This window comes from Tricharina praecox (genome assembly GCF_024521635.1).
Source record: "Tricharina praecox strain CBS 144465 chromosome Unknown BZA05scaffold_9, whole genome shotgun sequence".
Classification (NCBI taxonomy): Eukaryota; Fungi; Ascomycota; class Pezizomycetes; order Pezizales; family Pyronemataceae; genus Tricharina; species Tricharina praecox.
The window spans coordinates 278807-335307 of NW_026250411.1; the positions used below are offsets into that span (position 1 = coordinate 278807).

The 56501-nt window shown below is 53.8% G+C and overlaps 16 protein-coding genes across 16 annotated transcripts; 10 read left to right on the forward strand and 6 right to left on the reverse strand.

The window, feature by feature from the left end:
* Positions 1-713: 713 nt before the first annotated feature.
* On the forward strand, positions 714-1495 carry BZA05DRAFT_269129 (uncharacterized protein). The gene has a single exon (XM_051480215.1). It carries the CDS (start codon positions 761-763, stop codon positions 1223-1225), a length of 465 nt encoding a protein of 154 aa, XP_051340302.1. The 5' UTR covers positions 714-760; the 3' UTR covers positions 1226-1495.
* Positions 1496-3936: 2441 nt separating this feature from the next.
* Positions 3937-7896, forward strand: BZA05DRAFT_394611 (Urb2/Npa2 family-domain-containing protein). The gene is made up of 4 exons (XM_051483345.1): positions 3937-4400; positions 4467-5937; positions 5990-6994; positions 7046-7896. Exons 1-4 carry the CDS (start codon positions 4122-4124, stop codon positions 7837-7839), a joined length of 3549 nt encoding a protein of 1182 aa, XP_051340303.1. The 5' UTR covers positions 3937-4121; the 3' UTR covers positions 7840-7896.
* Positions 7897-8025: 129 nt separating this feature from the next.
* Positions 8026-9345, forward strand: BZA05DRAFT_394613 (uncharacterized protein). Its single transcript, XM_051483346.1, has 2 exons — positions 8026-8317; positions 8374-9345. The coding sequence occupies exons 1-2, from the start codon at positions 8041-8043 to the stop codon at positions 9279-9281; spliced, it is 1185 nt and encodes a 394-aa protein (XP_051340304.1). The 5' UTR covers positions 8026-8040; the 3' UTR covers positions 9282-9345.
* A 331-nt stretch (positions 9346-9676) lies between these two features.
* Positions 9677-10885, reverse strand: BZA05DRAFT_269145 (glycoside hydrolase). The gene is made up of 4 exons (XM_051480216.1): positions 10634-10885; positions 10355-10570; positions 9930-10304; positions 9677-9875 (listed from the first exon to the last, which is right to left on the reverse strand). Exons 1-4 carry the CDS (start codon positions 10731-10733, stop codon positions 9853-9855), a joined length of 714 nt encoding a protein of 237 aa, XP_051340305.1. The 5' UTR covers positions 10734-10885; the 3' UTR covers positions 9677-9852.
* A 2466-nt stretch (positions 10886-13351) lies between these two features.
* Positions 13352-15845, reverse strand: BZA05DRAFT_269166 (uncharacterized protein). The gene is made up of 3 exons (XM_051480217.1): positions 15731-15845; positions 15433-15662; positions 13352-15328 (listed from the first exon to the last, which is right to left on the reverse strand). The coding sequence occupies exons 1-3, from the start codon at positions 15760-15762 to the stop codon at positions 13644-13646; spliced, it is 1947 nt and encodes a 648-aa protein (XP_051340306.1). The 5' UTR covers positions 15763-15845; the 3' UTR covers positions 13352-13643.
* Positions 15846-19543: 3698 nt separating this feature from the next.
* BZA05DRAFT_269251 (uncharacterized protein) lies at positions 19544-22210 on the reverse strand. The gene is made up of 7 exons (XM_051480219.1): positions 21941-22210; positions 21618-21857; positions 21432-21549; positions 21362-21371; positions 21021-21285; positions 20670-20951; positions 19544-20608 (listed from the first exon to the last, which is right to left on the reverse strand). Exons 1-7 carry the CDS (start codon positions 22059-22061, stop codon positions 19878-19880), a joined length of 1767 nt encoding a protein of 588 aa, XP_051340307.1. The 5' UTR covers positions 22062-22210; the 3' UTR covers positions 19544-19877.
* Positions 22211-30910: 8700 nt separating this feature from the next.
* Positions 30911-31289, forward strand: BZA05DRAFT_444049 (uncharacterized protein; the record flags this gene model as incomplete). The annotated part of the gene is made up of 2 exons (XM_051486885.1): positions 30911-31010; positions 31063-31289. 2 exons carry the CDS (start codon positions 30911-30913, stop codon positions 31287-31289), a joined length of 327 nt encoding a protein of 108 aa, XP_051340308.1.
* A 110-nt stretch (positions 31290-31399) lies between these two features.
* On the forward strand, positions 31400-33052 carry BZA05DRAFT_269359 (uncharacterized protein). The gene is made up of 3 exons (XM_051480220.1): positions 31400-31421; positions 31732-32613; positions 32676-33052. Exons 2-3 carry the CDS (start codon positions 31815-31817, stop codon positions 33035-33037), a joined length of 1161 nt encoding a protein of 386 aa, XP_051340309.1. The 5' UTR covers positions 31400-31421; positions 31732-31814; the 3' UTR covers positions 33038-33052.
* Positions 33053-34211: 1159 nt separating this feature from the next.
* Positions 34212-35191, reverse strand: BZA05DRAFT_417868 (uncharacterized protein; the record flags this gene model as incomplete). Its single annotated transcript, XM_051485481.1, has 2 exons — positions 34212-34938; positions 35136-35191. 2 exons carry the CDS (start codon positions 35189-35191, stop codon positions 34212-34214), a joined length of 783 nt encoding a protein of 260 aa, XP_051340310.1.
* A 3627-nt stretch (positions 35192-38818) lies between these two features.
* On the forward strand, positions 38819-39840 carry BZA05DRAFT_269377 (uncharacterized protein). Its single transcript, XM_051480221.1, has 3 exons — positions 38819-38838; positions 38891-39064; positions 39118-39840. Exons 2-3 carry the CDS (start codon positions 38974-38976, stop codon positions 39642-39644), a joined length of 618 nt encoding a protein of 205 aa, XP_051340311.1. The 5' UTR covers positions 38819-38838; positions 38891-38973; the 3' UTR covers positions 39645-39840.
* A 376-nt stretch (positions 39841-40216) lies between these two features.
* BZA05DRAFT_394637 (uncharacterized protein) lies at positions 40217-41617 on the forward strand. The gene is made up of 5 exons (XM_051483347.1): positions 40217-40608; positions 40675-40863; positions 40920-40991; positions 41050-41232; positions 41294-41617. The coding sequence occupies exons 1-5, from the start codon at positions 40536-40538 to the stop codon at positions 41323-41325; spliced, it is 549 nt and encodes a 182-aa protein (XP_051340312.1). The 5' UTR covers positions 40217-40535; the 3' UTR covers positions 41326-41617.
* A 194-nt stretch (positions 41618-41811) lies between these two features.
* BZA05DRAFT_429730 (uncharacterized protein) lies at positions 41812-43239 on the reverse strand (the record flags this gene model as incomplete). The annotated part of the gene is made up of 2 exons (XM_051486140.1): positions 41812-42809; positions 43205-43239. 2 exons carry the CDS (start codon positions 43237-43239, stop codon positions 41939-41941), a joined length of 906 nt encoding a protein of 301 aa, XP_051340313.1. The 3' UTR covers positions 41812-41938.
* Positions 43173-44273, forward strand: BZA05DRAFT_394640 (putative methyltransferase-domain-containing protein). The gene is made up of 3 exons (XM_051483348.1): positions 43173-43583; positions 43653-44072; positions 44133-44273. Exons 1-3 carry the CDS (start codon positions 43272-43274, stop codon positions 44196-44198), a joined length of 798 nt encoding a protein of 265 aa, XP_051340314.1. The 5' UTR covers positions 43173-43271; the 3' UTR covers positions 44199-44273.
* Positions 44274-45632: 1359 nt separating this feature from the next.
* BZA05DRAFT_394643 (ankyrin repeat-containing domain protein) lies at positions 45633-46350 on the forward strand. The gene has a single exon (XM_051483349.1). The coding sequence runs from the start codon at positions 45734-45736 to the stop codon at positions 46214-46216; it is 483 nt and encodes a 160-aa protein (XP_051340315.1). The 5' UTR covers positions 45633-45733; the 3' UTR covers positions 46217-46350.
* A 368-nt stretch (positions 46351-46718) lies between these two features.
* Positions 46719-47952, forward strand: BZA05DRAFT_394645 (nucleophile aminohydrolase). Its single transcript, XM_051483350.1, has 4 exons — positions 46719-46843; positions 46899-47046; positions 47129-47411; positions 47481-47952. Exons 1-4 carry the CDS (start codon positions 46814-46816, stop codon positions 47830-47832), a joined length of 813 nt encoding a protein of 270 aa, XP_051340316.1. The 5' UTR covers positions 46719-46813; the 3' UTR covers positions 47833-47952.
* Positions 47953-49568: 1616 nt separating this feature from the next.
* BZA05DRAFT_335943 (uncharacterized protein) lies at positions 49569-51178 on the reverse strand (the record flags this gene model as incomplete). The annotated part of the gene is made up of 5 exons (XM_051480790.1): positions 49569-49948; positions 50016-50201; positions 50254-50535; positions 50592-50633; positions 50686-51178. The coding sequence occupies 5 exons, from the start codon at positions 51176-51178 to the stop codon at positions 49569-49571; spliced, it is 1383 nt and encodes a 460-aa protein (XP_051340317.1).
* Between the last annotated feature and the right edge of the window lie 5323 nt (positions 51179-56501).

Genomic DNA, 56501 nt, shown 5'->3' on the forward strand with positions numbered 1-56501 from the left:
TTGTATGTACCTAATGTGTGTACCGGTATGTAACCAAATGCATCGTCGTCATCGATCCTTCCGTATGGCGCACGCAACCACGCCGGGGTTGAGGCGGAGGCGTCATCCTATAGCTATATCACGGGCTTTATGGTTCGTTCGGTGTCTGGGCTGGTATGCTATGCAACTAAGATCTAGGTAACTAACTGGTAGGTATGCATGTATGTATGATGTATGTACCGGTAGGAGTTTAAATGTAGTAGGTACTGCCTACCGACCGACACTGCCTAACTACCACTGCCTACCACTGATACTGCTACTGATGCTGCTACTGCTACTGATGCTGCTGCTCATGCTGCCATTCAGGCTATATATCCTGTACGTATGTAAGGGTTGGGGTTGGGGTTAAGGTAGGGTAGGTTGAGACCTATGACGGGTGGTGGTGTGGACTGTAGAGTATGTAGAGATGACCGGCGCCCGCTCTGGCTGGTAGGTAGGCGTGCCCGGGGGTGGTGGGGGGAGGAGAGCCACGCAGTCTTCCCCTCCCCCTCCGCTCTCGCCTGAAGGCTTCGGTACTTGGCCGTAGAATAGCATTCGATGCGGTATGCAAGTGCGTACGAAAGAAAAAGAAAAGAAAAGAAAAGAAACAAGTACGATGTGTTAAGACGTAGGCCTGGTACAGATGTAGGCTATGCGAGCACTAACTACCACTACTCTACCGTCTACTCCAACTACTCTACTCTATGATACTCGACGTGGGTGCGCCGCAGAGTGAAGTCATATGTACATAGACTGTTTACTTACATGGCCCATCCAATGGAGTCTTGCTTCCTCCTGCTGCTGCTGCGCATGCCTGCCCTACCCATCTCTGCCTACCTACCCACCTACCCACCTACCCACCTACCCACCTACCTACCTACCCACCTACCTACACTCGTATGTATGCACACTCCTATGCACCCATATGCACACTCGCACTCTACATACCCACATACTCTACATACATACAAAATTCGTGGTAAGTACCGCTCTCTATGCAGAAGACGTGCGCCGAAGTGCAAAACAGTGCAGCATATCTACCGTACCAGACCGAGTCAATCGCCGGTTTCGCGCCACGCGCCGCCCCGGCGTGGCCGCCGCCGATTCTCAGCCCGTGTGCTGGGTTGTGCAGATCGGAGGGCGGAAATTTGGAATTGATGGCTTACATATGGGATTGGCACATGGCACATGGATGGTGGGTGGGTGATGGGTGATGGGACGATATGTATGCACCTTGGTACGGTGTGTGTGTATTTATGGATGGATGGATGGGTGGATGGATATGGGTATGGATGTGGGTATGGTATGTATGGTATGGATGGATGTGGGTAAGTATGGTATGGATGGATGTATGCACCATGGTATGTGTGTATGTGTGTATGTGTGTATGTGTGTATGTGTGTATGTGTGTATGTGTGTATATGTGTGTATGTGTGTATGTGTGTATGTGTGTATATGTGTGTATGTGTGTATGTGTGTGTGTATGAATGGATATATGTGTGTGCTGTGTTGCGAGCTTGTTACTACATTATTACTACATCTGTAGTTTCTACATAAATATCGTAGTTACTGTGATGGTGCGTGGTGCGTGGTGCGTGGTGAGCATCGGTTGTCGCAGGCGTTTCATGGGATGGAGGAGACGCGGCGGCCTTGGGGGGAGGGTGTCACGGTTGTGTCGACGCATTGACGGGCGATGTCTGGGGATGAAATATCATATCCAATCGGCCCGTACTGCCCGCGGGAATCTGAATAATGGGAAACCCCCCACCCTCCCGAATCCAGCTCCCACGGAAACACGTGAGTATCATAAGTACCGTATCTACTCAAACAGAAGTGCACTATGCATGTATGTATGCACCTAATGTATGTCTGAAGCATTCACCCAAGTACCGTATGTATGTGTGTGTACGCATCGTACCTACATACCTGATATATACCGTCGGCTCCCAGAGGCGGCATGTATGTATGTAACTACGGTACATAACCACATACCTCATACCGGTACGGTGATGTGTGCACCTGCCGATTCTCTCCCTCCCGTGGCGGAGGGGAAGTGGGCCGGTTGACAAATACCTCCTCCCCCCAAGTTGGGTGTTTGAGATATCCAGCATCTGCATACTCGCTTGTGCACTGCTGTGTGTGTTGGTCGCGCGCGGACGAGGAAGGAAGCAAGCAAGCGACGGAGCTCCGGCAAGGGTTAGGTTTACATAGGTTTCGGCTTGTGGCGTGCGTGCGTGGCTACCCCGAAACCATCCACAGTTACGGTATGTACATAATGTAATGTATGTACTTCGAGTATACATACCGCACACGTCACGCGGTGAAACATCAGTAGACGTCCGCGGTACTGTACTGTACTGTACTGTACTGTACGGTACTCGTCTGCGGGTGCGGGTGCGGCGGTGGCGGCGGCGTCGGCGTCGGTGGTTGCGGTGGTTGCGGCGGTGGTGGTGGAGGAGGGAGCGACGGAGCGAAGGCTGGGTTTCATATACATACAATATGTCAAGGTCCCGGTGCAACCAACCGATCGGCTCGAGCACACTCCACTCCACTCCACTCCACTCCACGCCACTCCACTCCACGCCACACGACGACACGCGGCGATTGGGAGGGACACCTGGGACACCTGGGCCGGTAGTTTGTCCTCTATGTATCCAATACACGCTTGCGTCCTAACTTACCTGCTACCGGTAGGTACTGGTACTCTAGGTACTGCGCGTGGGTTCGCTCCGATTTATGTATGTTTGGTACTACGTGGATGGTATGGTATGGGATGGGATATGCTGGGAGCTTGGGAGGGCATGGGGCTGCCTCATTAAAGCTCACTCGGCGTGCCGAGTGGGTCTGCCGGTTCGATGGCCGAGATCTGTAGGGATATGTACCCAAGTTACATAGATCGAACACTTGCCTGCCTGCCTGGCTAGGTATGTAGTTAGGTTCCAGGGCCAGGGAGGACCCGTCGCCTCGCGGAGGGGGAGGGGGAGGGGGATCGTGGACTCAGCCCTTAGTCTGGATACCTATCCTTCCTACTTCGCACAGGTACCCCATACCGAAGACTTACATACAATAGGCATATACATCTTCCTAGGACCTACATAGCATAGGTGCTTAGGTGGATTGGATGCGCGCATGCAGACTCCACGTTACGCGGTGAGAACCTGGAAGGCTCGCGGGTGCTGGGTGTAGTTACTCTTTTCGGCCCACGGCAGTCAGCTGTCGGAGTTCGGCTGATGCTGGTGATGGGGGGGGGGTGGTCTGGAGTTCTGGAAGGATTTATTCTGACTCGGATTGGTATGTCGGCACTTGTAGTGTGGATCGTCGTCGTGCCAGACGGTTGGCAAGCAAGCAAGCAAGCTTTAAGCTTGAAGCTTGCTTGTGGAGACATGCATGAGGATTTGGTCTGGCTTGTTTTTTGGTTTTTAGAGCGTGAGAGGTGTGACTTGGAAGTTGGGAGTGCACGGAGATTAGATGATTGGATAAGCAATTACCCATGTGGTTAATCGTAGATCTTCGGCTAGCGCTGATATTCGGAACGTACCGATAGACAGAAACGCGGCTCAACACCCAGGGTGGATTTTTTTTTTAGGCTGGTGTATGTACGCGCACTCGACGAAAGTTCGAGATTCACAACCCTCACTCGGTAAGTAGGCAAGTCACAGCAGCAGCAGCATTGCGCAATCGAGAATGCCTCACCTCGCACAGGCGGTACGTGTAGCACCCCACACTCATTCCCCCGCCCCCGCTTTTGGGCCGCGCTGACGGTGAAGGCGGCCTGGCAGGACACTGCTTCCCTCCCCAAGACCTCGTCGATAACCAAGTCCCTCCGGTCCCGCGACGCGCCGCTCCTGTCGCTCCTCCCGACCGCACGCGACCTCTACCACTCCTCCGCCGCCGCGTCGAATGTCTTCTTCCCGCGGCGCAACGAGTGGCTGCTCGAATGGCTCGCCCAGCGGCTGAAGGAGGACGAGGGTGCCGCCGGAAGAGCCGCGCGCACGTCGACCGAGTGCTGGGACTTCCTGCTGGAACTGTTGCGCGCCGCCGATCCACCGACCGTCGCCGGAACGCTGAAGAGACATGGGATCGTGCCGCTCGTGGCGAAGGTCATGGAGGAGTTGCGGACGCGCGAGGAATACGCTGCGCCCGGAGAGCTGCTGGATAGAGTCGCGGAGGTGTTGACCGTGCTGAGAGGGATTGCGAGCAGCGAGAGCTCGATTGCGGCCGGGTTGAAGGCGTCGCCTGAGGTCGCCGCGGGTATTCTCGGCGCCTTTTTGAGGGTGTGTAAGCAGATGGTTGGTGCTGGCGAACAGGTGCAACGGATGTGGGTTGATGTGGTGGTCGATTTGTGGAGGGGCAGTATCTGGGGTAGTGCAAACGCGAAGAAGGTTTGCGCTCTTTCCCAGTGGGTGGGTAGTGGTGGTGTGGTGGGGTGGGCTGACAGTGTATGGTAGACGTCGGCGGTGTGGTCGGAGAAATGCTTGGAGATTTCGGCGACGCTGTTGGTGGCGCCCGAGATTGACGATTCGCTGAAGACGGTCCTGGAGAATATGCTCGCCGAATACATTTTTTCACCCGAGGTCTTATTTCCTGTGGGCAATGCCGGACAGAAGCAGGGCGCTGCTAGGGTGCCGTCCACGAAGGATCTGATTTCTCTACTTGGGCCTCTCAAGCAGCAGGATGCGGCCATGTCGGGAACACCGGAAGCCATCAGCATTCCCTATCTACCGGTGTTGTTCCGCATCGCGATCGACGCGCATTCGAGGAAGCGCACAAAGGCGGATGCAGCAATCGTCGAAGCGCTCTTCGTGGCGTTGTTGAGTGTAGTCGCCGGTGTTGATCTCCAATCAGAAGTTCTCGACGAATCGGCATCGAGCGGAGACAGCATTGCCTCACTGCTGCAAATCCTGATCGAAACCGGGACTGCACTGTCGCCTTCTACCCTCTCACGCATCGTTACCAAATTCGCCAACCTCACCTCCTCAAACCCGGAATTTATGAGATGGTCACTTGTCGAGACTGCTCTCGCGATTGACTTTGACACCTTTCTCCACCCCGATGTTGCTACTCTTACCACCCAGCTGTTCTCTGCGCTCTCGAAGGCAAGGTCGTCGCCGCAAACCGGTCGGGTACTTCGCCTGGTCGTGGACGGGTTCGTGAAGGCGCGCGATGTGATGGGTTTCGTGGCGCGCTGGTCCAAGCAACTAAAGTCCGGTGCGGAAGGCGATATCTGGCGGAGCGACGAGCTGGCCGGAATCTTTGCGCCCATAGTCGAAGACTCCCTTACCTCGCAGCAAGTGGTAAAAGCGGTTGGAAACCTCCGACAGGAAAAATCATGGATCGTCCTGGACGCAATTCTTCGTGGACTGCGGAGAGAGGAAACGGAAACACAGTTGCTCACGTCGGGCACTTTGGAGGAGGTCGTGGAGACCGCCCGGAAAGATGGCAAGGACTGGAGGGCCTGGAGGCTGCTGGTCCGGATCGGTGGTATCAAACCGGAACTTTTGGTTCCGGCAATCAAAGATGCTACGGAGCTCGTCAGTGCCGGCAAGAGATGGAAGGAAGCTGTTTTCGCATCCGAGGTCTTGATGCGGGTGGCGGAAGATACTCCGGAGGGCGCCGCCATGGAGGGCGCGCAGGTCGTTCTGCATGCTGTCGCGAAGAGCTTGGGCCGATTCAAGTCGTGGGATAGAAGTATTGCTAGCGTGGACAAGACGAACTTTGGTCATGTTGTGGCTACAGCTGTTATCGGCGGTCATCTTGCGATCCTGGAGAAGGTCGATACTACTCACAGAAGGGAGTTTGTGGATAGTCTCCTGGGTGCGGCGTTAGATGGGGGAGCTGCCAGTGGCCCTCTTGATGCTGCACAACTCTGCCAGGCACTCCTCGGAAGGCCGGAATTCTACGAGCATCCTGCCGTCAAGGGTATATGTCTTGCCGAATCTCACGATTGGAGTCAAGAAACTGACGAATACAGAGGCTATGCTGTCCGCTCTCGTGACGAGACTTCCATTTGAGGAAGACATGGCGAAATCTGCTGCGGATCTCCCGACATTGTCCCCTAAGAATAGAGATCAATACAGCTTTTTCGTCTCCTTACTCGAACTGTTTCCACTAGAGGCCATCAAGCGCACAACGAGGGAAAGGATTCTGGACACATGTCTGCTTCTAGATATCGTTGGATTCTCGCGCGTCCGGCCGCTCATGCAGCGGCTTTGGAAGGTTGGCAATGCGGGATCGTTCATGGCCACCGACTGCCAGGTAATCAAGATGTTGTTCACAAACCCCGGGGCGGCGGATATCTTCCGCCGAGTCCTCAGTCACGCATTCATCAACCGCGACCAGGAGAAGACTAAGGAATACCTCACGTCTCTCATCCGGATGAACTACTCGCTCGTTAAGGGTGCTAGAAAGGGTGATGGCCTCAGTGCGGGAGAGCTGGAGATGAGCTGGGTTGTTATCACGGAGCTCTGGAAATTCAGGAGCGAGGCGGCAATCAACTCTGGAGATCTGGAAAAAACGAGAAAGTGGTTCCTGGAACTTTTGGCAAAAACTGTCGGCTCCAAGAAACGTGTTGATGCCACCGCATTGAAATACTGGAGACAGGTTTGGGAGTTGGAGAGGGACGACAGAGACGCCGCCCTTGAGATCGCTGCTCGGGTTGCTGGAAGGGTCACCAAAGTGTGGGGCTATGAGGTGCCAGATGCTGATATTGTCGTTGAGACCATTGGTGTCGTTTCTACAGTGGCCGAGAGCGTGGAGGACATGATGAATGTTACCGCCTTCTCGGTGGTGTCTTCTCAAGTGCTGAAAAGAGAGAGAGACGCGGATCTCTTAAGGCATTACAAGTGTGCGGTAGATCGGCTGGATATTACTACTCACCGGGACGTTTCTCGGAGAGTTGTGGATGCTTGCTTCTCTGATGAAATTGGCGGCGACTTTATCTGGGAGCTATTCAAGATTCTGATTAATGCTATCAAGAGTGAATTGCCCTCTACTCTAGAATCCTTGGAATACCGCTAATAAACAATAGAACCCGAAACCCCAGAGGAGCTCTCAGCCTCCATTGACGTTTTCTCAGCTGCACACTCAAGACTCCTCATTTCACTTCCCTCCTCGCTCTCGCCATCCGCATTCATCCTCAACGCCCACTGCATCAACACCCTCCTCCGATTGCATCCTTGGGCAATCATTCAACACAACGTCGACGCCACAATCTCATCCCTCACCATTGCCGCATCCGCGCATGGGCCATCTCTCACCGCGACAGACACAGATACCCTTTACGCCTCATTAACCTCCATTCTCTCAACGATCCTCTCTCTACACCGCCACCGCATTCGCGGCCGCTATCACCTAGTTGTAGCGCTCCTCCAGACACTCCTGACAGTCCTCTTCACGCCCAAGCTCTCGCGCAGAAAAACAGAGCGCGCGCTACACCCTCCATGGCTACTCTCTACCACCGCTACCCCACTAACCTTACACTCTGCACGCGTCTTCGCACGTGTCCTGCAGGCGTTCTGCGACCCACCAGTGTCCACCGTGCGCTCGCACAACAGCGAGCTGACGGACAGCGAGCGGAGTAAGGAGAGGAAGATGGTCGGGAACGTGGTTGGGCCCGTACTGGAAACGTTTATCAAGCGGGTGCTTGAGGAACGGGTTGATGCTGCCGTCAGACGGGAAATCAATGTGGGCGTCGATAAAATGTTGGAGGTTCTGGGGCGTGAGGGGATGAGAAGAGTCACGGGACGGATGAATGCCGAGGGCAGAGCTGTCGTTAGAGCGCTGTGGGTCGAGTTTGGTAGGGGACGCGGTGAAAGGGTGTAATCTTGCTGCAAAAGTTTGGGCTTTATTTAGAAGGCGTAATTGGAAGTTTTTGGTTTGCATTTTCGTTTTGTGATGGGGGTGATAAACGTGATATCTTGTGATCGTCGCCCTATGTAAGCGCCGGCAGTTTTCCTGACGTATGTACCTATCCCTGAACGATATATAGCAAGTGGTTACAGCTGTATCCTACTATCGTCACCCATGGCGCTGCAAAACCTCCCCACCGAGCTCCTCGATTCAATCTTCTCCTACCATGACCCTTTTCCGGATGAGCCGGTATTAACCAGCAACCACTTCCGCGAACTACGGCTCCTCTGTAGAGCTTTCAAGCGGTCGGCCACGCCGCTAGCCTTCAAACGCGTCCGGCTATGCGAATTCAACCGTGAAGCGTTCGAGCGCATCGTGAACCTCTCGCGATGCTCCGAGATCGCGAACTGTGTCACCATCTTCGAGTACAAAGTGGTCGAGCACATCTCCCCTCGTACGGCTGCCAGCATTGATCGGAAGAGATCATCGGACTGACATATACCTAACCAGCGGATATCCACCAAATCGACTCGATATGCCTCCTTGGCGAGGACACCCTCCTTGCCGACAGCAAAGCGATGGCCCGCGATCTCTTGGCACGCCATCAGATGTACCTTGCGCAAACCGACGTCCTGGGTACTTACTTCGACATCCTCTCGCTCGCCCGCGCGCTCCCGGCCTTCTCCAACCTGCGCACAGTCACCATCTCCGCGTTCGCCAGCGAGCCCTACCGGCAATACGATGCGAGCCCCACGCGCGCCTTCTGGGGGCTGATCAAAGCGCTCAACCACTGCGAGTACGAAATCACGACGCTTACGATCGCCGCGTGGCACCCACCGAGCCTGTTCCCGTCCGCGTACTACCAGCGTCCCGCCGCGGAGACCCCCTACGCCGACTCCAAGCCGCAGCAGATCGCCAACGTCGTCGCCAGCATCACGCACCTGGCCCTCACCAACATCCCGCAGGTATACCGCGGCCCATGGTGGCAGTGCGCGCTCCGTACCGAGATCGTGTGCCACTGCGTTGCCGTCGAATCGCTCACGATCATTATCGACTCTGAGCGCGTGCCCTACGCGGACCCCGACTCCTCCTTCCCGTCGTTCCGCAACATCCTCTTCGAGACGCCGCTGCACTTCGCGCTCTCACCGTGGGCTATTGATTACAGGCTCCCGAAGCTGGCGCATCTGGAGCTCGCCGCCACGACGCGCGAGGGCGCTCACCTCGAGGATCCTACCGTCTTCCTCACAATGCACAAAGACACCCTTAGGTCGTTGGTCTGTAGGAATTATTGGATGATGAGCCATCTGTTGAGGCCCGGGTGGATCTCCGATAATCAGTTTAGAACGGTCGTGGCCAAATTCCCGGATTGTAGGTTCGAGGGGACGCACTGGGCACCACCGGGTTCGGGTCCGTGAAAATGGTGTTGAGTGAGGAGAGGCGCAGGTTCGTCATAAATGAGGTTGAGGTTGAGAGGGGGGGTTTGCTTAGGGAGGGAGGGAGGGGGAGAATCAATCTATCGTCACATATATACGGCTTTACTAGACTATGGCCACCACAAACCTCGACCTTTCCCGCCAGCTCCGTGGGAGAGAGAGAGATCTTCCTGTTTTATTTCGAATGCAGCCTATCTAGACTATGGCGAACCAGCTCCGTGGGTTTGCTTAGGGGCGTATGGTTCTGGAACTTCCGGACGAGTGATTTTGTTTGCAATACCAAGCATTTTCTCGTGACTTCTTCCGAGCTGTCACGTTGACTGGTCTTTGGCGTCTCGTACTCTCGTCACGTGGGGCACGTCATGGTTTCATACTCGCATCGACTGTGTGTGTGTGTGTGTGAGGAACGAAGTCTGCTGAATTACTGTCCACAAACAGCACATGAGATACATCATACATGTTATATCTCCTCATCTGTACAATCTGGTCATCAAGACCTAACCATAACTCCAACATTCAACCCAAACCCCAACTCCCAAAAGTTTTTCGATCTCTAGCAAGTGAACGGGCGAGGACCTATTGCACAAATATCAGCAACCGCTTTTGGGGGTGGGGGATCACGTCGCCTACCTGGAATAGTGTAACTAATGGTGCTCGCATAGAGGTTAAACTTGATACCAGCATCAGTTCCCGCATAGATGCCTGGGATATTGTAGGTAGCGGGGCTCGTGCTGCCACCGCTCGTGAGCCTGATCTGGGCGCACTCCATGTACAGCTGTGCGCCGGGGTAGCTTCCGGCGGCGTGAAGGGCGATCAGCTCGCCGCGAAGCAGGTAGTCGCCCGCGGGAAGACACGACGGCAGCGTGACGGTGACTTTGCCCTTGTTCGTGATCAGCTTGTCAACGCCCCATACCCCGTTCGTGTACCCGTCCTCGTAGATCTTGAACCAGCCGCTGTTAGGGATCGCGCCCGTCGCCGAGGAGACTTTGGACATGTAGACCATGACTAAGGGTTTGTTAGACTGGGAAAAGGAAGGTGGGGGAAGGGGGAAGTACCAGGTCCCTTGTGCGAAGCGTCAATGATCAACCCCGTGTCAAAGTCCGAGTCGAGCGTCTGGCCCCACTGCAGCGTGATCTGTGCTCCGGCGGGCACCGAGGCTACGTCCGACGAGATCTTGACGAGCGGGTTGGGGCCGCCGTTGCAGGCCATCTCCGTTGCTGTCACGTCGGTAATGGGACCGTCGTAGCTGGGGAGACGCATGTACTGGTGTCCTATTCATCCAGTCAACATCCACCACCAACTCAGAGGAGGAGGAGGACGAGGGGGAGACATACGAGTCTGCATCACGCCGTTGATTCCAATCTGCTGGAAGATGGTGTGTGCCGACGCCGCGGTGGCGGCCAGGAGCACGCTCAGGATAGAGAAGGACTTCATTCTGGATTCTGGATCTTGTGTTGTAAAGGAAGGACTGTACTGTACTGTACTGCGGTAGTATCTCTGTGGATATAGAAATATTGCAAAAACCAATGGGGAATCCTCGAGGGGTTTATATATCCCCTATTCTTCACCTATGGGTTCGTATATGGACATGTCAATATAGACGGAAACAATTACAACCGCCATCAACGATCCCGCCCCCCGGAGTTAATATCTCTGCAACCCCACTACGTACGCTGAACGACCATCGACGGCTGAAAGGGGAAACATCTCGCTAGCCAGACGTCAACCCTCCCCTCCCTCCTCTTGCCGCTCCCCGCAAATTGAAGGGGTTGAAGGGGGGTGACCACGACAGCATAAGTACCACCGGCGCCTCTGCCCTGTCGATCCGGGGTCGGCGCCTTTTGCTCGCTCTTGCTTGCTCTTTCTCGTGATGACGCGCAGGGATTCCCGCGAAGCTTTCCGGCGGCCCTGTATTCCGCGGGGGAGGGGGCCCGGGGGGTCAGTGCAGTGCAGGTCGGGGTCGGAGATATAAATCTGTCGGATAAATGCACGCTATGTACCTGTCTACAGCTGTCTATATACCCTACACACCCTACAGTGCACGCTTGACAGGAAGGCAGGATAGGCAAGACAGGCTGGATTTCGGAAGTTAATTATTTTCATACACTCTATGTGAACCCCCCCTTCCTCCCACACCACGTGGTTGTGAAGATAGTATGGTATGCAGGCACTCTGCATGTGCATTGTGGGCGGTGCGGGGCGAGCGGTGTCGTGAGGGCATCTACCTATGTAGGAGACGAGATGGCAGTGGCTTATGGGATGGATGCGATGCACACGACCAGCTGACCCTCGGAAGGAAGTGAAAAACTGAAAAACTGAAAGTAAGACCGCGCGTGTCCACTGTCCACTGTCAACTGTCGAGCTCCGGGGACCGGCCAACCCGTCGGACCACCTTCCCGACACAACAACAACCACAGGTCGAGGACTCGAGGTTTCCAACAACCGGGAGGATGGGTGAGATCCCCCGCGCAATCTCCGGAATCGTCGACAAGCCTTTCCGAGCGAAAAGAAAAAGAAGAAAATGCGGGTCGTAGTCAATGATGTAGCCATGAAAATTCCTGGAATCCCCACCCCCCAAAATCGACGACGAAGTCGAAGGAAAACTTCGGATTCCGCGCTTCCGTTTGATCCGAGATCCCTAGATCTCTCCACAGACCTACATAGGTAGGTAAGTAGGTAGGCCTAGGACGATAGGTATGCGGAATGGCGGTGGTAGGCGATTACCTATGGTAAGTAAGCAGCTATAGTTAGCCAGCTGAGTCTCCGGCGGACTCGACAGTTGGCAGTCGGGAAGAGAAAGAAACCATCATCACCTGAGTCCCTGTCCCGCCCCGCCTCGGCTCCAGTCTCCGCCCCCTGAGCTCTCAGCATCCAATAGGCCATCGGAAATCCCCACCACCGACAATGGTGACAGTAACAAAGACAACCACAGAGGCTCCATCGGACTCCCAACTCCTCACTGCCCACTCCCCACTCCCCACTCCCCACATCCTCCAGAATTTTCAGAATCTCGAAGTGCACGAGTCCAGTCCTATGCCAACCCACCTACCTACCTCCTCAGGCCAATACATATAGTGCCGTATACCAGCGCATACGTAGACTTTCCTTGCCGCCTTCCTGATTGAAAGCCTCCTCCCCTCATATATTCCGCCGTGGTATTCGGCAAGGTCAGATGGCATCGACACCAGCTATAACCAGCCATGTATAACCGGCTATAACCCGTGGATGGTACATACTTCATAAGTTATGATAAGTAGCCATTATGCCTTCCAAGCACCAATTCACGCAGACACCCAAGCACTCAAGCACACATTCACGCCGCACAGGATCCGCGAAGGATTCCCAATGGCATCCCCCTCGCCACGGTTCAAAACCCAGATGCGAGCGAGCGAGCATATATCCTCCTCAGCCCTCAGCCCGCAGCCCCCAGTCCGCGAGCTTCACTCCTCTCTCTTCTGGTAGGTACCATGGATCGGGCCCTTCCTACTATCATAATTCAATACAGAAGTATCGATGAGATAGGTAAGTTGGTACGACATCCCCGCTCTGCCCTGCCTATGTACCGGATGAGGCCGTGGACTCGTGGTGTAGCAACTCCGGTAACGAACGATCCGTGAATGGAAGAAACGAGCTCGAGCTGTTCACGTCGTGACCTGCCGCCGCCGCTGGCGCCTTAGTATCCGGATTCTGTCGAATATATAGATCAGGAACAAAACAAATGTATGGGATAGGTACTTGGTAGGTACATCATCATTACGGTCACTCGCTCCCCAGCCACGAGCAACAGCCACGCGTGGCGTGGTGTCGATCAGATTGGCACGTCTTCCCATTGCCATTGCCATTGCCATTGCCATTGCCATTGCCATTCGCATTCCCATTCCCATTCCCATTCTCATTCCCATTCCCATTCCCATTCTCAGTCCCATTCCCATTCCCATTCCAGCCTTCAACTTCCTATTCGATCCACCGCCATCCATCAACTTCCCCACCCCTCCCTCCTTCCTTCCCTCAATGCAAATTGAAGAATATTCGTATCAATGCAACCCAACCCAACCCAACCCAACCCAACCCATCTCAAGCACATAAAAGCACATAAAAGCACATAAAAGCACATAAAAGCACATACGTAAGCTAAGTAGTAAACAATCGTGTAAGTAAGGTGCCCGCCAGCCAGCCGTAATATAAAGACATGTAAAGACATGTAAGTAAAGACATGCAATGCAATGCAAGCAAGCCCCCCAGGCAAGAAATTATAGCAGAGTTTGCTCAAATACACCCAAACGCCGTACCCCCTCCCTCCCGCCCAGAAAAAGTGACGAATCAAAGCCTACCAGCCCAGAAATCCTAACCCCGGGCTCCGCCGCCATCGCCGCCATTATCGCCAGCACCCCCAGCACCACCACCACCCCTATCCGCGCTCTTCATATCGAGCAGCATTCCATCGTGCCCGCCATGCGTAAGACAGCCGATGCACGTGCATCCCTCGCCGCACTTACACCCGCCCATGCCCTCGGCACACCCCGTGCCGTACTTATAGTCGCAGATGACGAAGTCATTGAAGTCGCCCATAGAGTCCTGGGGGGCGTCGGCGTCGCCATCGTCATGGTAGCCATCGTACGCGAGCGGTCCCTCAGGGCTGAAGCCCGAGTTCATGTTTCCACCGCCGCCGCCGCCAAGGGAGGGATCGAACATTCCCTGCTGCGGCGCATCCATGAGCTCCATGTTCTGGCGGATGTGAGCGAGCATCGCCGGGTTGTGCGGATGGTCGGCGCACGGCACGCAGCGGCAGGAGTCGCCGCATTTGCAGCGCGGGGAGCTGGGCGTCATGAGGATTTCCTCGCGCGGTTGGATTTGCTGCTGCTGCTGGTTTCCGCCGCAGCAGCAGCCGACGTGGCTGGTGAAGGGGGGTGGTGGCGGTGGGGATTTGGGTTTGGTGCTGCAGCAGCCGCCACCACCACCGCCACCACCACCACCACCGTTTCCGTTGTTGGCGGGGGAGGAGGAGGAGCTGTAGGCTGAGTTTGCGCAGGGACTGTTGGCACTGCTGGAGAGATTGCTGTCCTCCGTTCCGGCTGTGCTTTGGCCGCGCAGTGTTATGAATGGTAGTTGACCACTGCTAATCACCTTCGACAGTTCCATAAAATCGATGTTTGCAGCTCGAACCTGTTGTATAACCGCCCATTCCTGTTGCGTAAGTTCCACCGTCACGGTTCCCACATTGAGGTTGCCACCCGGTGGTGGCTTCGTGGGGATTGGTGCAGGGGCAGTCCTCTTTTCACAGCAACTGGATCCATCCCCATGCAAGGAGGTGTTTAGGTTGGGCAGCCGGTCGTAGGAAGACTCCGCTGGCGCGAAGAGGGCGACGGACTGCTGCGGTATCGGCGCTAGGTTAGGCGGGGCCTGGGTGAAAAAGTTCGTCGAAGGTTTCATGAACTGGTCGATAAACGATGGATTTCCCTCTAGATGTGGAAACACGGGATTGAAATCTGGATTCGTTGCGGGGAAACCCGGCGCTGAAGCCTGAGACATTGAAAGATGATCGATACCACTGACCGCTGACGACATCGGTGGAGGTCCTGATATCCGTTGCGGCCAATCATTGTTCACTTCCGAAATCGTCTGGCCAAACGGCTGATTCGGATCTGCGGGCGGGTCGTCGCGAGGGACGAGTCGCTTTACAACGCTGATGCCTTGCTGGGTAGGAACAGGACCAGTGAGGACATCGAACGCATGCCATCCAGGATCGGTGCACGGCGTTCTGCTCGGGGTGACTATGCTGTTTTCTCCCAGCCTTGGTGCACCTGTTTTCTCCGATTCCACCCGGGCTGCCTCCGACCTGAAAGCTTCCACGGCCTCTTCCGAGACTATGCTTTTCTTCCGCCGCGGGTTGGGCCGCTTGCTGATTCGGCCTTTCTTGACTCCGTTTTGCGCGGCATCATTCGTTTCGGGTAGCGTGGGTAGAGGTGTAGGAGGCGGTAGAGGCTGAATGGTATCCACAGTTTCTCGTTTCAGACAGGAGCAGCTTTTCACTACGGGCATCATGTCAGTACCCGATACTTTTTATTTTACAGCGATGTGACCACCCGAGGGAGATTGTCCTTGCTTCAACAGTAGGACAGAGAGGGTTGCTCGCCTTTAGGTATGGCAACCTGCACGAGATCACCGCCACAGTTGCAAGCCTCCATGGGGGGATTCCCATTTGCCATGGACTCTGCCGATGTATTGACGAAGGTCCCCGGTGGAATGGAATCCGGCAGGACATGTGGACAGTTGTTGAGAGGCCTTCCGGGCTTCCGCACCTTGTAGAGGATCCTGTCGTAGTGGGTACATTTTGAGCTGCGGTGACCTTTGGTGCAAGAGTAGCTATCGGAGGGAAGGAGAAGGTCAGTTCGGTCCAGTTAGGGGAAGCCCAGCACGGATCAGCAACTCACCAAGCCCATTTCTCGCCCTTCCAGTACGGCATGATTGGCGACTAGTGAAAGAGCTATATATTTCCGCCTCTTCGGCTGCGCAACTCTCCCGTGATGTGGATGGGTGGATGGATGGATGCTTCAACGAATCCGGAGCGCGTGCACACAAGTAGAGCTAATTCTTTTTTTCGACGTTCTCTCTTTCCGGAAGACAAGGGTCTATCCTGCGCACACGGAACAAGGTGCGGGGCGGAAAGAGGAGGGGGGAGGGGTAGATGAAATATCGCAAATTCGCTCAGCTGCTTGCTGCTGCTGCGGGAAGCGGATGGGAAAGTATGGTACGGGAGCGGGATATGAAGCGACCCAGCTGCTCGGGAAGCTTGCGATAGACGATGAATCGGGTATTGGGGTCAGGAGGCGAGAAAAATCTGGCGTTGGAGAGGCGGTTCTGTTGCTGGGGCCAGCGGTCACCAGTATTGCGATGAGACAGCAAGTAGGTCCCAATCCAATACTTGGTACTGGAAGTGTTTCCGTTGCGAGGGAAGTAGATAGACACGGGGGGCTGGCTACAGCGATGGACGGATGGAAGGATGAACGGATGGAGGGGGCACTGAAGAAAAAAGCACATCAGAGAAGAGAGCCACACATTTCGATTCTGTGTAAACTACGTACAGCATAGGCAGGTATAAGTTCTTACAGGGCCCTCGCCGTAAGCTCGTTCGGGGTTTCTTTCTTCCCGCGCAGCTGGGCTTATGAGATATCCGCTCAGCGTCCGCCGCCCGTTTCCGCCAGCCTGCAAGCAGATCGGGTCGAGTTGTGCAGTGGGGAGGTATAACCCCCAGAACAGTACCGCAGAAGCTCTCCCCGTCCGACGGCACAAGCTACTACAGCTGAACGGTTCGGTGCTGTATCTTCACTGCGTTGAGACGACGCCACAGACGTGTGGACAGGCCTTCGGTTCTGGAGAGGAACGCGTTAGGTGAATCGACGATTTGCACGTTTGCGGCGGGGCATGAGGTGGGCAGTTGTTTGCGAGGGTTTCGTTGGCTGGGTTCGGGAGGCTATTGTTGCTGACACGGGCAGGGCGACGGGGCGACGATGGGGTTGTGTCTCGGGCGGTGTCCGGAGGAGGTGACGGTTGCGGCTATCTCCAGATACTCGGTGGTGGTGGTGCAGACCCGTCGTTCGCGAAAGCATGTTGGGTTGTGGTGAGGTACGAAGGCTTGAGTTAAAACGAGAGAGTTTCTCCCGAAGCGGTAAGCGGCATTACCGGGGTGTGGTGAATCCCAGGCGGTGGGACGGCGTGGAGGGGTGAGGTGGGGGCGTGGCTGAAGATCGAACACCGGCAGCTGAAGTACCATTCAGACTTATGATAGAAAGAAGACGAGAAGTCGAGTGCACAAAAAAAGAACCGGGCGTCGGTGGTACGGGCTCGAGGTCACACTCTATTTGCCATTCAGGCTGAGGATCGGATGACAGCAGCAAGTCGAGAAGTCAAGAAGTCGAGTGCACGAGTGGAAGCCGCGACGAAAGAACCGAGTGTCTGTGGCACGGCTCGAGTCACATGTCGCAGGAAAAGTGTGTCAACTCACCATCGATCACTCGGACACATTCTCGGCTTGCGGCCTTGAAACCGGCAGTGGCTATTGAGACTACCGTATTTACTATACGCGCAACGATGCCCGTCCTTGAGATGACACTCGGCATTAGAAGGCGAGAGAACGCTCCCAACAGCGTGTTATCGTCAGCCTTCCTAACGACGGCGGTTACACACGCATCTCTCCATCTCACCAGATCTCGAAATCACGATGATCGATCTTCGCGGCGGAGTCGGATCACGTAACCAACTGCGAGCGCACGATTATGTTATGTAAGATCCAGCCCTCGGCGGGGAGAAACTTCAATTCCGATCGATTCATGCCCCAAGTGCCCGCAGCACCCCCCACCCCGATTCGAGCTCGCCTACCTATGCACACCTAGAGTACATGCCTACATGCCGTATGTAGGCCCACAATGCCGTTGCCGCGAGACAACAACTAAACGGAATACTTTGTTACAGATGCAGCCACATTCCTGCTTCTCGTTATCGATCTGCCGTGGCTACTGATGTGATGTAAGTACGGTACTGTAGAGTACTGACTCTGAGACGCTGACGATGCCGACATGCCCCGCCCCACCCTGTCCCGCCCCACCCCGCTCATGTGTGGAATCAGCAGCCCTATCCTCACGTGTAGATACCCTACCGATGCTCACGTAGGCCGTCCGACTCCACCGGCTCGCTCCGGCCATATATAAATAATACTCAAGAGTCAATACCCGCATGATGCGTACCTGTAAGAGCTAACTAATCCTGTAGGCCTGCAAGTCTGCAAGCCTCCACATGCGGGGTGGTTTATGTAGAGTATAATATTTTATCATACACCATATAAGCCTCTACCATCATCACTAATTATCGCTCCGTATACACTTAATCAGATCCACATGCGTCGCATGAATTCCCATTCTGTTGAAAATCCGAGAGAAGAACTTGACTTGACTTGATTGATGTACCCAACGATACGAGAAATATTCGAAAGGAGACGTGCTTATGGAAACGAGCTCGTGTAAACAACGAGATGAAGCGGGGCCTCAGACAGAGGATTCGACGATAGCCGTCTTCGTCGCCGGACTCGGGCTGGGGGCCCGAAGGCTTAGCTACAGAGACCGACTCTGGTGAGAAGCCAGGGACAATACTACCGTATTAAGTGCCACGAAGGCCATGAATGAAGGCTGTATGCAACGATGCAAAACGACAGAGGACAGAGAGAAGTATCAGTGATACCGTAGCTAACAGGCAGTAAGACGCATAATACCTATCAACAAATTCCAGTGGGTGGAGTTGAGTGAGTGGAGTTGAGTGAGTGGAGTTGAGTGAGTGGAGTTGAGTGAGTGGAGTTGAGTGAGTGGAGTTGAGTGAGTGGAGTTGAGTGAGTGGAGTTGAGTGAGTGGAGTTGAGTGAGTGGAGTCGAGTGACGGGAGGTGTGACCGTGTGGGGTTGGGTGGGAGAGTTAAGTTAAGTTAACGTTGGGCAGAGTACCAACATCCAGTTTTCCCGCAACGACGAAACGATGGTACTACTGCCCTGGGGTAGTAACACGATAGGTATCCCTTCTCGTTCCGACGCGGGTCCCCGGGGAAGCGGCTATCACCCCGTGTCTCCATGTCTCCATGCCTCATCTCATCTCGTCGAGTCGTCCGCAGCGTCAGACCCCGATAATCTCGCCCACGGCCGCCTGAACTTCAGTTCGAACTTCGGTACCTACATCCTATCGAACGCCCCGGGGCTAGTATTGAACTTCTTACGTTGCAGTGGGGACTTGGAAGTTGGGTGCCGATGAACGTGGTGCGCGGAGAGGAGGTTGATACCCTCGGTGTTGTCTTCTACTTATGTACCGCAATCCCGCAATCCCGCAATCCCGCAATCCCGCAGTCTCACATTTCCTCAATTCCAAACTCACAATCCCGCAATCCCACAGTCCCGCAGTACACAGTCCCACACAGTACACAGCACCACAGTAACACCTGTTGTGCCGCAACCGCAACCTCAACCTTCCCCTCCACGAGTCCACATGATCTGCTCTGTGTACCTACTAACTAGTATGATACGCAAAACCGCTCCTGTCTCCGCCATCAGATAAACCCCTACCGTACCTACGGGTTGAAGTTTGGAACTTTCGCGATCGCTCAATACTCGAATCTCGGCGCTCTTAGATGCGAAACAAGTTACCTCGACCCAACTAGCCGCTGCCCTCCAGGCCTACCCCAGACTTCAAAGATCGGTCGCCGCTAGCTGTCAAGCAGGGGCCATCGGGTGATGTTCCATGAATATTCACTGACATCACGAAAACAGCCCCGGAAAGCACTGATACTTCCAGATTCTACTTTTTATTAATAGATAGAGAAATCATCCACGCATCACCAGGTATCCGACAAAGCACATACAGAACAAAGCACTCAGAACACACAAAAGAATTTGCTCGCTCGCTCTCTCCCGTAGATGCGAATCGAGATGACAACCGAAAGTAAAAGAATTCCCGTCCAAATACACCGAAACAAAAAAAAAACACCGAAATAGGAAAAACGAGAAAGCTAGATTATGATGAACCGGTTAAATTTAGCTCCAGCTGGCTTACGTCAACAGATCTGGTCGCCCCGCATCCGCAGCGGGGGCCATAGGGCGGATCGCATCTCTCGTTGCTGCTGGCAGCGGCGGCGAAGGCGCATTATGTGGCGACGTGGGCGTTTCCGGCACTCCGGACCCAATCTCGACAGGGTCGAGTCGCGAAGCGGGGAGCATAACCGCATCTTCGAACTGCGCCGGCATCGGTGGCGGTGGGGACGTCGACCAAGCCGTCCTATCGCTGTAGTGACTGCTGTAGGTCGGGTATGGCGAGGAGCCGGGATCCGTCGGCGGTGGAGGAGGATAGGCACCGTATGGCGAGCCTTGGTAGGGGGATGTGTACCGGGGAACGTTCTCCGAGTGGTCCTTCTTGTCTTCGACTGCCGCTGCCGGTGCATATGTGGCGGGCTGGGCCTTGCGCTTACGGTAGAAGAAGAAGTAGAACACAGCTCCCAGAATGGCGAGTAAGCCCAGAACACCGCCGACAGACCCACCCACGATCGCGCCGGTGTTGTTTTTCCCTGGATCGCTGTCTGCAGCAGGAGGGACGTCGTCACAGCCTAGCTGTCGCAACCCAGATGTTCCGGTCGATTGGCCTTTCATGTTCGCCAGGGAGAAAATCATGTTCTCGTAGTCCACGGCGAGATATACCTGGCTAAGGAATGGCCCGCCGAAGAATGGGATCAAGGGCTCCACACCCGGTGGAAATCCTGCCGTACCGACTTTCGTTTGGATGTGATCTATGATGCCTGTTAGCTGCGATGCAAGGCACGCAAGGCACGCAAGCGATCAGTGTCTTACCTGGCTGGCTGATCCAACCACCAGCTGTCTGGTTGATGGCCTTCGCCGTTTCGAATAGCTCGGTTCTGGGAATATTGACAGTGAACCCTTTGTCCAGAGTGATCACCAATTCGCCGTTGGGAAAGCTGGAATCTGCGGTATCGTTGTACTTAAAGTATTCCCACGTCTGCTCCCAGAAGGCGTAGTTGTTGTCGTTGATCATGCTGCTATTCCAGTTCTCCTGGACCTTTAGGGGAAGAATCATGGTCCAGTACGCGGGTTCCAGGCATGCCATGAAGGTCCCTATCCGACAAGTCAGCCAAACCAAACTAAACCGAATCTTTCAAATCGCAACGAGTGCGCGTTGCGTACCTTGACCGGCCATCAAGTCCGTGTTTCCCCACTTCATGCTCTGCACGTTCACCTGCAGAGGACAAGGCTTGCTCTTGTCGGGAAAGATGGTGTAGTTGGTAAAGTCCTTGTACGTCGCTTTCGCGGTATTGTATCCTCCCACAACGAGCTCCCCAGGCGCTTCATTATCGCCGTTCGTTCCGTAGTGGAATCCCCAAGACCTGGAGGGTGAAACTTGAGATGCAGTAGCCGACCGTAGGAAGACACTATCTGAAGCCAATCCGACCTGGATGGGAGAGAGATTAGCCGCGTTCGCTTCTCACTCGAGCCACACACCACCACCCCGTTACTATAGTACGTACCATACCGGTTCTGCGTTCAAGTTAGCAAAACAAGCCGTTAAATTTTATACATAGAGTGATGCGAACGTACCCGAAAGGAAAAGTTGAGTTCTCGATTATCGAGAAGGGGTACGCGGACAGGGTCTTGTCACCCAGGTCCACGTTATCCCAACCCCGAGTGAAGTCCGTCAAGGGATCCTCTCCCATCACTGTTCCCGGCAGGAGATCAGCCAATCATTCAACAGAACCCCCGTGCCTCCGGAGATCGGCCACTAACACTTGTAGTTCTCCCCGTTCAGATAATCCCATCCGTCGTTCGAAGCGCTTCCGTTATAGTCCGACGTCCGTCGGTCCTTTGCCCAGGTGCTGCTTCCGGCCTGACTGAACACGCCTCCGCGCCAGAAGATGCAACCCTTCAGCTGGGGACTGTCGGGGTTGCATAGTTTATCGGAATCGGGTACGAATGTCGAGTTCGCCGTGGTCCCCATTCCCATCGCCAGTAATTTGCGTGCGCCGCCTAGTACGAAATTGAGCGTCAATATTCCGAAGCTGTTTTCGAGAAGCGCGGGAGGATAGAAGAGCAAATGGTTATGCGCATACCGAAAATCAACCCGAGAGCTTTGTGCGGCGCGTGTATCGTCGACGGGGTATCGATGACTGTGACATTGCTGTACGGTATCGCGAACGGTTCCGTGACATTACCTGACGAGCGACACGACATCTTGTTGTTAGTTCAGGCGCACCACACTACGGACGAACAACGAAACGGAAACGGGGGGAATCGCTCGATAACATACAACTCGTCCCATTCTTGGCGACCACGAAGGGAAGCAGTGCTGCGGCGAGGATAAGGGCCCTCATATCTCGCGCTCGTCGATCGAGGAACTAGCGGTTGAAGAGTGGTGTCTGAAAGGTTGGGAAGTTGGAGGGGGGGGGATGACAGGAATGGAGAGGGAGTAAAGGGAATGATAGTCGGAGACGGGAGTGATTCGAACTGCCACCTGCTTGGTATTCGGTGGAATGTTAATAATAAGCAGAGCTGGGGGGGCTGTCCGCCATGGGAGTCCCCCGCACCACGCACGGCCAATGCAGGAAGGCGGGCAGGTTGCAAAGTGCCAGCAATTACCACATGCGGTAGCAGCGACTCGAAATCGATGCGGCCTTGACAAGAATGCTCGTTCTCGCCGAAGTGGCAGAATTTCCTGGGAAGGAACAGCCACGGCGGATACGGCATTGCGGCTGGCGGTGGCAGCACAAGCCTTATGCCGTGGAACGGTGAATGGGCCATGGCCAGTCCTCTGTGCAGGACCGCGTCCCCCGCATACCTGATGCTCACCAGCTGAAGCCTGAAGCACGCACTATGAATATGAAAGCACTCGGGTTTTTTTCCCACTCGAAGGTCGCCACCTTTGCTCCCCTTGGTATTTACGGTAGGTCCTTGGTAAGTAGATACTTGGGTGTGTACCGCTGGCCGAACGGTCGGAATACATATCATACATACAAGTAAGTAAGAAGTGGTTGGTTATCAGCCGCACGAACTCGAACTGGATATATTCCCAAGCTCGGGCTCGAATGATCGAATCCGCAGGGCTGCTAGTTAGCGTACAGGACTGCTCAGGCGACACCGTCGACTAACCAAGGCTATTTTTTCTCGCCAGACTGCGGGGGTCGGCGTTGTCGTTGCAGGGCCATCGAAACAGTTCTAGCCACTACCGGTATCGTACGGACGCCACTCGCGCTCACTCGCACCAGACCTCGCACCAGACCTCGCACCTGACGGCGGCCGCTATGTACTTCACTCTACTTGTCTCCGATAGGTAGCTTGGTCGCCATACATAAACAGTCAAAGTTCCATTCCATTCCTCTCAAAATACCGGTAGACAGTTGGATTGGCGTTTTCTCTCGTTCTCTCTCTCTCTCCTTCCAACGACTCGCATAGTCCTCCGCCACAACCAGCCCCCTGCACGCCCACCCCAAAGCGGACCGCCCGCTTCCCCCATTGGCTCGCTCCCGCCCCCCAGCAAATCATATCGGATCGTGATGTGAAACCGTATCCCTCTCTGGCCATGACCATGGCCATGGCCATGGCCCTCGGAACTCGGAACGGTATGATTTGGGGAGAGGGAGGGGGGGTTGACAACTCAGTACATGTCTGATTCATGATGGCGCAAGTACAAATTGAAGGACTCCAACTAACTAATGCAGAGAGGGTGGATGGATGGATGGATGATGATGGATGGATGGTTGCCTAGAGTACCGTAACTACTCTACTCTAACTAGAGGTCGAGTTGATCCTCCGTGTGTCCCCCAAGACCTGCCACCAACGAATGTGCCGACAGCTGATTACTCTTCTTCTTCTTATAAAATCCCGCCCATATCATATTCTGTGAGCGAGCGAACGGGCGCGGTAGGGTGGAGCGACTTCTTCCGGCGGCTGAGTACTACATAGTACCGCAGTTACCGGTTGTTGGGTAGGCAGGAAATGCACGGGCTATGTACGCGAGGTAGTTACCGATGCAGAGTAGAGTAGGAAAGCAAGAACCTGTATCTGTATCCATCTATGATCTATTACCGTATTCTGCGTACTCTACATACATCCCACTCTAATCGTATGTAGATTGAGTGCGGCGCTTCGCCGAGTTGTACCTCTCGCCCTTACTGCGCAGCGAGGAGAGTCACAGCAACTATGCGTAGATACTTCTTAGTAGGAGATCGCCGAGCGACACCCACTACAACCACTACACCCACATGCGTGTGTGTGCATGTGCCGTTTGGAAACGGAGGGAACTTTTCCGCACGATCATCGCCAACAGTACCGTAGGCGATCAGCCTCCTCCTCCTCTTCGGTGAAACAGGATTGTGCCGAGACAGAGAGAGCACGATCACTCATCAATATTCCGCCGTCGTTGTCGTCGTCCGCAGCAGCAGCAGCAGCAGCAGCAGCAGCAACTGGGGCTGGGACTGCTCCCCCTCTCCCCCGGCAGCACCGGCAGCACCGGATGCCTCCCGGCCTACGCCGGCCGGTGGCAAAGGAAGGAAGGAAAGAAGGAGGATTCATCAATGATTCAAAGACACTGCACTGCACTGTACTGCACCCATACCGGTACTTTCTATACATACATACGCCCCGCGATTCCGCGAACATAATGTATCCCCTCGTTTGCTGAGGTTTACTGAGACTTGCTCCTGTGGCAGACCGGCAGTCGCGAGCCGATCGGTGCCAGAGCTATCATACCTACATGATACTGTCTACATATCATATGTACTCCGTACCGCTACCGGTATATGTGCCAGCCTGCCAGGTGTGTAGGTAGGCATGTAGGCCTGATGATGTACGATAGGCAGCCTCGATCAACTTACACTTTTCTGTGGTGCTGTGGGAGCTTGGGGAAGAAATAACAGGGCTCTGCGTAGTTGTCCGCAGCGCTGGAGCCTGGTGGTAGGTGCTACTATTTACTTGTTAGTTACTGGTTACTGGTTACCCAGGTAGTTGCTCCAGAGTAAGTAGTAGTCTAAAGTTACCTGACCAGGAGAATATGATATATCCAGAACGAGTATGCTTGTATAAAGTATGCTACCTACTATGATGCTGGCTGTGTGGTCGAGTGGTAGGGTGGGTTACGCAACGCCTCCGGTGAAGACTCAAGAGTAAGCATGCACGTACGGTATGGTCTTTCGGGAGGGAGGGTGGGAGATGGAGGTGGACACAGGAGGTGTATGTAGGTGGAGGGCTCACGAGCCACGGCTGAGAAAAATATTGTAAGGAATCTGAAAAAGAAAAGAAAAATGCATATCCTCCTACGGTACAAGAACGGTCTTATAAGCCTCACCATGGCACAGGCTGCATGCAACGCATAACTAAACTGCCTACTAGGTAGAGTATTACTTAATCGGAGACCGGCGCTTCACGTGCTCGGGATCTATTTTCGAATACTCAGTTGGCAGTTGGCGCTCCGGAGTCCGTTGGATCCAGTGATGATTGAACAGCATCGCGCTGTGTTCGAAATTATGGTTGTACTTTGGCGAGATATGCCTCTTTTTCCTTCTTTTTGGTGCCGAGCTCATCACACCTAAGCGCTGCAAGCGATCCATTCCATGGTGGAAGGTAAATAGCAGGGAGCGAGGTGTCAAGTGTTGGGGCCCGGGGGGGACCAGAGCCAGAATAACAGGGCTTCGATTCTCAGTGAGCCCCCCGTTCCTTCCGACGCCAATCACGGTAGAAATGGCAGATACGGGGACTCGGGTTCGAGGAGCGGAACAAGGAATCTATTTAGGCTCCGCTCGGTGCCGTACGTGATAAATATTATACCACCCAAATTTTAGTGTACGTCACATAAAAAAGGCGCTGAGCGTTCGGCACAACGACTTTGAGAAAATATGATCATTGTAATTCAGCCACATCGTATTTCTTGCGTATTTCTCTGAACCTCCACCAAAAAATAGACCATGCTAGCATTCGTCACCAGATCCCCCTGAAGCCGTACAACAACAACATCCAGAATGTCCGCCGGTCCCAGTCTCCTCACCCCAGAAAATATCAATCATGACCACCTCCAACCGACCCGCTATATGTCAGTGAAAGAGCAGCTTGCGATATTTCTCAAAATCGTCGGCGAGAACGCGTCCAACCCTATGGCACAAGAACCATTTCAATGAAGCGGCGACACGATCAGCCGTACCTTTGACAACGCTCTCGACGCGATGATAGAACTTTACACTGTAATTGAGTAGGCGAACACACTGTGGACTGGGCACTGCTGTGGGCTGTAGAATAGTTACTCTATATACAAGCTGCCCACTGCCTGCCATCTTGCCCCGTTGTCCACCTCCCATTTCCGACTGTCCATCACCTGTACGGTATCTCTGTTTCTGCCTTAAGATTTTCACCCACCAGGCGGCGATGCAGTAGAGAGGACAGGCTTGGGAAGAGGAGAAGGACCGGAGAAAGTAGTTGAGTAGAGGCGGTGGTGTTGCTCTGTCGCCGCGTCCCTATGTCTGTCTATCCATGTGACTAGTTCTCCTGAACGGTACTGTGCGCACCCTCTTACCAACTGTTTCAACTTTCACCTTGGGTGGAAGTAGTACTATATAGTGCAGTGTGGCGTGGAGAAGTTGTCGAGTGTGAGATAGATACAGAGAAAGTAGTGTTGCCGAACAGATATCTGAGATGCCTAGGCGCCAAGACTAGTGGACCGTTTATTATTTGTTGCGTAGTAAAAAATAAACGTACGGCACCGAACGGAGCCTTAGATATCGACGACAGGCTCCAGGGTGTTTACTGTTGGCACCTAGTTTCTGGGAAGCTGGGCTGGATGAAATCTAGTTGAATCTACTACCCAGAAACTGCCAGTAACTGCCATTCCTGGCCCAATGAAAAGCGACCGCGATTGTTACATATATATTGCATGATGGACCACGGCCATGCTTTTACCGCTCGGTTTTTGCCGTTCGGCCAACGGCCAGCCTTCGTGCCCTGGACAGTGGCCAGTGGAGCCAGCCCCTTAACTTCGACACCGCGCGCGCCAACCGCGTTTGCACGGCGTACCTGAATCGCCGCACCTGTACACAAGCGTGGACACAAGCGTGAAGAAGTTAGAACCCCCACCCCCCGGGCGCCTGCAGATGTGCGGAAGTGCGGATGTGGGCCGATGTCGGCTGCCCATTGCGCGGCCAACGACATATATCAGCGGAACTACATATAGAGTGTACAGAACAGCAGCGGCAAAATACTTGCACGGATAGGTACATCATACCCTACCTAGTGGCCTTCAGCCTTCAGCCTTCAGCCTTCCAGCTCCCAACCCCTCGGGAAGAACTCTTGCGGCGCCCCGTACGCCATATCCACTCACCGGAGTCCCAACAATCGTGAAATCTCGAACTGTAGCAGTTCGCGAGTCGCGACCGTCGCGACCGTCGGCCGGAGTCTAGAATCTGGAGCTGCGTAGCTGCGGCTGCAGTGATGTGGCAACGACGGCGGCAACATGGAGTACCTAGTAGCCTAGTAGAGTATCCAAGCAGAAGTCGGGAATGTAGACATAATCATACCGGTATGATATGATACCTATGATATCGTCGGCCGCTTGAAGCCTTGAACTTGGACTTGGACCTTCCGCAATCGGCCATCGGCTGAGCTGGTAGCCTGATACATAGCCTGGTTGGCCTGGTTGGCCCGTCGGTGTTGAAACTTGAAACTGCCCGTGCCTCTCCCCCGCACCCCGGTAGCGGACCGGTGGTGGACCGGTAGTGGACCGGGCTGTTGAAATGGGCGAGGCTTTACTGGGTTACGGGTATGGGTATACTCGTTCATGGTTAATCACTCGCAAAACTGTGGGCCAGTCCGTGGTGATAGTAGGCGTCTTATCGCCTGTTCTGGTGTCACTGCTACTTTTCTCTGTTCTTCTTCATCATTGAATGCAGCCTTCATGGACTTCGTGGCTTCTTAGCATTGTCCCTGGCTTCTCACCACAATAAGCCTCTTTAGGCCCCCAGCCCGGCGACGGCGACGGCGACGGCTATCTTCGCATCCTCGGCTGTCTGAGGCTTCATCTTGTTGTTTATACAAGCTCGTTTCCCTTATAAGAACTTGCGATAACATACACCCAGTGAGAGGACGTGCACTCTCTCGGAACCACACAACCTCCTCCGTATAAGCTCTTCTACTCGTCTACCCGTCTACACTGTCACAGTTAGACCTCCTTAAACCTTAACAGATGCCGGCCACCCGGTCCGTAATGCCCATCTGCCATCCCCCATCCCCCATCTTCCAGCCAGCCAGCCATGTAGGACCCAGAAGTGATACAATATGGCGCCTGTTTTTTTTCTCTCCGTGTTGGGGCTGTGAGTACGTGGTGTGGGGGCGCCGCTGCACTGCGCCACGAGGTAGATTGCCGCATAAAGGAGGAGTCAGACAGAGACTGTCAGAGCAGGTAGTAGGTACTGCAATTCAACTTCGTGGACTGTTTATATCCATACCCAGGCAATGCAGTGTGGGTCGTGTTCCTGCATCCGTTCTTGCCCATCCTAGCTATTCATCCACTGCATATGTGGTAGCCATCCAGTGTACTATGTTTTATTTTTAACCCATCGTCGTTTTTTCAACCCGGGTATGCTCATTGCTCATTGCTCACGTTGCTCACTGCTCATTGCCCATGGCTCATTGCCTCAAACGAGCCGCCGAATTGAATTGGAGTAGAATCAAGCTTCTGTCTAAATCTTCACCATGAGGACCTCCTGAAGTACGGAAGCACGGAAGTCTCCTTCTCCGTGACTCCGTCATCCGGAGGCGACTGGGAGCTGTACTATGTAGTATGTAGAACAGGAAGATGATCATGCGAAGAGGCCTGCACTAACCTACCTATAGTACGGCCCCGTTCTTGAACCCATATCTACTCCTATACGATACCGGTAGGTGGCCGATATCGAAAGTCCACAGGCGCTAGGTGGCTCACCAAAGAAAAAAAATCGGGATTGCGCATCGGCCCAACATACCTAGCCGGGGGCCCGAGGATGACGCGGTAGAAAGCATGAACCCGCGGCCTGGGCTGGAGTCTATCCGCTTCAAGACCTTACTATCCTAAGGTTTGTAAAGCCGAAGCTCGGGTGTAGTTTAGACGAAAGTTGTAACTTGTCAGGCGTCCGGACTCCGGAGAGATGAGTCGAGAGAGGGGTAACCTTGCTTCCATGGAAGGCCGGGATGAAACGGCTAGCTGGTTGGCTGGCTGGCTGTCAGCCTGACGCCAGGGACGAGACGTGGGAGCATGCTCTTCGCGAAGAAGTGTATAGTAGGTAGTGGAAGTACTCCTTTGGAAGCTGGAACTCCATGCCAGCATGCTAGAAGGGGTATGATGTGGTGTCGGTGTGCATCGAATATCCATCGTAAACAGGTAGCCGAGGGCTGACTGAGGAAGCTGGCGTGTTGTGTCTTGCGGCGGAAATAGTAGTTGCCCCCCATGGTCATTGTCGTTGTCGTCGTAATGGTGGGAAAGGCATGGACACGATACACCTATGCACTGGAGTGCTGGTTGGAGCTCTGTCAGCATACATACCGTATGGCACGGACCATTGGACCAAGTTGACCACTACCTGGCATGTTTTCACTCCCATTTTCACTGTATTGGATCATCCTCACTCGTCTCCTTTTTTCGGCGATTCATCAAGCTCCGCCGAGATTCACAGTGCCAACATGTGGGATCGTGGCTCACGCACACATACTGCCACTCCTCCGGCCCCCAATAGTAAAAGCTCTTCTCTTGCAAGCCTGCATAATCTCTATTCGAATAGCCGCACATAGGCCACCCATTTGCCACAATCTACCCCGTCCCACTTCTAGGCCTACAGTCTGGGAATGAGGATGCAGTCGAATAGGGACGGAATTAAGGAACCAAGATTTTAATCCCGATGGGGCCGTGGCAGCTCTACTCAGCAACCCTGGGCAACAGATGAGTCGTGGTGGGAGCGGAATTTCAGGCATAGATACTACGGTACAGACAGGTGGAATAGTAATCACGATCGTCAAATCTTGTTGTACGGTAGGGTAGACACGTAATTCAGGACTCGGAGCACAGCAAGGCAGACGAGGGGCAGCTCCAAATTCATCGATGGATGATTAATATTCGATTATATCATATGTAGATAGCGGCCGCAAGTAGCGCACCCCGTAGCTGGTGGATCATCCGCACGTCACACCTCCGTTCCGGAAACACCTCAAAGCCGACGTCGAAGATCTATCTTCCACTCTGGCGTTAGCACTTGCACTCGCAACGAAGCAACAGAGAGTAATCCGTGAGGGAATGAAGAAGAGACGTCAGATGGCCAGAATGCTGTACTCAGTTGGAAGATCCATCGGTAGGAAAACATAGCATTGATAAAATAATTCTCGTATCATCAGGTGTCTTTGGGGCTTTGCATAGTAGGGACATTGGAGGGAAACGAACAGGAGTACTAACCGTCTGGGCGCGTGCGGATCGGAGAGCGTCAGCTTGAGAGCTCAGCTATGGAGCTAGATCCTCGAAGGCGAGGTGTGGTACTTCACGAAGAGCCCACGATGTTGGCGGGGTTGGTTGGGTTCGGATTCATTGTGCGTGTGAGGAAAGCGAAGTAGGCCTGCCACCGGTTGTAGAGAACTGGGAAGAAAAGACGGTGGCGGGGTTGAAACCTACCCGGCTCTGTGCCCCTCCCACACCCGCTTACGTGCTCTATGAATAGAACCTTGGGAGACTGGGCATGGAAAGACTGGGCATGTGAACGTCTTGGCATGCGTACCAGCAGAAACGCTGCTCACTCCTCACATCTCGTCACTCACATCGGGAAATCGAGAAATCGAGATTCTTTAGTGAGTAAAGGGCAAATGCAGGCGTGCTCGTGTGCGGCTTCATAGTGTGAGTACACTGTTGCCAGTCTTCGGGATCGCAAGTATGATTTGTTTAAAACCGGGTCCTGAACTTCGTCATTGTTACCAAGTTGAGCGACCGCCACGCCACGCACATACTTTCTACCCATACTGGAATATTCACTCGCAGTTTAACCGCAACAACAAAAGCAACGATACCGACAGAAACGACGCAATTCGGCATGGAGTTCATCTCAAACCGTCCCGAGGAGCAGCCGATGGGTCGTTGGACTTGGTGTCTCCTGTTCTTCCTCTTTCGCGCGATTGACATACTCTTCTGCTGTGGTTCTCCCTAGCTCTTATGCATTCGCGTCCACTAACCGCCGTGCTACAGATGTCTTTGCATACACCTCTAGCGCGCATAAATTCCTGAGGGCTATGGAGTTCCACGACGCAGACCTTAGGAACATCAACCCGACAGCGCGCACACTGGCTGCGTTGTACCCGCTTCTGTGGTGCGCCATCATTGCCTATGTGGTCTTTTTGATCGCTCATCCGCAGTGGATCTGTTATCCCCTGATGAGGAAGGCGGAAGATAGGTATGTTGCCGCAGCGCCGTGACTTGGGGGGTTGTGGTGGGATGTGTGCTGAAAGATATCACTCGTGCAGGCGTGTGGCGGCTCGCTGGTTGTGGCCATCCCGGAGGGATAACCTGGACTTGCAACCGCCTAGGAGGGTTTACCAAAAGTCAGAGTAAGTGCTACGGTGGGGGATGCACGTACCCGTAGGCTGGTCGGTATGGGTTTGGTGTTGCTTGAAAGGATGGTTCTACTTCCCTATGCGATCTCATCCGATTGTGATGCGAGAATGGGAAAACTTACTCATGATGCATCATTTTCGCCGCGAGTTTATGAAAGTGGATTCCTTTTGTGTCCCGATACTGAGTATGATCTTAAGATAGTTTGTAGTCAAGTGCTTACATTTTGCAAGTAGAGATCGCGGGGTCAAAATCTAATCACAAGATTGCACTCGTGCTAACCGTAAATGACGCGAACTCCGTTAGTTTCACTCCTCTCCTCTGTCCCCACCGCCACAAACGTCTCCACTACCACCAAAACATCTTCCCCCCGACGCACGACAGCAATCATGGACGGCTCCTCCCCCGTCACCTCCACAGACGCTCGCCGCTACAGCGATAAGCGGGACTATAGTAAATACCGCCGCAGCGTTCCGGACCATTCAAATGATTTCCCGCCCGCGCTCATGTCTTCTTCGCCCCAAGAGGAGAAGCCCAACCCATTCACCGAAGCTGAGGGAGACTCCGCTATCAAGCCAGTTGCCTCGCCGCCGTCCCCCGGAGCATCCGGAGCTCATCAGTCGCAGGGAGCATCCGGAGCTCGTCAGTCGCAGGATTACTTCGATTCCAAGGCCCGCAGGGCTTCAAATGTCACGGATACCTTCATCCGCACCGTGGAGCAGCTGAAATCGAGTGGTACCATGTATCCGACGATCCTCTCGAGCCCGGAAACCCTATCGGTTCATGTTCTGGACAAGGCCGCCCCGGTACTCTACATCCACACCGCGATGTACCACCTATTTGAATTCAAGATGCCGATCGTGGACGACACGATCACCTTTCCGACCATCAGCATTGATGCCACCTCGATGGTGCTCCGCTACTGCTACAACAATGCGAAGCTCGCTAGTCAAGATCTGGAGGGCCTCCCGATCGGCACCGTCACGGAGCTTTACCTTCTCGCTAGCCGTCTCAAGCTCACCCAGTTTGCGTATTGTGCCCTCAATGTGCTTGAGGCAAAGCTCGACGATGCCGATATCGCGGAGCTCTGTGAGTACACTGTCGCCAAGATCCGTCTCGACTTAGAGGAAATCCCGGACTTCTGGGCCGATATGATTCCCGCGCCCATTGAGGTTTGGATGGACAACTGTAAGTGCTATAATTCAAGCTACCTATCCGTCATCGTCGAATGCATGCTGATTCGAGTATAGACCCCCTGCTGTGTGAAGCTTTCAAGATTGCCAAGATCAATTCACCGATTTTGCGCATCATGGAGACGTACCCCGGCTTCGCCCTCGGACTTATTAACGGCGTTCACGAGAAGAAGAGGCAAGACAAGGAGGAGGCTATGGAGGCTGCTGCTGCGAGGTTAGAGGCAAAGGCCAAGGAGGATGCCCAGAAGGCCGCCCAGAAGGCCGCCGAGAAGGCCGCCGAGAAGGCCGCCGAGAAGGCCGCTGTGAAGACTCCCCGGACTGGAAACGGCAAGGCCCCCGGTCGCAACACCGTAAAGACCGAAGCCTCGGGTGCCGACAAGCAGGCAGGTAAAAAAAGGAGGTTGGCCCAGAACAAATGAGCCTTCTTGTGATAGGGGACTTACCCAGTTTCAATGGGCTTTCTTGTGATATGGTGGAGTTTGATCGGTACCTTTTGTCTGCTTCAAGTGATTGATACTTGGGGGTTTCGGGACTTCTTTCTTTATTCTTTCTTTCTTTTTTTCTACATGTACTACCGTATCTTCTGGTTTGAGGTTCAATACAGACAATTTTTCCCAATGTAAAATATAACCAATACAGCGAGCGACGGCCGGAGTCGTAGAGTCCTCCTCCTTTCCGGCGCCGAGCTGCTCCAGGAGTTGTCCGCGAAAGTGTATCACGGAAATATCACTCGATTCACATCAAATTGTACCGAGTGACCGTGAGCAAAGCCTGGTAGACGAAAGTTGAGCGGGTCAATGGACACGGAAATGGAGTGTGTGTATATTACCATGATCTAGGTAGCTAGGTCAGTTGCAATCAATGATAAAACAAAATAAAACAATGCCTGGCAAGAAGCCATCTCCAGCCCGTAACGGACAGCATATAAAAACCAGACGTTATCAAAAATGCGTATGATAGATCCAACACGGCGGCATCGCCAAAACCACCACAACACCCACGAAATTAAAAGAAACCACACAACGTAATACCTAGAAACCACCCGGGGTGAGTTATGACTCGTGACAGGGACATCCGGCCGTGCCCCGCCGTAGCAGCCACGGTATGATACCTATCGGTATATGCAGCGCGAGGCGGGCGGCGCCTCGTTCTTGGGTGTGGGATGTGACATGTCGGGACGTAATATGATGGTATCGTGGGTGGTTTGCGGTTCCTGTACGTAAGAGGATCCGTGATGATGTGAGGAGACGGTCGGTCGGTTCGATGTTGCTATTATCATAGACCGTTTTCGGCCTCGGGGCCTGAAAGGATGTGCGGATCCGATCCCAACGGCCATCAAAACCCATCTCGGTTCAGTGAGATGTGCCGAAGACGGCCATTGACCGAGACATTGAATGCGTAGTAACTTTGATCCACCTTCGCAGTCAGTTATTTCGTCGAGAACGTTCCGTGTAGCTATAGTGGACTTACATAAAAAGATCTCAGCAAGGAAAAAAACACTTATAAAACTCCAAACCTCCAAAACTCCAAAAAGTGCTCCGCCGAAACGCCCAGAGCCAAACCCAGGAGCGCGCAGCACAATCCGGTCGGTACCTACCTGGCCACCGCACCCGGAACAAAAGGCTTAGCCGTGGGATTCAGCTTGAACGCAGAGCTCGGTGGCGACGGTGCATCCTCTTTCGCCCCCAGCTTTAACTCCGCGGTCCTTGCCGGAACCACCCTGGGGAACCCAAACAGATCGACACCCTCCGTTAACATGCGCTCTTCCTCCTTAACTGCAATCTTCAGCTTCGCCTCCAGTATGTCCATGTCGAGGGTAAACAGTCTCGACTCGAGCCACTGAGATTGATCCAGCGCAGCGAGGGGGGTATCGGGGTTCCGATCGGCGGTGGTGATCCAGCTGTCATGCTCTGTAGTCCACAGCCTATTTCTGGGCTTCTCGTACTGGTTGCTATCCACAACGGCGATGCATCCGCGAAGATCGTGCACCTTCACCAGCGGGCCATCGTCGGGCTCGGCAAATATCTCACCGTCGCGCAGGATGTAGCGGGCGAATGGCCCGCGCGCGGGCGAGCGAGTAGTAGCTTTGGCCGTTTCTAGGTTGTCGCGCACGCCAGGCTGGAAGGACGGCGAGATCTCGTGAAGAGCTGTGCGGATGTATGATAGCTTTTGCTCTTCTTGCGCCCAGTATTGCGTGCTGGTTAGAGAGCCGTCGGGTACGCTGTCGGCGAGTAATTCGATGTGTTGCGCTTTTCGGCGGTCGTCCGAAAGGTCCATAGGGGCTTCGATATTTGTGGTGGGAAGCATAGAGTTGGATTTACTGGATGGTATGTTAGTGACTGATAGAGAAAAGAGTGGAGGAGATGACCCACCGAGTGTAAGTTATAAAGATATGTTGTAAAGATATGTTGTAAAGATATTGTGGTTTATCGAAGAGATGGTTGCGAGTAGTCGAGGAAGAATAACGGAACCGATGAATGGAGTATAAGAAGAGGAAAAGATCACAGGTGGACACACCAATTCACTGAATATTCCAAGCGTGGCACTTGAATATCGAGGTAAGTAGAAACCATTTCGAGCTGAGTCTTAGTATTCCATCCTCTCGAGTCTAAAATTCTCACTCAGCATTAGCTGGCTATTCACGTTGAGGGTGTAATTTCCGCATCACACCTTCTCACTCTGTGTTCTGTCGGCCCTAAGCTGAGCGGCTCATGGATAAGACTTTGTAGCCCCAGACCGCCTACTGAAGGCAAGGGAAACACCGTTAAGCCATCGATTCCAGCCGCCGAGCCGCGCCGCATTAATTTCTCCCGCAGGTTCTCCTGCAGGTTCTCTCGCAGGCTCAGACCTCGCCATGGCTGCCGCTGCTTGTCGAGACTCGAGGCGGATAGGATTGAATATGCTTCCGATCCACCATCCACCGCCCGACTCGAGCCCCGACGGGGCCCCTCAAGCGACCCTGTGTGGCTCATCATGCCCTACGCCCTCCGTCCTCCGCCCTCCGCCGTGACAAGAAGACAACGTCCTTTTTTTTGTTCATTCATTGATTGCGTGCGACCTATCTAGATCATGGCAATATCTACCCGTTCGCCCCTCTGTTTCCCCGCCACTGTCCAACAAGAAGACAACGTTTCCGGGAGCTCATGTTGTTACGGCGGCCATGTACGAGTGACACCTGAAGGCCGAAGTTCTACCCCGCCACGCTACGTCTGTTGGAAGCACACTCTCCTCCTATTCAGGTCGGCCCGCCGAGGCCTTTTCTGGCAAGAAAACCTTTGGACTGGCAATACCTACCAGGTATGGCCATGTACTAAATCCAGAAGCCTCATATGTAGGCCGTATATAAGCTGAGGAAATTATTTAGGCCTTCTATAAGCCACTCATAAGCACGTGCAACCCATCAGGTTTTCGTAAGAGTTATGTCAAAATAAGGCTAATGTTCTCATAGCCCTAGAATTTTCGTAACTCCTACATAAATTAAGTAATAGTCATCGCCATGTGAAGTGCATCACCAAGTGATAAGTATTATATGAGACTTGTATGGTGCCTGCGGTTTTGTGGGCCCATGTTTTTGCGGTGCCTACCTATTTCAAGCCAGCTAGCAGCCGGCAGCAGACATGAAACTCATGGTTTGGAAAAGTCACAGGTTATGTACCTCCCCCCATCATTTTAGATTCCTGGACCGATGTTGGTGTGAAGTTCTTTTACAAGATGAAGCACCGAGTTTTGTATGGAAATAATCCTCGTGTACATTACTCTAAACCCCCACGTGATAGCAACTGATTTTCACTCTAAAAAGTGTAATGGTCACGACTCACATGTACTCGGTTGGAATATGAACTTAAAAGTTCGGAGAACTTTTCGGACCCGGAACTCAGCTGTTCAACTACCGTCCGAGATACGGGCCGCCATCCAGAATCAACCAGTCGATAGCCTGTCCCAGGATATGTATAGTCAACCACCTGCAGTGATTGACTCTCATATTTGAAAGGAACGGGTGTACCTATACTAGTAATCGCCGAGTAGTGAAGTTGCATGTTCGAGAGTTGTCAGGTGATCGTTTTTTGTTCTTTTTGGTGGGGTCGGCTGTTGCCATGTAAACTTTTCGGGTGAAGGGCTAAAAACTACTGTGCCTTTCTAGACCGCAGGCTTTTTGCGTGTCGGCCTGAGGCGGATGAGCAGGGGAAGTGGGGCGCCGCATCGGACTGGCCGGCACCGGGGCTTTCACCTCCACTGGCCAGGGCGGGCAGGAAAAGGAGTTCGTTGGTTCGCAATAGTCTAGATAGGCTGCATGCGAAATAAAACAGGAAGATCTCTCTCTCTCTCTCTCTCTCTAGACCGCAGGCACCATAACACTGGTATGTACCTAGGTCCTTCTTCACAAGCTCGCACTCGCCAAATCACATCCTCCCGCCCGCATCCGTTGTTATACATAATGTTCGGCAAACGCCTATAGTTAACGCTATAGTTTTTGACACTGTAGTCTAACATGCCATAGTTTTGTTCGTCGTTTCAACCCCACCACCACTTAAACCAACCACCACTCAAACCAACCATTACTCAAACCCACCACACCACCCACCACGCAACCCGACTGTAGTGAGCAATGGAAGAGCTCCTGGCGAGAGGAGAAAGTTAAAGAGCATTCCTGTCGGCCTGGGTTGGTTTAGGTGGTGATGGTGGGGTTGAAACGTGGAACAAAACCTATGCATAGCATTTTAGACTTTTTTTTCTTCCAAACTATGGCATGCATATTAGACTACAGTGCCAAAAACCATGGCATCATAGACGTTTGCCGTATAATTTTAGATCCACCGTTTGTCTCAACTGATGACTCGGAGTATGTACCACGAACATTCAACGCAAAGCTTCAAGCCCACAATACCTTTATATTTAAATTTCCTGTATGTCCATAGGATGTATAAAGCCCCTCCTCCCGTACGGAAATCCGCCAGTGTGGACGATCCAGTTGAGTCTCTGGTGGTTATAGCACATGATCTCCTGCACCCCGAGTATCATACCATACCATCATCTTGAACACCGCCGCAGCATCTCGAAGGTCCAGATTCCAGAATGGTTATGATGGACACTTCAGGACCATCATGGTCGACACTCTTATCAAACCCAGCCTCACCGCCTCCATCCTCCCCATTCATGTATCGTCTTGGTTCTTCGACACTCTCCGCACAAATCGCACAGATGTCTATCGAAGACTGGAAAGCCGAAGTGAGAACCGCAGCGCCAGCACCAATATTTGCTCACACGTCCCTGCAAGTCTGGGACAAGAGGGGGGGGTTTAGGTATTCGAAAGGTCTTGCTGCCAGCCATTTCTATTCCTGTATGTCTGCTGATTATCGAATAGCATGCGCGGAGTTTCTCGTGGCCTCGCTCCCAGTGCCGCTGGTATGTCACATCGACGTAGCCGACGTCGCCTGTGTGCTATCCTCGCTGCCACAATTGACACTCGCCGCGGCCTCGCTGGCCGGGCTAATCCTGCAGCGAGTGCCTCCCGCCACGATCGGGAAATATCCGCGTTCGTGGATCCGTGCATGGAAGCGTAAGTGGCCACTTTTTTCCGCCGAGAGGAATATTGCGTTCGCGATGGTGCTGGCAGCGCTGTCGCTGGCCATAGCATGGGAGGAAGATGACCTGCCGGATCTTAACAGCCGTAGATTCGGCGTGGGAAAGCGCGTGCTGGCATTCACGGAGATCACCCTGCTCCAGTGCGTCGACTGGAATCTGATGCGACTTTGGCGCGGCAGCGACATGGGCGCGGCGAAAGCGGAGATCGCGAGATTGGAGAAGGCGTGCAAGCGGAAGGAGTTTGCGGCTGCTGCTGGGACCGCTGCTTGTGCCGATGCCATGGTATTCTCACAAGAGGAGGTGGAGATGTCGCTTGGGGTCGAACTGATGAGGATTGTCCGTGGCAACTGATCATCAGCATACGGTACTTGGCACCACTAGGTCGGGATTGAGGCTATACGGTACCGGCAATGGACTGGTCGTATCTCATACATAAAACAGAAAACTCCGAGTGATACGAAACGACGAGCACGTGCGCTGCACTGGGATGAACGGAAGATGGTTAGTTACCGACTGGTCGGTGATCCACATGTCAGTCACGATTCCCTAATAATCTACATCCGTTATTCCCGGGAACGCAGATCTGCCAAGACCTTGTCAGAACTGTCGGCGAGTGACGATATTATGATGTCATAGGGTATCTCCTCCATAAAACATAAACATTACGCACCGTGCACTGAATTCGTCAGACAATCGAACTTTCGTCAGACAAAAACGCTTCACTTTCACATCAATCATACCCAGGCACTCCAGTACCTCCACATCCATCGAAATGTCTACCACTCCTACCGCCAACACTCTGCTTCCACCGGCTGTTCGCGTTGCGAAGCTGCTCGGTGTCGTCGGGTCCGCTTATGCTGCCGGTAGAATCCTCTCCTTCGTGCGAGACGAAATTCTGACTGACAATTAAATGCAGGTGCTTACCTCACGATAAGCGCACACACGCTGCCATCTCTCTCCACGTCTTCGGCACGAGACCTGGCATTGACCCTGTCAACGCTCCGTGAACGTCTCTCCAAGCCCCTGCTCTTCGTCACTTCCGCTTCATCGAGTGCGTTCGCGTTCATCGCCTACTACCTCTACTCAACACCCTCCCTCACCATCCCGGTGACATCAGTCCAGTTCCACGCCGACTCATTCCTTCCCCACGCTGATCTGACGGCGGTGGTGGTCGGCGGAGGGTGGGAGGTGTATGCGGTTGCAGCAGGAGTGTTGGCAGCCGTGGTGCCTTGGCAGATGTTGGGCGTGAACCAGGTTGAGAAGAGGATTGCGGCTGCGGGTGAGGGTGTTGCTGCGGCGGAGGACAAGGGGCTGCAGACGGAAGTGGTGGATGCAGAGAGCATGAATGCTGAGAGTCAGAAGTGGGCTAGAGGGTGGGGCGTCAATGGGCTACTCGCCGCTGCTGGTGCGGTGGTTGGAGCGTACGCAGGTGCTTGGTTGTAGAAGGTGTGTGCGCCTGCTTAGTGTTTGACCATGCGAGGGTGGTGAGCGAAATGTTTTTTTCTTTTTTGTGCAGATGGACGGGATCAATGAATGAAAGACTCAATAAGAAATTGCCCGGTGTGGATCTCCCCAGTCAACGACGATCAGTGACCAGAGTATGCAGTGGCTTGGGGTGCAAAGGAAGCAGACCACGTGTGCTTCCTTCACGGACTGGAAGGCAAGCATGAATGTTCCGAGGAAACCGGAGGGCGACGAGCTTTTGATCCGCCATTTGTTGGCTGGCCCACACGATTGTGCGTTCCTGGCTGCGTCGGCCGAATCGGCCACATGAGACGTCGGCCAGATGCTGCGGCTTCATACGATTTGAACGTAGCGGGTCTCTCTAAACGTCGATGCATTGCAGGAATGCACAGTCCACGGCGCTTGATGGTGGTTTGCTTCACAGATCCACCGCCTTCATGTCTAGGCGAACACGATCTGAGCCCAACAAGGCCATGGCCGGGTGGGCAAAACAACCAGCTCATGCCTGCCCTTGCCATGGCCGAGTAAACAAAACAACCGGCTCATACCTCCCCTCGCCATGGCCGAGTAAACAAAACAACCCGCTCATGTCCACCCTCGCCAGCAGGTTCCCTCCCCCCCTCCTCATCCTCCTCCTCCTCCTCCTTCTGCACGAGCGGCCAATATTGGCCGCCCTTCCATATATAAACCCCTCCCTCCCCTTCCCCTTCATCCGCCATATTCGCTCTCATCCTCTCGTCCTGCACCCTACGTTTCTCTTTGTCTCTGAATCAAGTCCCGCTACTTCAACTTGCATCACCGCTGCCGGCCCAGTGCTGATACTATCGTCCTCGTTTGAACTTTCCTCTCTTCTCTCATCAATCAGTCCCGATGCCTTCCTTCTCTTCTGTTCTTTCGGCTCTGCTGGTCGCCATCTCGGTCTGGACCACCTGCGTTCGGGGTGGTAAGTCATCCTTCCCTTCCCCTTCCTCCCCATCTTGATGGATCGTGCTAACTCTATCCTTCAAAGCCTCAACGGATTTCCCCCAAGACCGTCTCCGACCTTGCCCCGACGACTGGTCTCCAGCTGACTGGAACCGCTACCAAGACTCGATGATTAACACCTTTAAGGGCTGCATGCCTCGGTGCTGTGGCAACAAAAACTGCTGGACCAACCCCGCAGGATTGAAGGAGTGCCAGGATCACTGTATTCAGATGGGTAAGCACAGATTTCTTCTCCAATTTCCCGGAACAACTCTAAATTATCTCTTCTAGGTTCCAATAACTATAATGCGAGAAATCCCAAGACTGGAAAAATGGCTCCCCCTCCTGCTCTGATTCGTCGAGGTTTGTCATGTCTTCTGCTCTCCCCCTCGTTGATACTTCTACTAACCTATGTCTGTAGGCATGTATGACTTCCCGCCGAATCTCCTCGGCCCCTGCCCCGTGGCACCAGCCGACTGCCAGCGCTACGAGGACACGGTGAAGGCGGGCTACAAGAAGTGCATGCCCTATTGCTGTGGCTTCTCCAGCTGTCACATCTACCCCCCGGCAATCAAGAAGTGCCAGGATAACTGCCTTGATATGGGTGAGCACTTTAACCACTAACTCTTGTCTCTCAAAATATAACTAATATTGACTGTTTCTAGGCAAGCGCGCGTGGGCAACAGGGAATCTTTAGGACGTCGATTGCAAGGCAGTCCGTTCGAAAAATGATGCGACGGTTATCAATTCCGACAGACGGATGATGATGGCGTTAGCATTGGTATTCCTGCTTATGTGATTGTTGTCTTCTAGCTCATGTGATGAACGAGTCTGTATGATATCGCTACTTGGAAGGGGAAGAGCATCGGTGTGTTTCTGGAGAGAAAGATTGATTAGCGAAGGAGGGAACTGCGGGTCAGAGGTGTGTAGTGTTTGTATGGTCTACCTGTTCGAGTGACATTCACCTTGTTGGAGTGAGTAGATTCAGCTGAATTGATTCAATTGCTTCAAATGGCTCGATTGACGTGACTGGAGTTTGATTTGGCTTGACTTGCACATGACATTGCTCTTGAATCGTGACAACTCTGTTCGACATTACTGTACTCACCCACTATCTTCTGAGGTCTGAAGGTTATCCATCATGAGCAAAAAATCACAGCACGAAAGGGGTAGTTCATGCATGCAGCGACTCCATGGCCAATATCAATAAACACGATAAACTACAAAACTTTTCCCTATCCCAAAACACAATCCAAGCACACCCAAACGCCAAAGTGCCCAGTCCCATATCCACCCCTCGTATCGTCACATCACAACCTTCTAAAAACCCTAACGAAGTATCTCATATTCTCCAGTGCCAACGGATATCTCAATCCCTTGCCCTCCCCCGGTAGTCTGAACCACTTCGCATCATCTCCCTCAATCTTCTCCCAGTCGCCATCTGGGCCCAGCAGTGTATGTTCCAGCAGCATCCCCATCGAGAAAGTCTTTTCGCCGACCTGGACGGTACTATAACTCCCGGCACTCTCGAGGACAAGGAGCAAACAGCCCTTCTCGACGATGCCCGCCAACGACAGCAGCAGCTTTGTTGTCGCGGCTCTCGACTGCGTGTACAACTCGTTCGTCGTGAACAGCAGCGTGATCAGCCTCGTCGACGCCGGGATCAGGTTCTCGAGCGGCACGCTGGGCGCCAAGATATCCTCGCGGTAGAAGTCCGCCGAGAACACGCCCGGCTGCGTGTTGGGGATGTAGTTCTCGCAGATGTCGTTGGTCAGCGCGCTGAACGGCTCGTTCCACTCCGCGATGTCGATAGCAGTGACGTGGACCTTGCCTGCAGCGACTTCGCCGCGCGGGAGGAGGTTGCGGGTTGCGGCGGCGGCACCCACGAGTTCGGCGCCGGCTCCGCCGCCGATGCACACGATCTCGCTCGTGCCGGAGACATCCGCCGTCTGGAAAACGTCCGTTATCTCGTCACAGAGGCTGAGGAATACGCTGCGGTAGCAGAGGGCGCGGCTGGGCGACCACCGGATCACATAGGCGTTGAGGTGCTCGACTGTGCCGAAGGCGGCGGAGAAGTCGCGGTTGTAGAGGTGGCCTTTTACGGTCTGCAGGACCTGGTGCAGGTCTGGCCGCGAGAAGGGGATCGAGAAGGTGCGGTGGAAGAGCGTGAGGATGTCGTTGCTGGCGGTCAGGGTCGCGGCGGCGGCGACGGAGGCGGCAGTAGGCGGTTGCGTGCGCGGCTTGAGCTTCGGTGCGCGCTTCTTGGTCGGTGCGGTTTTCAAAGGGCGCGGAGTCGTGTGCTCGAGGACGTTATCGGCCCAGGCGCGGTTGCCTTGCTTGGGTGCACGGTGCGACATTGTGTGTTGTTTTTGGGGGTGTGGTGGTGCTTTTGGGTATGGCAAGTTTTTGCGTGGTGAGGGGCTTGGTGGGGTGAAGTTGAAAATGTGGATTGATCTGCAGGTAGTGCAGCGGTCAGATGGTGGTCTGTGCGGTAACTAATCCCTGATAAGCTCAAATTTAGCGGCTCTGTAAAATGCCCCACCACCCCACCACACCACCCCACCACACCACCCCACCATACATATTCCGGAGGTGTCATCGCATCTGTCATTTTTCAATCTACCACCGCGCGCCGCTGCAACGATGTTTGACGACAGCGACTCAGATTCCGAGCCCATTCCGCTTCTTCCGGACGAGCCGGAGGACTTCCTCCCCCCGCCGCCGTCGGCCACCACAACAACGTACTCTCTCACCACCGCCCCGCACGAGTCCCTGACGCTGCGACTAGTCGGCCACAACCCACTGTGGGGCCACCACCTATGGAATGCCGGACGCGTCACCTCCGAGTACCTCGAAACCCACGCCGCGCGCTTGGTCGCCGGCAAGACCGTTCTCGAACTTGGTGCCGGCGCGGGCCTGCCGGCGCTTACCTGTGCTCTACGGGGTGCTGCGAAGGTGGGCGGTTCTTGCTTGCGAGAAGCAGGGAGGGAGCGGCACAGGACTGATGGAATGAGGGACCAGTAGGTAGTAGTGACCGACTACCCCGACGCCCCTCTTATCGACAATCTCCGTATCAACATCTCCGCGCTCCCCTCTTCCTACGACGGCACCGGCAACGGCAACATCGTCGCGGAACCGTACCTCTGGGGGAACCCGCTCCCGGAGATATTGGCACACCTGCCGCCACCGGCGGAAGCGTTCGATCTGGTCATCCTGTCGGACTTGCTGTTCAATCACTCGGAGCACCAGAAGCTGCTCAAGACGGTGCTGCTTACGCTGAAGAAGACGGCGCGGGTGAGGGCGCTGGTGTTTTTTACGCCGCATAGACCGTGGTTGCTCGAGAAGGACTTGGAGTTTTTGAAGATTGCTGAGGAGGCGGGATTAGTGGTCGAGAAGACGGTCGAGAGGCTGCTGGACAATCCTATGTTTGAGGAGGATATGGGGGTAAGTCTGCCTTGACGAGAGGTGGGACGGACTAGACATGCTAATGTGGTGATAACTTAGGACCGAGATTTGAGGAGAACGGTTTTTGGTTATGAGATTTCTTGGAAGGATTTGGGGAGCAGCTGAGAATAGGATATATCTTGCATGTGGACCCATCTACCTAGATCATGGCAATATATACAAACGCCGTTTCCACGTCCACTAGATATCCAACTCAACTTTCGTCAAGCGGTCCGATGCGGCTTCCCCTGCTCGCTCCTGCCCGTAGACCGGACGGGAATGGTCATCTACCTACTACAGAAATACTCCTTTCTATCTATATACAGCTTTTTCTTTTTTTGCCTGTTATGTCGTGACGTCTCATTCTAAGTACAGTAGGTATGCTGGGCTCAGGCTGCTCGGGGACACAAATTGGCTCGTAGGCAAATTCATGGTAGTACAACGAACGAGTCGTAACCTCAACTTCGATAGAGCTCGTAACCTCCCCCACTCCCACCACCAACCACAACTACCTCTTTCTCACCTCCCCTACTCATCCTTACCCTTTCACCTCCTTCAACATCCCTATCCTGCGCTCGGTCCCTTCGCATCCTCTCATCACAGAGCTACCGTCTCACCGTCTACCCTCCCCCACCTCCGGAAACCGCATCTCCTCTGCCGTCACGAGCGGCGGATCTCTCATGGCAACTACACCGGCGAGCGATTCTATGTCGACCATCCCTGACCCCCAAGACCCGGTGCTCTTTCCCCTGCTCAGGCTTCCAAGAGAGCTCGTCATAAATGTCGGACGATTTCTTCCCCGAATCGACCTTGCTGCCTTGGCATGGAGCAGCCGCCATATGTGTGACCTGCTAAGCCCAGACCTATATCCCTATGCCAGCAGGCAAACGGCCCTCGTTAAGGCTACCAAGTGGTGGAAGCCGCAGCTGATGCTTCAGCTGATTGAGAAGCTCGAAGTCGACCCGCGGAAATTTCCTGAGCTATACATGCACAAAGCGGTTGGGAACATCCCCGACTACTTGACCATGGATTACGACTCGGAATCGCTCATGAAGACCTTGCGTTTACTGCTCGACAAGGGAGTTTCTATCAACGATATTGATCTCAGGTACGGCGAGACAGCGTTGATTCACATCGTGAGGACTGTCGCATGCAGGGAAAACTTTCCAGGCATTCAAGATCTTGTCGAGCGTGTTGTTATCTTTCTCCTGAAGGAGGGCGCAAACGGGGATGCGAGGGATTCCGAGGGTCGGACTGCGGTACACCATGCGGCGGGAATGGGTTATGAGCAGCCGTTGCGCTTTCTACTGGGGGAAGGGCTTCGGGCTGATGTCTTAGATGTGTGGGGGAAGGCACCTATTCATTTGGCCATCGAACGCTATATGGCGAGCCAACAGGTGTGCTTGGCGTTCGATGTTCATGACGTCCCTGGGGATAATTTCAATATACTTAAGGTTCTGTGTATGTGGCGACAGGGCAGCACTATTAACATGAGGACCAAGATGGAGGGAAACACGCCGCTGCATTGTGCAGTCGAATTTAACCCCCACTTCCACCCTTGTTTCGGACAATTTTTGATCTCTCAGGCCATCGTGCGTATACTTCTCTATTACGATGCCAACCCAAATGTACTGAATTGTCATGGAGAGACCCCATTGCACATGGCTGTGTCCAAGTCGGATGTGGAGGTCATTCAAATGATCACCGAACACCCTTCAACCGATATAGGAATACCTATAAACAACCAGCTTGGGGATATGCCTTTGCATCACGCAATTCGCACCAGTCTATGCGGGTGCGCGTCTATTGCCTACGATCTATACGAGTGCCCTCGTGTGACTGTCGTCAAAGCTCTGCTCAGAGCCGGTGTGAGTGTGGATCAGCGGAATCGGGATGGAGACACGGCTTTGCACCTCGCAGTCGACACACCCTGGCAGTGTAGGAATAGCATCATAACCCTCCTTTGTGCCGGTGCTCGCCCCGATATCTTGGATAGGCTCGGCGAGCCTCCATACGGCATGGCGCTGAGACATCAAACGACAGACGTTGTGAGGATGCTGTTGACAGCCCTCTCCAACAGGGTTTTTGGCATGTGTACGCGCGAAGTAGAGCTGCTACGTGAAGTAGAGGAGCTAGATGATTGACGAGCCTGGCTCACTTTGCGGTTCGTGGGTTGCGCAGTTGCAGCCCCTCTAACGTGGGTAGCGTTGGATATGTGGTTGTTTCTCTGGGGTTTCCGTGTATCTGGTTCTTTGATTGACTGATAATTACTGACTGGGTCTTCTACTTGCTTTTTTGCTGCTGGAAATGTTTTTACGTGTACTGTTGTTTCTGTGCTATCTCGGACATTGGCGTAATGGAGTTGCGCAGGAATTTGGTTGGGCTGTGATTGTGCCGATACCTCAACGACGATGATGGTGTTATGGATTGGGATTGGCATTGTTTTAGCCAGACTGTGTGTTCTTTTTGTTTCTCGCATTGAGTGCGGGCTCAATAGAAATGTATGTGACTTTATTGTCATACTCGTGACGGACGGATGACCACTCGTGACGGAAGGATCACAATATTTCACTCGATGCGGCTCTGCCCTCTGCCTAGACTAGCCAATTACGCGAACCAGTTCGAGAGCTCAGAGCTTCGTTTTTACCGCCGTCTCACCACCGACAACCGCCAACAACCACTGTCATCCATTCCATCACGACCGTTGCCTCCATTCATCTCGACAAACTTCCCAAGCCATCATGAACCACCTTCCCGAAGCCTGGGGTCGCGTAGGTTTTTAGCTACCGATTCGGAGGAAAGGTGAAACTGACGGAATTGCTGTAGCCCAGAGACGACATCTACGGAGCCTACGACCACTCCTTCGTTGCCGCCTCGCAGCCAAACACCCACACGCAGTCCCCGATCGTCACCGGTACCTCCGTCGTCGCCCTGAAATTCAACGGCGGAGTCGTAATCGCCGCCGACAACCTGGGTATGCTAACACTCCCTTCCCCGTCCCCCGTCCTCGCACATCTCCCCGCACCCCCACTAAACTTCCGCCACCACCACCATAGCATCCTACGGCTCCCTCGCGCGCTTCACGGACATGGAGCGACTGCGGCAGGTGGGCACGCACACGGTGGTCGGCGCGTCCGGCGACGTCTCGGACATGCAGCACATCTTCACGAAGACGCTCGAGAACCTGACGATTTCGGAGGAGTACCAGAGCGACGACGGGCACCGTCTGCGCGCGAAACACGTCTACAGCTACCTCTCGAGAGTGCTGTATCAGCGCAGGAACAAGTTTAATCCGCTCTGGAATGTGCTGCTGGTCGCGGGGTGGGATGAGGGGAAGCCGTGAGTTGTTCTATGGGGAAGCGGGAGGGGGAGGGGGAGGAGACAGTGGGCTAATGAAGGCGGGGATAGGTTTTTGGCTTCGGCGGATCTGCTGGGAACTACTTTCTCGGCTCCCGCGCTGGCGTCCGGCTTCGGTGCGCATCTGGCCATTCCGCTGCTCCGCCGCGTGGCCCCCGACGAGGCGGCGGTAGAGGGCATCACGCGCGAGCGCGCGATCGAGGTGGTTGAGGAGTGCATGAAGGTGCTGTTTTACCGCGACGCCCGGAGCATGAACAGGTACACCATGGCTGTCGTCACCGGTTCAAAGGACGAGGCCGGAAAGGAGAAGGTCGATATCGAGTGGAGGAAGGATATTGAGCTTAAGCAACAGAGTTGGAAGTTTGCGGAGGGGATCAGGGGATACGGTGCGCAGACTGTTTAGATTTGCGAAGACCGATAAGAGGGAGATGCGGTTTCTCTTTCTCGCGCTTGCTTGTTTGATAGCTGAAATCGACATATCGTGAATGAGCTGAAACAAAGTACACTACTTCTTCGATGGGTAATAGAATGATACTAGCTGTCGATCGCTATTGAATTGACTTGATAACGCTTAAATATCACGGACTTGATTTCCACCCCAGGTCTCTCACATCCAGATCACATCCCACGGAATTGATCCGATCACCTACAGAGCATGAGCACACCAATCCAGGATCAGCACCAGCGACGGATACGGAGCAGACCGAGTGCAACGCAATGAAGCAGTCACGAGACTCACCACCACGCCACCACGCCACTACACCGCCTCAGCGCCTCACCACCACACTACCACACCACCACACCGCCTCAGCGCCTCACGAAAACTCACTCACCCGCAATCCCGAATCCTGCCATCGCATCACGCAAATCCCCGGTCGAGGGTGTGTGTGTAGGGGGGGATGATACTCCCCCAACGAGGCGATCAACTAGGCGTCCGTAGAAAGCAGGATAAGGCTGCAAGTTCAGTACCTACAGTCCTAGCGCCTACAGCACCCACGGTAGGTGCCAGGTACTAGGTACTGTCAGATCCAGACGGCCGCCTAGAAACATAGTGTACCTCCTACCTCCTACCCCCGAGATACCCACGGAACAAAGAAAAGAACAAAGGAACACCCACCCCGGATCACCCCGGATCCCGGATCCCAGGGATGCTCGAGACACAGCACACCACAGCATCATCTCCGATCATCAAGACCCGGCGACTAGGGACTGGCATACATACCTCATACGTACACCCGGTCGCCCGGGGCGGTGCCACTAGGCAATCTCGCGACCTCGGTGTCCACACCGTCCACACACGCCCTGGACACCCATCCCACCCAGCCGAGCAGCCGGGTTCGGCACGGTTAACTGCGCCGCTGGAGACAGCAGATCACGAGACTGTGCCGCAATGATCAACAGCCAGCTCCATCGTCGCTAAGACTCCGATTGGTGCCAGCGGTGCCAGTGGTAGGGAGTGGGTGATTTCCCGCCCAGCACGACGACGCCGAAATCATCCAAAGACGGAGCCGAGCCGGGCGCCTCAATCGCGTTGCATTGCGTTCCGGTCTGGTCTGGTGCACCGATGATTGCAAATATATATCTCACGCAAGCTCCTCGCGAGTCGAAACCGTCGGAAGTGGATTTCATGGAATTTCATGAATCATTGCCCGGGCACCTCCCCTCCCCCCCCTCCCCCCATCCGCCTTACGTACACTTCGTTTCGGCAGATATCCCGGACCGGAAACCAACCCCCAGTCCAGCCCTATACCAGCCTACCCAACCCCAACCCAACCCCAACCCAACCCATAACACCCCGAAAACAACCCGCACCACCCAGAACCACAGAGAGTTAAAAAGACAACCTGGACATACCTCCTGATGGAGTATGCAAGAAAAGAAACTATAGGGGGAAAATGAAACGAGGAAGAAGGGAAAAACTTTTGCTGTCTTCGAAATGCAAGGCACATACCTGGATCAGAAGAAGGAAAAATGTGGTAAGAAACGAAAGAAGAAGAAAGAAAAAAAAGCCCAGACGAGAAGGAAGATATCAAAAGAACATCAGTGTTATTGTACAGAGAGCAACGATATGCACAGTTGAGATGGCCTGTACTCGTCAGTACGGGCGGACTCGATTTTTCCGGGAGGGCACCAATGTGTCTAGGACGTGTAGCGCTTAGAGACAGCCATCCACTTCGCCATGCCGTTCGCGAAGCCGAGAATAAGCTGGATATAAGCTCGGACATTCTCCCTAGGGACGGTGCCCCTGTTGGGGTGAGCCTCACGAGGATGGCCGAAAACACCAAAGACGTGGGGGCGGAAGTTCTTCGAGGTGTGATGGGTGCCGCTGTCGCCGTTGAGGAGCCTAACATGCTCGTTTGGATCGTCACAGACCGTGCCGGCATGCTGCACGCAGCGACGGACGAGCTCGTTGTGCGTGTCGATGACACGGGCCACGGCGATGTTGGGCTTGGATCCGCACTTGATGAGAATCTGGATGGCGGACAGAGGATTCTCTGTTTTGTAGTCTTTCTCCCAGCCTGCATTCAACAAGAACTGGTCAGCCTTGAACATGCGGTATGATTCGGCACGTAACAAGGTACTTACCCAGGATATCGTTCTGCAAACCCATAATCAACTGCAACATGCACTCCACCTTGCGGAGGTTAGACATATTCGCCTTGTCAATCGTGGCTGCGACGTCGAGGTATCCCGAGTCGAGGGGGTTGCCGAGATGAGAGATGACCGGCATGAGACCCAGATCGGCACGGGCCAGGATAAGGAAGGGGCGGACTAGTTAAAGGTGAGTATCTTGCCCAAAACTCGGTAGGGATGAAGCACTGACCAGAGATGGTGATGGCTCTAACCCTCATCCACTCATACATCGCGATCCTGTTCGTCTCGAGGAGAGGGCGTTCTTCTCTGAAACCAGTAAGGACTTCGCAAACAGCATCCATAAACGCCTGTCTCCACGGAGCCTCCTTAACACTATCGACCACACCGGTGCAGATGCTGGTCGAATGGATGACGTTACGGAGAGCCAGAGAGACACGGACGGCCTGGTTGTCCTTGTCATTGAACAGGGACTCGTCGACATCCTTCGAGAAGGCAAGGAACAAATCGGCCTCTGTATCCCGGTATCAGCAAGAGAACACGCAAGAACTAGTGAGGAAAGAACGTTACCACAATCGTCCCATTCCTTTCCGAGAAGATTTTCAGTCAGATCTGGTGGAATGTTAGTACCCGCCGACACCCATCCGACCGAAAGTGCAATTACCATCGACGATGCAAAGCCAGATCCAGAAGCACGATCCGACGTATCTCGCTCCCTTAGAGATAAGGCCGTGGGGCAGGAGTTTCGGGACCAATCCGAGAGGGCTGGCTTTTTCAGAGACCTTCCTGCAGGACGGCGGGAGGGAGCCGATGAACTGATCGCAGGTACCGCCGACTCCCTGCTCCTCAATATCGCCAAGGCCGGGAAGGTCCAGGTAAGGCGGAAGAACAATCCTGAAACCTTCGGATAGCACAGCCATCTTGATGTTGAGCTCCTGAAGCTCAAACATCTGGGCGATTTTTTCGGAACCGACCTCGCAATGATCGACACAGGCAAGCTCGAAACAAATCTTTTCGAAAGATTTTTCATCGGCGGGGTGAGATGTTTCATGCGAGAGTACACCGGTTTCACGGGAGCGTGAGGGTTTTTTGACACCACCAAATCTGAACTTGAGGCTCTCCAAGAAATGCTGCCTCGGCTTGACGTTGTTCTGCATAACTTCCAGTGCTATGAACGGGGGTCCACGGGCGGGACGAAGCGAGAAGTACCTCTTGGCGTCCGGGGGTCCGGTGGTCTCACGGCTGTTGTTGGTGTTGACAACTCCAGTTGGCGTGACGACCGAGACTCCTGAGTCCTTTGGATAGGCGGTTGAGCTAGCAGTCGAAACATGAGAGGAGGAGGCTGGATGACCGGAGTATCCGTCAAGGCGATCATGAGAGTGGAAAGCCATCAGACCTTCCTTGTGGTTGTCGTTTGGACCAAGGTTTGGGTTGCTACGAGGATGGTACAGCCCTCGTGGGGGCTGTAGGTGATTGTTTTCGTTCCTGGAAGACATCGCTGTAATTTTGGTTAGGCAGATGTCGAGGATGTATATGAAAGCGAGAATGAGCTGCATATCCGGGAACTTACACTATAGGAGTAATGAGTGACGAGCTGAACGGTCAAACCGATTGAGAAGGTCTTGCCAAGCAGGAAGCGTGATGAACAATCAACCTGGTATAGGTATGACTGGATGTAGAGAGGTATGTAGACCTTGGAGAAAGAAAGAAGCTATTCAGGATGACTCAATCAAAAGAGTGGTTATGTGCAGAGCGGGGTGTGTGGATGAGGCGTGAATATGAACAGGGTGAGGTTGAATGCCTTGACGGCGGGAGCTGTAAAGAGGAGGAGAGAGGGGGATGGATGAGAGGAGTAGAGTATGAGAGGAGGAGAATATGAGAGTATGAGAGGATGAGAGTATGAAAGGATGAGAGGACGGAAGGTGGCGGGGGAGGGGGGGAGAGGGGAAATATAACTGCGGTTTAGCGGCTGCTGAGAGTTGGCATTTGAGTGAAGAGGCCCGCCCAAGTCTAGAGGGCTTTGTACGTATGCAGGAGTTTCATCACTTTGGTGGAATGGAGGTGATAGTTGCAGCTCTAATTAGGTGCTGCTGCGTGTGTTGATGATTGCGGTACGTCACAAAGGACTACCTGGAGGCTCCTGGAATTTTCGAAAAACATTTCACCACCGCCCACGGCGAAACGCTGGTCCGAAACAGGCAAAAAGCCTGCCTGGAAGCTCCTGGGATTTTTAAAAACATTTGCCCAGCGTCATAAAGCAAACCGCTGGTCCGTAACAAGGAAATCATGCACCTCAAGAATTCCAAGTTTTAGCTAAGCGGAGACTCAACCGTAGGAACAGGGGGCTGCATTTCCGGTGTGAACTCGAAGTCGACAAGCCTGCAACACGGGTGAGTGTGATCTTGGTGCTGGAAAACGGGGTCCCGGGAGACTCATTAAAGCACTAGGCGCAACGAAGATGACAGGATCAGGCGGAGGCAAGGAGGCAGAAGAGCGGAGCACGATGGATGCTTCCCAGTGAAGGGGGTACTTTTGCGGGTAGATAGCTGTTCCGGTAAGCTGTTCCGGTAAGCAGAGCCGATCTCACAATGCCGCAGTTATCGATCTTTCGGTTTGCTTCCCCGGAAAACGACGCAAGCTGGGGTCTCAGCGGCTTCGCGCCTGAAAACGAAAGAAGTTCACTAGAATGCCTCAAGAAGGAAGCTTAGTTTCCCGAACGATCGATGAATATGGTGTCGGACGTCAATCTCGTTGCGAATCTTCGGGCACCGATTGCGCTGTTTTCGAACGCAAACATCATTATAGGAAACGGATGGTTGGCCGAGATGCCTTCTTCTCCAGAGGTCTCCTTCTGCTAACGAGTTGACTTCTTCAGCGAGCTTGGAATCCTTATATCCGCCTAACTACCCTAGGCTACCGACCCACCGTCGACGGCAGCACCTTCCCGGTCCCACTCCACGGCTATCGAGACGCAAGAACCGAAGAACTCTTCAGTCGTCTTCGACCCCTCAGGATGGCTCTGCCAAGGCGTCCCTCCCCAGCATTGGGCAAGAGCCGTTTTCGTGAAGCGCTGCCGTCTGGCAGTAGTTAGTTGCCGCTACTGCGCGGCAAGGCTCCCAGAGGCTGGCTCGAAGTGCTGACGGACACCTGCAGATCCCTCCAGCGGGAGCTTGAAGCCCGTTTCCCTTAGGTTCGCTTCGTACCACACGACCTATGTTGGGGAAGATTGTGGCGCGGCAGAGAATCCCACCATGTGATACCTATGATAGACACAATCGTGTTAGTTTCGGGTGGGGCAGTCGTTTCCCCAAGTTCTGATTACTTGCCCACATGTCAAGGGATCTCCTATTCCTTCTTTCGCTCACAGCCTCTCTACAATGCCAGAACACACCAGACCTATTGGATTCGTGGCCGTGACTTGATGAAGTGGCCGTGAAGTGGAGGATTTTCGCTGTCACACATCTCACATCAGACCACCGCCAAATTCGATAACTCCCCTCGCCCCTACATAGGAATGGAATGCAGGTCTCACCACCGGAAGTACTCAGTAAGTCTATTTCGACCCTTAGAATTCGGAGGGGTTGCACGCAGCACCACCATACTAAAGTCCGCAAGAATTGCTGATCCACGTTCAGGGCTAGCCGTTTTTGTGTTTTTACGGTTCTTTTTTTTTTGAGTCGGCCTGTGATATCTGCAAGCAGTTAGCGATTGAGCCGTGCCAAGCGTTATAGAAGCATTTGGTACATGTCCGCTGGAAACCGGCTTTGATTCCTTCGGTATGGTGATCGTATGGGCGCAGCATCCACCGTCGATGAGCTGAAGTCGCTTGTGAGGGGCCCGGGCCGCATGGATCATCATGTGCAATAGAGGCCTGGTATGCGCATCGTGCCTCGCGTCCGCATGCTTTGCTGTGGGCGTGATAGAGGGTCTTGTATACTGGGGTCTCTGGCTATGCCGTACAAGGAGATAAATCATAAAGTCGACATGTCTCGACTCTCGACCCACGGTTGTGGGTTCGAAGTCAAACATTTGTCATTCTCAAAGTAGCCGGGCCCACCGAATGGCTTGTGCATAAGCCTGAACCCTAAAGAAGCAAGTACCGATCCACAATACTGCGCACTCGAGCACAGATCTTGGGTCTCCATCTCCCTCTATGTATCTATTCACTCGATTGGAGTGTCCCGAGCTCGCATTCGCTCCGCAGCTAGCTTACCCGCATTGAACATCACCACAGGTCTTGGTTAATGGATGCAATTCTGTTTAGATGACAGTGGCGAGGAATGCTATCGATTCGTACAACATCAACTCTTCACACCCTACCCCCACTAAAAACCCCGGTCAGCATACACACCAGTTCTCTGTTAGCCAGTCCTTCGCCGGCAAGCCACTGAGGGTTGTTTCTCACGGGACGAGGAAGCGGATTCTGTTCTTCAGCGACTCCCTCCACACGCTGCCGCCTGTGATAACTAGCGCCATATGCACGCGTCACTCCTTACCTGCGTGGAACTATCTGGCGGTGAAGGCGGCCTCTCCACGAACTCAATTCAGAGAGACTCCTCGGCACCGACATCCCCACAGCTTCTCAGCAGTTTCGAGCTATGGTCACTCGCCGCGCCGTCGCCGTGCATACCTGCATTATCTCCTTGCAGCGGTCGATGGGAAAGGGCGGATTTGACGGGTCAGGGCATGACCGGAGAAGCACAACATGGAGTCTGTGGCATGGGGGCACACGGAAGACGCTGTCATGATTATCTGGAGAATAGAGGCGTGCCATTGGACACACTTTAGCGCGTGTTGCCGACGGGCAAGTGTCTGTGTGGATGGGCGCTAAATGCGTGCAGCAATGGCACGATAGAATACTCAACATCATGCGTAGCACCCGTCGAAATCGAGTATATGGCCATCGATCAAATGTCTGCGGAGAGGTGCTAAGATGATCGATAGGGAAACAGGGAAATAACCCACTCCGTTGAGTCTGATCCACATCATGCACCACATGCGTCGAAATCGAGCATGAGTCTGGCTTGATCGCATCACACGAATAGTGCAATTGCCCGCCGATTGGTGTCCCATTTTGGCACCCATCCTCGCAGACAGTTGATCGTTGGCTGCGAGCACTCAGCTTTTCAACGGATAGGCAGGCACTGGGACTTACGGCTGCACTCTCTACCGTCGGTCTCTTTTCATGCAAACAACCATTCTGGCTTTCATGGTGTGCATTTCGGGCCGGGTTTCTCGAGGTTTCTGAAGACTTCATTGTTCGCTGTAACGGTACATGGTCAGACGAGTCGGAATATGCACGGTCGCTTTGCGCTGAGCTTCGCCAACCCAGAGACCAACGGCTTCGCGCGCAGAGAGATATATATTTCGGCAGCACCGCACCTGCATGCCTATGCAGGCCTGAACCTCCGGCAAACGATGGCGAAGATCTCCTCAGCATCGAGAGACACGGGCTTGACGTTGAACCCGTTCCCCCGAATACAGAACGTTTCGAAAGGAAAAAGGTGCCACGCCGTACTGGTCTATTCCTTGGATTGCGGCGAGGTTCGCATCCAGATGGGAGGAGGGCGAACGTGTACATACCTGCCCTACACGTGTGGCGGAGGTTTTACTTTTTGTGTCTCACGGGGAAACGGCACTTGTGTGGAATCCACGGGACGAACGGTTCGATTCGCCTATCCAATGTTGCACCGCTTGCATCTGGACTTCAGGGCAGTCGTGCGATTCCTGTTGACTTTATCTATACCACGGCGACCTATATGCAGGGGCGAAGGCAAGTCACTCGTATCGGGAAAGACTCAAGAGCGAGTCTAGGCCACACAGGAGGACTCTGAAATCGCTAGGCGGCGTCACTCCTTCGAGGCAAGAAGCTTACACATCTTTGCTTGTATGTGCAAGGCCGGCGAGTGGACCCATACTTATGCTTACGTATGAATTGACCGTCGTAGAAGTTTAGGGATCAAACGGAACTGCGATCGTCAAATGGGCCGCGGCCACCACGTCTCCGACACAGGCTCAATCGGAAGCATAATTTCAGGATTATCGATACGATACATAACCGCGCAGGTCGAGCTCTCTCACTAGGGACGATCCCTAGGATTTTGGTAGTTGCTGGGTACACATCCGACGATTCGACTGATACGCAATCTCGCTCCGCCGTGCGTTTCGAGCGCATGTCTTCCACATCGAATCACTCGCCGTGCCGGCTGCTAGCGGTGTCTGCACCCTGCGGCCTTGGCCCACGGGTGTAAGCCACTTCTCGTCTAGCCCTGGCGAACTGATTCCTTCTGAATTTATCAAAACCCGCCACAAACTTCCTCCTTGCCTACATCCATTGATCAAAGTCCAGGTCTTTACGCAGGGGAGGAATCATCCATCACCTCTTTTAGGATGCAATCTAACGGAGAGGAATCTTCTCTTAGAAGCAAGCCACATCAAAGACGCGGGTAAAAGGCAGAAATACCACCATGATTCCTCAAT

Coding starts and splice junctions, on each gene's coding strand:
- BZA05DRAFT_269129 (XM_051480215.1), top strand. CDS start 761: ATGTACATAGACTGTTTACTTACATGGCCCATCCAATGGAGTCTTGCT.
- BZA05DRAFT_394611 (XM_051483345.1), top strand. CDS start 4,122: ATGGAGGAGTTGCGGACGCGCGAGGAATACGCTGCGCCCGGAGAGCTG. Junction 5,938..5,989: donor CGAGCATCCTGCCGTCAAGG/GTATATGTCTTG, acceptor TGACGAATACAG/AGGCTATGCTGTCCGCTCTC. Junction 6,995..7,045: donor TCTGATTAATGCTATCAAGA/GTGAATTGCCCT, acceptor AATAAACAATAG/AACCCGAAACCCCAGAGGAG.
- BZA05DRAFT_394613 (XM_051483346.1), top strand. CDS start 8,041: ATGGCGCTGCAAAACCTCCCCACCGAGCTCCTCGATTCAATCTTCTCC. Junction 8,318..8,373: donor AGTGGTCGAGCACATCTCCC/CTCGTACGGCTG, acceptor CATATACCTAAC/CAGCGGATATCCACCAAATC.
- BZA05DRAFT_269145 (XM_051480216.1), bottom strand. CDS start 10,733: ATGAAGTCCTTCTCTATCCTGAGCGTGCTCCTGGCCGCCACCGCGGCG. Junction 10,305..10,354: donor CGCTTCGCACAAGGGACCTG/GTACTTCCCCCT, acceptor ACAAACCCTTAG/TCATGGTCTACATGTCCAAA. Junction 9,876..9,929: donor CATTAGTTACACTATTCCAG/GTAGGCGACGTG, acceptor TTTGTGCAATAG/GTCCTCGCCCGTTCACTTGC.
- BZA05DRAFT_269166 (XM_051480217.1), bottom strand. CDS start 15,762: ATGCCGTACTGGAAGGGCGAGAAATGGGCTTG. Junction 15,663..15,730: donor AAGGGCGAGAAATGGGCTTG/GTGAGTTGCTGA, acceptor TCCCTCCGATAG/CTACTCTTGCACCAAAGGTC. Junction 15,329..15,432: donor GCAGGTTGCCATACCTAAAG/GCGAGCAACCCT, acceptor TGATGCCCGTAG/TGAAAAGCTGCTCCTGTCTG.
- BZA05DRAFT_269251 (XM_051480219.1), bottom strand. CDS start 22,061: ATGTCGTGTCGCTCGTCAGGTAATGTCACGGAACCGTTCGCGATACCG. Junction 21,550..21,617: donor GAACGGGGAGAACTACAAGT/GTTAGTGGCCGA, acceptor TGCCGGGAACAG/TGATGGGAGAGGATCCCTTG. Junction 20,952..21,020: donor GGACTTGATGGCCGGTCAAG/GTACGCAACGCG, acceptor CTTGTCGGATAG/GGACCTTCATGGCATGCCTG.
- BZA05DRAFT_269359 (XM_051480220.1), top strand. CDS start 31,815: ATGGACGGCTCCTCCCCCGTCACCTCCACAGACGCTCGCCGCTACAGC. Junction 32,614..32,675: donor TGAGGTTTGGATGGACAACT/GTAAGTGCTATA, acceptor ATTCGAGTATAG/ACCCCCTGCTGTGTGAAGCT.
- BZA05DRAFT_269377 (XM_051480221.1), top strand. CDS start 38,974: ATGTCTACCACTCCTACCGCCAACACTCTGCTTCCACCGGCTGTTCGC. Junction 39,065..39,117: donor CGGGTCCGCTTATGCTGCCG/GTAGAATCCTCT, acceptor AATTAAATGCAG/GTGCTTACCTCACGATAAGC.
- BZA05DRAFT_394637 (XM_051483347.1), top strand. CDS start 40,536: ATGCCTTCCTTCTCTTCTGTTCTTTCGGCTCTGCTGGTCGCCATCTCG. Junction 40,609..40,674: donor GACCACCTGCGTTCGGGGTG/GTAAGTCATCCT, acceptor TATCCTTCAAAG/CCTCAACGGATTTCCCCCAA. Junction 41,233..41,293: donor GGATAACTGCCTTGATATGG/GTGAGCACTTTA, acceptor GACTGTTTCTAG/GCAAGCGCGCGTGGGCAACA.
- BZA05DRAFT_394640 (XM_051483348.1), top strand. CDS start 43,272: ATGTTTGACGACAGCGACTCAGATTCCGAGCCCATTCCGCTTCTTCCG. Junction 43,584..43,652: donor CTCTACGGGGTGCTGCGAAG/GTGGGCGGTTCT, acceptor AGGGACCAGTAG/GTAGTAGTGACCGACTACCC. Junction 44,073..44,132: donor TGTTTGAGGAGGATATGGGG/GTAAGTCTGCCT, acceptor GTGATAACTTAG/GACCGAGATTTGAGGAGAAC.
- BZA05DRAFT_394643 (XM_051483349.1), top strand. CDS start 45,734: ATGGCTGTGTCCAAGTCGGATGTGGAGGTCATTCAAATGATCACCGAA.
- BZA05DRAFT_394645 (XM_051483350.1), top strand. CDS start 46,814: ATGAACCACCTTCCCGAAGCCTGGGGTCGC. Junction 46,844..46,898: donor TTCCCGAAGCCTGGGGTCGC/GTAGGTTTTTAG, acceptor GAATTGCTGTAG/CCCAGAGACGACATCTACGG. Junction 47,047..47,128: donor AATCGCCGCCGACAACCTGG/GTATGCTAACAC, acceptor CCACCACCATAG/CATCCTACGGCTCCCTCGCG.